The 61,859-nt window shown below is 35.4% G+C and overlaps 3 protein-coding genes across 8 annotated transcripts; 2 read left to right on the forward strand and 1 right to left on the reverse strand.

Annotated features, from left to right (window-relative positions):
* Positions 1-12,525: 12,525 nt before the first annotated feature.
* LOC128215351 (uncharacterized protein DDB_G0271670-like) lies at positions 12,526-14,001 on the forward strand. The gene has a single exon (XM_052922044.1). The coding sequence runs from the start codon at positions 12,526-12,528 to the stop codon at positions 13,999-14,001; it is 1,476 nt and encodes a 491-aa protein (XP_052778004.1).
* A 1,014-nt stretch (positions 14,002-15,015) lies between these two features.
* Positions 15,016-22,561, forward strand: LOC128207266 (bone morphogenetic protein 10-like). The gene is made up of 3 exons (XM_052910098.1): positions 15,016-15,620; positions 18,140-18,843; positions 21,609-22,561. Exons 1-3 carry the CDS (start codon positions 15,305-15,307, stop codon positions 21,834-21,836), a joined length of 1,248 nt encoding a protein of 415 aa, XP_052766058.1. The 5' UTR covers positions 15,016-15,304; the 3' UTR covers positions 21,837-22,561.
* Positions 22,562-22,594: 33 nt separating this feature from the next.
* On the reverse strand, positions 22,595-60,304 carry LOC128207230 (sodium-independent sulfate anion transporter-like). Of its 6 annotated transcripts, none has more exons than XM_052910045.1 (21): positions 59,999-60,304; positions 57,207-57,313; positions 51,272-51,533; positions 46,789-46,891; positions 45,803-46,007; positions 45,413-45,578; positions 45,125-45,179; positions 44,728-44,824; positions 44,396-44,574; positions 43,349-43,421; positions 43,016-43,066; positions 34,798-34,858; positions 34,290-34,486; positions 32,991-33,049; positions 32,718-32,789; positions 31,993-32,079; positions 30,107-30,206; positions 29,854-29,933; positions 29,351-29,416; positions 29,141-29,228; positions 22,596-24,904 (listed from the first exon to the last, which is right to left on the reverse strand). In XM_052910045.1, the coding sequence occupies exons 3-21, from the start codon at positions 51,511-51,513 to the stop codon at positions 24,621-24,623; spliced, it is 2,265 nt and encodes a 754-aa protein (XP_052766005.1). In that variant the 5' UTR covers positions 51,514-51,533; positions 57,207-57,313; positions 59,999-60,304; the 3' UTR covers positions 22,596-24,620. The 6 variants fall into 6 exon arrangements, with proteins under 6 accessions (XP_052766020.1, XP_052766029.1, XP_052766012.1 ...); XM_052910085.1 differs by lacking the exon at positions 22,596-24,904 and adding an exon at positions 24,911-27,335; XM_052910060.1 differs by lacking the exons at positions 57,207-57,313; positions 59,999-60,304 and adding an exon at positions 54,153-54,232 and having other exon boundaries at positions 22,595-24,904.
* Positions 60,305-61,859: the final 1,555 nt, after the last annotated feature.

Consider the following 61,859-nt stretch of genomic DNA (forward strand, 5'->3'; position numbering starts at 1 on the left):
CCGAACAGAAAAAAAATACACACTAATAAACTTAATCAGTATATAGTACCATGACCTGATCACTTGTTGGTGTATATTATTAAATCGTTATTTCAAGTTTTAATAAGTGTTAATAGATAAACTGTAAAAAGGGATTTAACTCGTACAAACATGAATAAGTCTTACAAAAGATAATTTAAGACCTGATATTGATTTGTCACCTTTGTCGGAAAGTTTAACTTCTCGCAGTTCTTTCAGAAGATAGATCCCTGTCATAAATTATGTTTTTCCAATTTTATTTTTACAGTATCCTGTGGCATTTAAAGAATCTTCTTTTCTAATGTTCCACTTCTACAGCATGCTCACCTCCACCACCAAACATTAGTGGGTAGCTGGACCTAAAAGAATTAGTACCAGGAATAGGCACACGCGGTTCCGTGGGGGGGGGGGGGGGGCACCCGGTATACCCCCTTTAACTCGTTTCAATATAGGCGAAAAAGTAATGTCTTACGCCCGAAATGCACCATTTCGGGCTAGCAATAATAAAAATAATCTTTAGGGAATTCCCGCAAACCCAACTGCCAACTTATGCCCACTGCAGTCCATCATATACGTCGTTCATCTTAAGCCGGGACATTTTGACATTGATAATGCGACTTCAGATTCAGCAGTTAAACGTTGACGGGCCTAAATTGACGCTTCTTTGTCTAACAGAATCTCCTCGATCGCAAATAGCATGGCCAAATACTGTTTAAATAATAAATACTGACCAAATTAAAAGGCCGACACCATTAAGAGACCTATACGATCATACATTTGGCGTCCTCATCGTATTTTTGCTCAGTGTAAAGTTTTCACATTCATGGTGAAACATTTCTAAGGCAGCGGTTCAGTGTGATTTATTGATGACAAATTTGGTCATATTGAGGTTAATCATTGGTTCATTATTACTTATGCTAGAAAGAACAGACATAAAGCTTGAGCCTTGATCCGATTAGATTGGCTTTTGGATACCAACAAATGTGAACAAAAGTTCACACGATCTTGATGTTATATCCCTCAGAGGTACGCGTGTTAGCATTTTGAACCATGCTTAGATTGAGGTATGTGAAATACACGCATTAGTTGCACATGATACTTGTCTTGAATATGGTTGGGTAAGCTTTAGCAACTATGTTGTAAGTGTGACTGCAAGAGTGCCAGCACCATGATTAGGCCAGACTAGACATTATCAGATATATTGTGTTATATCTTGTTCTCACCTGTACCTCAGATCGGTGTTCCATGAGCTTAACTATTTCCTGGCGAAGTGACATTCTTACTACAACTCGGTCATCGAAAATAATCCGAAATCATTATGCCCCCGGAGCGTGTCACCCAGCCCCCTTTTAGTACACCGGATTCCCGTCTTCGTTTGGCAGTATTCCGGATGCCGAGATAAGGTACGCTGGATTCAACTTGTATGTCAAGCTGGAATTTGATTCCATGTAAAAAAAAGCTTACATAATAAACAAAATAACGGTCAGTATGGTATCATTTTCAATAATCCATTTATACTTTTATCTTTCAAATATTACGTGTTTTTTTACCTTAAAACAAAATGTGTATATGTTTCGCCAAAATGCGCTTGCTTGCTATTTACTGGCGTCCAGGCGCGCAGTAATTTGAAATTATATAGGACATCAAGTAGTTCGGAAGAACATCGCAAATCATAATATGAATTGCTTGAAGTTTTTTCTATACATTTGTCACGTTGTTTGCGCGTGACTAATCGTCCATAGAGGTAAATAAAAGAACGATTTTGCCAGCACTGATTACATGGCCGGAAACTCTTGTCCGATATGCAAGAACGCAACATCTGACAAGGGTGCTAATTTACGGAATCATACTAGTATAAAAGCGAGTGGTCTTAACCGGAATGTAATTGCTTTGGGCATAAATTTGTTAAAATGTATCTGATGAAAAAGTAAAGTTCCGTCACGTTATTTCGTACTTTATTGTTGACGTCGTGTGAAAACACGACGTCGGTTTTGAATAGGTTTCAATGTTGCAACATGGAGGATCACGTGATCAGAATGCATCAGCCAACATTATTTTTGCAAAAAAAACATTAAAATATTTTTGATAAAACCCCCCAGTATATTCACTGATTAAAGAAAGAAAGAAACATCAAGATACAAAAAAAAAACGTTATTACAAACCTTTGGACAAATTTAATGGGTATTTGATAACTTGTCCCCAACCTCGTAATACTGCGGGGGTTTTATAGCTTGGTTTACAAACATACGGACTCGATGTATCATAAAAAAAAAATCAGGAAAAAAGATTCAGGTGGTGTTTTGCTTATTTTAAATAATCTAACATCTAATAAATGGGTAACCTTCATGGGTAATTTCAATGACAATCCATTACATATAACAGTAGGAATGATGTAGTGTAGGAACCGAATATAACCCAACCATTCAATAAGCATGGCCGATTCATTTTCTAATTACCTCGCTTTTTTAAATTAATATATTCAAAAATGTCAAAAAGGATACGAGAAGACATTTGGATAGACATGCGTTTCGATACTCTTACATAACTTAAAATACTAAGACATGGACTGGGACTTTAAACATATACTAGTTATATAATATGTAATAGTCAGATGACATGGAGCAAATATCTTGGTTGATAGACGTACTTTTACATACCTATTTTCGCTTTGCGAACCCGTGTCAGGATAGCGCAAACCTTGTTATAACCCTAGTTAATAGATTATACATAGGATAAAAAAATCGAGAGAAGCCCCTGTGAGCGTAGCGAACGAGTCCTTCTTATCTGTTAAGAAATTACATCAGGTCATCTAACTGACTTGGAATACAACCGCATTGGCTGATACATTGACAACGCAAAATCTGACGCAGGGAGTGGGTGTCGGATGAGTAACAGAAGCCGGACCTTTAAACACCCGCGAAAGGTGAAATTATTAATGATTACGTCTAGTTTTTCATGTTTGCCTATCTGCTATTTCGTTGGCTTAATATGTAGCTTGTATTCTTATTGTGGTTAAATTCAGATAAACAAATTAATATTGCTATTATTTCTATGCGTAAGCAGTGAAAACATCTTGGAAATATATCATTTTGCTTTAATAATTCAATGAAACTATTTAAAATTTACTGAAGGTATTACGGGCCCTGTTGTACTTCTAACATTCATCTGAATACAGTTCAGTTTGTGTACTCAGACCATTGTATTCTTGCCAATTGTTTTGTGTTCAATCATGAATTTCATTTAAAATAACTTGGATGCTCATTTTTTAGCTCACCAAAGCCGTAGGCTAGGGTGGTGTGTGTGTGGGGGGGGGGGGGGGGCTATTAGGATCGATGAATGTCCGTCGTCTGTCGTCCGTAGTCCGTCCACACTTAGTTTGTTAACACACTAGTGGTCACATTTTTGCCTCAATTTTCAAGAAACTTGGTCAGGATGTTTGCCCCAGTAATTACTCGAACGAGTTCGAATATGGGTCATATGGGATGAAAAACTAGGTCACATGACCCCAAAAAATCTCGTAAACACTCTAGAGGCTACTTTTCAGTCCAAATATTCTGGAAAATTGTCAGAAAGTGTGTTTCGTTGATTTCTAGCTCAAGTTCGAATATGGGTCATCTGGGGTCAAAGACTAGATAGCAGAGCCCAAATACAGAAAAACCTTGTTAACACTCTAGAAGTAACATTTTCAGCCCAAATATCCTGGAAATTTGTCAGAAAGATTGTTCGATAATTTCTAGCTCAAGTTCGCATATGGGTCATCTAGAGTCAAAAACTAGGTCACAGAGCCCAAATATGGAAAAACCTTGTTAAGACTCTAGAGGTAACATTTTCAGCCCAAATATCCTGGAAATTTGTCAGAAAGGTTTTTTCGTTGATTTCTAGCTCAAGTTTGAATATGGGGCATCTGGGGTCAAATACTAGGTAAAATATGGAGGAACCTTGTTATCACTCTAGAGGTAATTTTTTCAGACCAAATATCCTGGAAATATGTCAGAAAGATCTTTCAATGATTTCTAGCTCAAGTTCGAAAGTCCGTGACAGTGCAATGCACTGGTGCACGTTAATGGACCAGGGTAGCTTTGACCCGGGTTACATTAAGTCTCTGCACTTTACTCCACTAAATAACATAATAAGATTCGTCTTACAAGATACACATATTTACAGTAAGAGCTCGTTTTGGCGTTCTACAGAAAATGGTGCAACACGGATCTTATCTGGTTAACCAGTTATTTTGTTACTTACAAATTGGAATTCGCAAATTGTGTTATAGTTAGAGGACATCAAGTAGCATTTTAATGATTAAGAAAGGGCGGAGTATTCTTAGAATACCATCTCATCGGCTGAAACATTGTCAACGCAAACTCTGACGCAGGGAGTGTGTATCGGATGAGTGGCAGTAGGCGGACCTTTAAACCCTACGAAGTAAAAAAATAAATATGATTAAGCATAGTGCTTAATGATTATTATGATGATTACTTTATAATATATATATGGGTTGCATTCTTAAACTAGATAACCCGATACTGATAGATTCTAGAATTGCATTTATAGATAGCTGGTAACATCTTATCTACTTAATCATTCATTATGTTACTTATTAAGTTGAATTCCCAAATCATAACCAAATAATCTGATAGTGTTAATCATCATGAAAAGTGACAGTTGGCAGGTCTGGGCCCGTATTCAAAAAGCGTATTAGTGAAAGTTTTAACTTTGTGAAATCTTTCGAAATTTTAGCAACAAGTATTTCAAATACTCTCTTTTTATCAAATGTATTCATATGCCTTTATTATTTGGATCTTTTTCTTGCTTCGTATCATATCTTTGATGTAAGAAAAATTGTCACTTTTTTTCTAAATTCAACTTTCGAAAAAGGCATTTCTTATTAAGTTGAAAAGTTTCACTTATATGAATGTTTAATTAATACGGCTCCTTAATTGGCACTTTCAAACTGTTTTAAGTTTTATTATATTTTTCTCCCACCCCAGATAAGTAGATCCAATAATTTAACCATGCTAGAAGTTCTTATCTTGCCCACGGGCGAAGATAAAATGCCCGTATGGAACGCCTTTTTAATGGTCACAACATTGTAATTACCTCCCTTGTTGAAGACTGTCGTCAGTAGCATCATTGAAACCTTGTCTTGTGGCTATATTTAGAACGCTTATTTATTATTTCTCGCTTCAAATGTCACCAGAATACAGTTTTCACGCACCTTTCAAGAAATAATGCTTCACTCTCCTTTGAACTATATAAAGAGCGATTTGACTGTTAACATAACATGAATCAATGCGGGCATATCCATGACAACCACGAATTAACACATATAAATACGCAATTATTTTCACTACGCACAAAAGAGTTCCATCAAAAAATACATTTTTACTTAATTTTGTTTAACTGGGGTGGGAGAAAAAGCATAGGTCTACCATAGCCGCTCGTGTAAGATAAGGTTCATCCCGACCCTCGCGTAGGGTATTTTGCGGAACTCGGTAAACCTCGTTTCTGCAAAACACCCTACGCTCGGTCGGAATGAACATATCTTACACTCTCGGCTATGGAAGATACTTATAATCTTACCTCAAATGTTTCGCGAATATTTACTTTATAGCTAAATGATTATAGCGAAAATTAAGTGGTGAACACGAAACAATTCGCGAACGTTATCAAGTAATCTTACAGCAGTACTACTTAATATACCACCATAACATGCGACACACGACTGTTCAGACCATATTTTACTTAGACAGTGGTCATAACTATTATAAGACGGAGTGGAATGTCATATTAATCACAGGTGTACAACTGCTGACCAACATTCCTATGAGGTTTCATGGGTGTAGGTACAATCATGTAGAGCTGGGAGGCGTGACGTGGTGTCAAGTGACGTGGGAGGGTGTGTAAGCTAATTCATACTCGCATTCGGGCAAGCCCATTCGGCAAGTGCCCGAATAAGATTGTTAGTCATTTAAGGCTTTTGGAGCATAGTGAACAGACAGAATGTATCCCTGGTTAGCGCTAACTTGCACCAGTGTATAGCACTGTCACACGGGACCCCCATTTAACGTCCCTCCCGGAAGACGATTATTTGTTTTAGTGGCGTGGCGTTGAATCGAACATTCTACCCCTAGATTTACAGTCAAATGTGTCACTATTGACCACGGATTCTTGACAACTACAACACCTATACATACCCCTGCAGCCAATCGTATAAAAGGTGTGCAGTTATCCATAGGTTACCAATTTACCAGTTTGTACATTAAAATGAATTATTGGTGAATGGTAATACATGTTTGTAATTGGATAAAAATGACCAATCAATTAACATTTCGTGGGCTTATTAAAGAAAAGAATACCCATGTGATGTTAATTTTTTATTTGATTATATATTTATAACATAAACACTTGTATTTTGTAAGTTATTCTGTTCTTCTTACGGTCTTTCATGTCAGACAACAATTACGAGGAAGGCTGTTATAGACGGAGTGACACCTGTTTGCTTCTGATGCAACCGCCTAAAACCATGTGCTCCTGGAATCCAGAACACAAGATAGTAGACAGGCCATGTCGATGATTGTGCGTGAATTTATTTGATTTTGGTGTATAAAGCTTGCATATCTGGAAATTCTATCGCTTTGAAAATCCCCGATATTTTGATATGGCACAATTCGGATATCAATTTTATCAAAAAAATTACCCTACCTAACTGAATTATGATTTTGTAATTTGATTTAACGAATAACTTGTACAGGGTTAGATGGTATTTTTGAGTGGGAAATTCCAGTTATCTGGCGGAAAGACATTCACTATTAATTAAAGAATTTATGGCAAAGCAGTAAGTTTACAAAATCATAACGCTCGTCTATTACTCGATGATACATTTTCGTATACAAGAAGTTATATATATATATATAATATATTCATTGACAAACATATCCGAAGACAGACACACAAACATTGTGTCACATTCAAAAGTATTACCCTTATGAAACTTCAATGAGTTGTTTGAAATGTCACTCAAGCTTTTCCTTGACTTGTCGCATGCAACTCTAAATTTTTTGCACTTACACACATGAAACTTCACAGCAATGTACGTTAGCAACCCTATTTTTCCATCATAAAACACCATTATTTACCGTTTATCTCGCTTTACCTTTAATCATCCTACTCATAGTCACCCTACTCTACCATAAGCCACCTCATTCATAAACCACCCTACTTTACCATTAACCACCCTACTCTACCATTACTCTATATACTGTACCATAAACCACCCTACTTTACCATAAATCACACTATTGTACCGTTAATCATCTTTCTTTTCCATAAACCTCCAACCATTGGCGTAACATCTGAACTTTACCATAAACCACCCTACTTTACCTTTAACCACACTACTTTACCGTAAACGACTCAACTTTATCGTAAACCACCCTACTTTACCGTAAACATTCCTACTTTACCGTAAACCACCCTACATGACCGTAAACGACTCTACCTTACCGTAAACCATCATACTTTACCGTAAACGACTCTACTTTTCCGTAAACCACCCTACTTTACCGTAAACGACTCTACTTTACCGTAAACCACCCTACTTTACTTTGAACGACTCTACTTTACCGTAAACCTACCAACTTTACCATATACCACCCTACTTTACCATTAACCACCGTGCTTTACCATATCCCCGCCCCCCCCCACACACTTTACCGTAAACCACCCTACTTTACCATTCACGAATACCTAATGATACGGGTGGGCAATCTTCGGCCATCGTGAACCTCTTATCCTGGGATGTATATTTTTTTTATATTGACACCTTTTCTTATCTGAATAAACATCCTGTTGGATATTTTTTTTCGTTTAAAAATACTTTCATATCCTGGTTAGGTTCGATTTTTATATGGCCTTAAAAAGTGTAGGGCGGAGTTTTTAACAGGATGTATATTGATAGCTGTAATTTACAGAAAATACATTAATGCAACGCTACCATGAAAATATTAGCAAGTAATGATACTGCGAAACTATAAGCAAAAATAACCCCTTTTTAATAGTAAAACCGCGACCCCATATAAAGTGTCGCCTCTGTTGTTGCTGTTGTTGTTGATGCTGCTAAAATAATAACGTTGTTCTCAAGTTAATTTATGTTAAGTTTCAAAGCGCTTCGATCAACTGATCAAATTAAATGTTAATTTTATCTTCGATTTTCGATTGGGAGGTATATTAACAATAAAGTAATTTATGGACTTTGGCGCTGCGTTTGCTTGAACGACTCTGAAGTTTTGTTAAGACGAAATGAGTTTCAGATGGAGTGATATTTCGACACGAAGGTAGAAAAAAAATACTTTCAGAGCAAATATTGTATAGAATGTACAAAACAGTTTTTTTTATTAATTAATTAATACATACAGACTGATAACTCGGTTTGTTTAATAAAGGTATGCCAAAACATCAATAAGTTTGCTACAGGAAACGGCACACCTTACAATTACCTTTTTAGAAATAGAAAATTTTGAAAACTGACTAATTAGAAAAAAATGTTAAGTGTATACATGCATAAAATTATGCATGGACATTTATCTGTAATTGTGAACTTGTGCCCACATAAACTATACTGAATTTGCTTAATGCATTGCATATCAAATACATTTCGCAATAAGCAATAATCATGAATGATATATCTCCCAAATTCCACACAAGTGTATTGTAAATCAACAATATTCTTGATAAAATCTTACAAACATTACAGATTTATCACATATCAAAGAAACATGCGTTTTATGTCAAATTAAAGCTGAGTAAGTATCATGATCTCATTTGTCAAATTATTTTTGTCAGGAATGTATGAAAATGATGTTATAATTCCATATGTACAACAAGTAGAATAGAAAGTTATATAGTATGAAAAGCATTTGAAATTTAATGAATCCCTAACTCCTCCCAACGCCTATGGATGGTATAGCCGATTACTTTCCATATCTCTGGTATAACAGGGTTCAACAAGGACATGTGCACAGAGTCATGACGAAAACCCTTTAGAAAAAAAAGAGGACAGCAGATGCAAACAATTAAAGTTGTGAAAATTCTAGCAGGACAACATGTGCAAGCAATATAAGTGGTGATAGTTCAAGCAGGACAACATATGCAAGCAATTAAAGTGGTGACAGCACTAGCAGGACAACATATGCAAGCAATATAAGTGGTGACAATTCTAGCAGGACAACATATGAAAGCAATTTAAGTGGTGACAGTTCTAGCAGGACAACATATGCAACCAATTTAAGTGGTGACAGTTCAAGCAGGACAACATATGCAAGCAATTTCAGTGGTGACAGTTCAAGCAGGACAACATATGCAAGCAATTTCAGTGGTGACAGTTTTTGCAGGACAACATATGCAAGCAGTTTAAGTGTCGACAGCGTTCTAGCAAGACAACAAATGCAAGTTTAAGTGGATATAGTTCAAGCAGGACAACATATGCAAGCAATTTAAGTGGTGACAGTTCATGCAGGACAACATATGCAAGCAATTTAAGTGGTGACAGTTCAAGCAGGACAACATATGCAAGCAATTTAAGTGGTGACAGCACTAGCAGGACAACATATGAAAGCAATCAATTTAAGTGGTGACAGTTCTAGCAGGACAACATATGAGAGCAATTTAAGTGGTGACAGCACTAGCAGGACAACATATGCAAGCAATTTAAGTGGTGACAGCACTAGCAGGACAACAGATACAAGCAATTAAGTGGTGACATTTTAAGGAGGACAACAGGTGCAAGCAATTAAAGTGGTGACAGTTCTAGCAGCACTAGCAGGACAACATATGCAAGCAATTTAAGTGGTGACAGCACAAGCAGGACAACATATGCAAGCAATTTAAGTGGTGACATTTCAAGGAGGACAACAGATGCAAGCAATTAAAGTGGTGACAGTTCTAGCAGCACTAGAAGGACAACGTATGTAGGTAATTAAAGTGGTGACAGTTCTTACAGGACAACATATGCAAGCAATTAAAGCAATGACAGTTCTAGCAGGACAACATATGCAAGCAATTTAAGTGGTGGCAGTTCTAGCAGGACAACAGATGCAAGCAATTTAAGTGGTGGCAGCACTAGCAGGACAACAGATGCAAGCAATTTAAGTGGTGACAGTTCAAGCAGGACAACAGATGCAAGCAATTGAAGTGGTGACAGCACTAGCAGGACAACAGATGAAAGCAATTTAGGTGGTGACAATTCTAGCAGAACAACATATGAAAGCAATTTAAGTGGTGACAGTTCAAACAGGACAACAGATGAAAGCAATTTAAGTGGTGACAGTTCAAGCAGGACAACATATACAAGCAATTTAAGTGGTGACATTTCTAGCAGGACAACATATGCAAGCAATTAAAGTGGTGACAGCACTAGCAGGACAACAGATGCAAGCAATTTTGGTGGTGACAATTCTAGCAAGACAACATATGAAAGCAATTTAAGTGGTGACAGTTCAAGCAGGACAACATATGGAAGCAATTTACATGGTGACAGTTCTAGCAGGACAACATATGCAAGCAATTTAGGTGATAACAATTCTAGCAGGACAACATATGCAAGCAATTTAAGTGGTGACAGTTCAAGCAGGACAACATATGCAAGCAATATAAGTGGTGACAGTTCAAGCAGGACAACATATGCAAGCAATTTAAGTGGTGACATCACTTGAAGGTCAACATATGCAAGCAATTTAAGTGTCGACAGCGTTCTAGCAAGACAAGAGATGAAAGCGATTTAAGTGGTGATAGTTCAAGCAGGACAACATATGCAAGCAATTTAAGTGGCGACATCACTTGCAGGACAACAGATGCAAGCAATTTAGGTGGTGACAGTTCAATCAGAACTACATATGCAAGCAATTTAAGTGGTGACAGCACTAGCAGGACAACATATGCAAGCAATTAATTAAAGTGGTGACAGTTCAAGCAGGACAACATATGAGAGCAATTTAAGTGGTGACAGCACTAGCAGGACAACATATGCAATCAATTTAAGTGGTGACATTTCAAGGAGGACAACAGATGCAAGCAATTAAAGTGGTGACAGTTCTAGCAGCACTAGCAGGACAACATATGCAAGCAATTTAAGTGGTGACAGTTCTAGCAGCACTAGCAGGACAACATATGCAAGCAATTTAAGTGGTGCCAGTTCTAGCAGCACTAGCAGGACAACATATGCAAGCAATTTAAGTGGTGACAGTTCTAGCAGCACTAGCAGGACAACATATGCAAGCAATTTAAGAGTTGACAGCACTAGCAGGACAACATATGCAAGCAATTTAAGTGGTGACAGCACTAACAGGACAACATATGCAAGCAATTTAAGTGGTGGCAGTTCTAGCAGGACAACAGATGCAAGCAATTTAAGTGGTGACAGCACTAGCAGGACAACAGATGCAAGCAATTTAAGTGGTGACAGTTCAAGCAGGACAACAGATGCAAGCAATTGAAGTGGTGACAGCACTAGCAGGACAACAGATGCAAGCAATTTAGGTGGTGACAATTCTAGCAGAACAACATATGAAAGCAATTTAAGTGGTGACAGTTCAAACAGGACAACAGATGAAAGCAATTTAAGTGGTGACAGTTCAAGCAGGACAACATATACAAGCAATTTAAGTGGTGACATTTCTAGCAGGACAACATATGCAAGCAATTAAAGTGGTGACAGCACTAGCAGGACAACAGATGCAAGCAATTTTGGTGGTGACAATTCTAGCAAGACAACATATGAAAGCAATTTAAGTGGTGACAGTTCAAGCAGGACAACATATGGAAGCAATTTACATGGTGACAGTTCTAGCAGGACAACATATGCAAGCAATTTAGGTGATAACAATTCTAGCAGGACAACATATGCAAGCAATTTAAGTGGTGACAGTTCAAGCAGGACAACATATGCAAGCAATATAAGTGGTGACAGTTCAAGCAGGACAACATATGCAAGCAATTTAAGTGGTGACATCACTTGCAGGTCAACATATGCAAGCAATTTAAGTGTCGACAGCGTTCTAGCAAGACAAGAGATGAAAGCGATTTAAGTGGTGATAGTTCAAGCAGGACAACATATGCAAGCATTTTAAGTGGCGACATCACTTGCAGGACAACAGATGCAAGCAATTTAGGTGGTGACAGTTCAATCAGAACTACATATGCAAGCAATTTAAGTGGTGACAGCACTAGCAGGACAACATATGCAAGCAATTAATTTAAGTGGTGACAGTTCAAGCAGGACAACATATGAGAGCAATTTAAGTGGTGACAGCACTAGCAGGACAACATATGCAATCAATTAAAGTGGTGACATTTCAAGGAGGACAACAGATGCAAGCAATTAAAGTGGTGACAGTTCTAGCAGCACTAGCAGGACAACATATGCAAGCAATTTAAGTGGTGACAGTTCTAGCAGCACTAGCAGGACAACATATGCAAGCAATTTAAGTGGTGACAGCACTAGCAGTACAACATATGCAAGCAATTAATTTAAGTGGTGACAATTCTAGCAGGACAACATATGAGAGCAATTTAAGTGGTGACAGCACTAGCAGGACAACATATGCAAGCAATTTAAGTGGTGACAGTTCTAGCAGCACTAGCAGGACAACATGTGCAAGCAATTTAAGTGGTGCCAGTTCTAGCAGCACTAGCAGGACAACATATGCAAGCAATTTAAGTGGTGACAGTTCTAGCAGCACTAGCAGGACAACATATGCAAGCAATTTAAGTGGTGCCAGTTCTAGCAGCACTAGCAGGACAACATATGCAAGCAATTTAAGTGGTGACAGTTCTAGCAGCACTAGCAGGACAACATATGCAAGCAATTTAAGTGGTGACAGCACTAGCAGGACAACATATGCAAGCAATTTAAGTGGTGACAGCACTAGCAGGACAACATATGAAAGCAATTTAAGTGGCGACAGTTCTAGCAGCACAACAGATGCAAGCAATTTAAGTGGTGACAGCACTAGCAGGACAACAGATGCAAGCAATTTAAGTGGTGACAGCACTAGCAGGAAAACATATGCAAGCAATTCAAGTGGTGACAGTTCTAGCAGCACTAGCAAGACAACATATGCAAGCAATTTAAGTGGTGACAATTCTAGCAGGACAACATATGCAAGCAATTTAAGTGGTGATAGTTCAAGCAGGACAACATATGCAAGCAATTTCAGTGGTGACAGTTCTAGCAGGACAACATATGAAAGCAATTTAAGTGGTGACAGCACTAGCAGGACAACAGATGGAAGCAATGTAAGTGCTGACAGTTCTAGCAGCACTAGCAGGACAACAGATCAAAGCAATTTAAGTGGTGACAGTTCAACCTGGACAACAGATGCAAACAATTTAAGATGTGACAGCTCAAGCAGGGCAACATATGAAAGCAATTTAAGTGGTGACAGTTCTAGCAGGACAACATATGCAAGCAATTTAAGTGGTGACAGCACTAGCAGGACAACAGATGGAAGCAATGTAAGTGCTGACAGTTCTAGCAGCACTAGCAGGACAACAGATCAAAGCAATTTAAGTGGTGACAGTTCAACCTGGACAACAGATGCAAGCAATTTAAGATGTGACAGCTTAAGCAGGACAACATATGAAAGCAATTTTAGTGGTGACAGTTCTAGCAGTACAACATATGCAAGCAATTTAAGATGTGACAGTTCAAGCAGGACAACATATGCAAGCAAGTTAAGTGGTGACAGTTCAAGCAGGACAACAGATGCAAGCAATTTAAGTGGTGACAGTTCAAGCAGGACAACATATGCAAGCAATTTAAGTGGTGACAGCACTAGCAGGACAACAGATCAAAGCAATTTAAGTGGTGACAGTTCAAGCAGGACAACATATGAAAGCAATTTAAGTGGTTACATCACTAGCAGGACAACATATGCAAGCAATTTAAGTGGTGACATTTCAAGGAGGACAACAGATGCAAGCAATTAAAGCGGTGACAGTTGTAGCAGGACAACATAGCATGCGCGGCAAGCAATTTAAGTGGTGACAGCACTAGCAGGACAAAAGATGCAAGCAATTTAAGTGGTGACAGCACTAGCAGGACAACATATGCAAGCAATTAAAGCGGTGACAGTTGTAGCAGGACAACATAGCATGCGCGGCAAGCAATTTAAGTGGTGACAGCACTAGCAGGACAACAGATGCAAGCAATTTAAGTGGTGACAGCACTAGCAGGACAACATATGCAAGCAATTAAAGCGGTGACAGTTGTAGCAGGACAACATAGCATGCGCGGCAAGCAATTTAAGTGGTGACAGCACTAGCAGGACAACAGATGCAAGCAATTTAAGTGGTGACAGCACTAGCAGGACAACAGATGCAAGCAATTAAAGCGGTGACAGTTGTAGCAGGACAACATAGCATGCGCGGCAAGCAATTTAAGTGGTGACAGTTCTAGCAGGACAGCATTTGCAAGCAATTTAGGTGGTGACAGTTCTAGCAGGATAATGGATGCAAGCAATTTAAGTGGTGACCATTCTATTGGTTACAGTTCTTGCAGGACAACCAACGTATAGTTTTGGTAGCACGAAAAACGATTGCATCACCTGTTAAATCAGGTGGCTGCTATATGTGTTGCCTTTATTGTAAATACTCGTTTAGAAGTGTAACCGTTGTAATGGTCATGTAAGAGCTGTTTGTCTATTGTCATGTTACATTTGCACACTCAAGAAACCACGATTCCCCATTCTAGCGTGAACAACAACAGAAAAGTGTAGACATGATGTATACTAACAAGAGAGTGAAAGCATGTAGCGGCAATTGGCAGCCCGGTAGCCTGGCGCTCATTCGGGCACGATTACCTCGGGCGGTATCAGCCGCTTTATCTAATGGACACATCTGTTGTTTAACGCTTCAAACGCCTCAGACATACGCTGTACGCAATCCATTCAATAAAACAACTGGTTGTGCTCATCTTGATAAACTGTTAAATTAATAGTTAGGATTTGATGCACAATTGCTTCTGAATAGCTTCAACATACATTTAAGATCTGGACTTCGAATATTGAGATGTACTCGTAAAATTAAGTAATAGTTCTGACAAGTAATATTTGTGCAGTCATTAACCACAGTCTTTACTTAGAAATGGTGTACATTTTGTTTGTCACGTAACAATTAGGTAGAGGAAATATAAATTCAGCGACAGCCAAATGTGGATCTCAGAGTTTCTCCTACAATGGTACTGTGCAAACGGTTGGGATGCTCACTACTACGACGTCTGCTATAGTTGGCTATGCAGCAACTTTTTGTAATATTTGTGATAAGTTCGATTGTGTTTGTTTCAGTTATCATTGCGCGCCCAATAATGTTAAATATTGAATCCGCTCACAATACAATTTTGTCGTCTGCTTTGAAAAAAGCGGAGGACAAGGATGTTAAATTATCAGACAATAATGGCAATTTTCATCGTGGCGGGCACAGTAACGCTTATGGGAATTTATCCGTGACTCCGGAGTTTATGATGGAATTATATGAAAAAATGTCAAAATCTAATTTCCTCTCAAGAGAGGCGGATACCATACGGAGCTTCAAAAATATTCCAATTACAGGTATGTATATTGTAATTTCTTTTCTGATGATTTAAACATTTTCATTCATTTTCATCCTTGTTACAGTAATAGTAAAGTTTTATTTCTGGTAAACGCTCATATGTAAAATGGCATTTTTCGAACTGTTTGGGTGCTGATTATCAATATATAAACCAAGGGATAAAATATAGAATTACGTGTAGTTTTGAAGTGTTTAGTTTTGCTCTTAAAAAAAACAAGAAATACATGTATATATGGTTAATTTAACACAAAATAATCATTGGGTGCGGGTCGTAGCACCATTTAGAATTCCGCTAAGAAATTTAATGTTTGAAATGATACTAGTTTTATATATGGGGTAACCAGGCTGTTTGATAATGAAATTCCAAATAAAAAATTGCTGTAGAATAGTTATAAAACGTTACAATCATTTCAATATCAAAATGTGAAGCATTATGTGTGCGCATTCAGGACGGGATATCAATAGTAATTCTATCTTGTAAAACATTACCTTTCATTATCTTAGATTTTATTTGATTGAAACATTTTTATACAAGAAGGAAGTTCAGCTGATTAAGACGACAATCATAATTCAAAGACGTAAAGAAACAAACAAAAAACTATGATATTTAAGTACATTAGATATGCTTAAACTCTTCGCAAACGATACTGAAAAAGTCGGTCTTAATAAAATCAAAGCGCTTAAAGCGTTGAAGGGCTTTCGATCTGATACGTTTTGTGCGTATAGTCTTGTTATTGTAAAACAAATTAACATAAACATCTAAAGATGTATAAAAATGCTCATGAATTATCTTCGCAAATACATAGACTTGTATGCTGAAACTCAATTAAATCAAATACCCATTTAAAAAGTATGGAATATTACGCAATTGCAGTTGCATATGACACCTTACCTGGAACTTTGGTTTCACAAACAATGCACTGAGACGGATAAAGCATTTATGCATTTTTAAGTAAAATCTGCTCTACACAAGATGACGGAGTCGTATTTGATTTACTCAAAAAATGCATTGTACATGTTAATAAAGTTAATGTTTAAGGTATCTTTCTACAATGACAGGACCCTCGTGCAATATCCCTCTGGATCGAAACACCCACATACTGGCCTGCATGTATGTATTGATGTATCTAAATAATGCCCTCAACCAGTCACTGGTGGACAAAATGAACAGACTTATAAATATGAAACATGCTCAAGACTCTGTGCTAAAAATACTGAGAACTTCATACACTTTTCATTCAACGGTATTACATGACTATCTCACAAATCGCAGAAGACCGAAAGCCTGTCAGCGCTTTAAGCTCTTTGATTTTAACTGTGTATAAGTGTATACATGTAATATGCATTTAGTAATGGTTAAAGGTTGTAAGTATGTATTTATACAACTACATGCTTTGATGCGACATGTTCGCATAACCATTTATTTTGTGTAAATACAAACTTACATACATACTAACAATAGTAATCAAATTTGTCAAGTAAGAGTTGATTTAAGACTATTTTTAACATAGAAACTATATTGTTATATGAATTATAAACAAAAAAGCTGATTATCGGATAAAATGAAATATTTTGATATCTTACGCCAAATAAGCATTTAATTGCATCTTCAATCCGGTTCATGTTTTTATCGGGTTTTACCGAGTATTCTGCTTTTTAGAGTGCATTTTCTAAATTGTCGATATAAAAAATAGCGTTTTTTACGTAGATAAGGCTTTTAAATTAAGGAAAAGTTTACAAAGATATACCACCTTTATTTGTCAGTTTTTTTGTTATTAATGTTGCGTTACATTGTCATTTTATGAATTGGTAAATTTATTCTTTGGGTTGCATGTATTGAAGATTGATATTTTTGTCTTTGAAATATGTTATGTATAATGTGTAAAAAGTACTTTACTCAGATTTCTATGTTGCACTATGTTGGCACTGTATGTAATAATATAGGTATATGAACACCTTCTCCGTATATGATGTCGACTTGCACCTTTAAGTATTACGTTGTCTCTAATTATGTCCTTCGTTACCTGTAAAAACTTCCGTAAAATTTAAATAATCCATATCCTATGTCATTTGTAAATGTTTATTCGTGTATTTTGTTTCCTCACGGGCCGTGTGGCTTACTAAACAAAATATATTCTTCTAATATTGTAATTGCGTAATTATGCAAAAAAAGCTGCTTACTCAAAAGATATTAACCGCACAACATAATTATAATGAATACTCGTGACATGGCTACTTTTAGCAAGCTACTCATGCAGAACGCAGCTCTCCGTAGCTGTTACAGCAGACTGGTAATGTAAATTAGGATGCTTGACCACCGCATTTCTAACAGCGCTATGGTTGATATGCCCGTGCAGGCATTAATTTGTCAAATGTTAAAAATGTTATGACGATCTGCCGATGGTATATTCCGATTTACAGTTATAACAGTATGCAGGCCTAGCGGCCTACGACCTAAAATGATGGAATCGTTCTTGCATTATGTATTTTTATGATTAATTTTGTAATCCAATTTTAGCTCGAGAGGGTCCCAGTCAAACACCCGTGCAGCGCCATGTGAACAGCCACGTACATTCCCTCGTGTTTGACATTTCCGCCCTAGACCGGAAGGAGCGCGTGAACAGGGCGGAACTGCGCCTCTTCACGCTCATTCGGCCCGATCGCCGCTCATATATCGGCGTTAGTCGAGAGGTCGCCATTTACGAACTTATGGACTTTGGTGCAAGCACCAACAGTGGTAGAGAGCTGAAATATATCAAATTGACTTCAAGGTACATATACAACTCAGTTGACAACGCGTGGGAAAGTTTTGACGTGACTGACTCTGTGAAGAGATCGGTCCAAATGGGATCAACTTTAGAACGATTGGAAGTGCGAATACAAAGTGTTTTCTATGATTTATTCAATGACAACATGGATATTAATTCAGATCCAAACGACACGAGACAGCCAGTGCTTATTGTTTACTCGACTGATCCATCCAAATCTCACAAACATAGGAATAATCGCCATGACTTTCTTGTTCACGAAATTGCGTCAAATGGTGGTGACACTGCGTCAACGCATTTGGAAGACGAGTATGATGAAGACATATACGACGATGACGACGACAACTCTCGAAATAAACGCAGTAGGCGGCGGGACTGCGCAAGATGGCCGATGTACGTGAACTTCGAGGATCTCAGGATGCACGATATGGTTATCGCACCCCGAGGATACAAGGTCCGAACCGGAATTTCTCTTTTTCTTGAACTAACAAGTTATATTTCTACTTATATTTGTTGCATACAAACCACCATACAGTAGACCACAAAGCTTGTGTCAAGCATTGATCTGATAAATTACGAGGATCGTTTTATAAGTATTGGTAGCAGTGGGCGTGACCGTTACAGGTTGTTGCATTGGCAGAAATGTTAACTTTAGTCCCTCCAAGTATTTCATTTTCGTATACACAAACTTTTTAAGCCATGAAATTCGGTCCGGAAATTTCTTTGCAAACTCTTCCTTTAGTATACTTTATATACACTAGTATAAGGCATTTCCAAATATCACAGCGTGTCTCAAAACGATATCCGAGTTGACACGACTTGATGTGGGGATCCAACCAGAAGTCACAACGCGAGAAGGCTGTGTTGTATGTATGGCGAAGGTTGCAAAATTTGGAGACTGCTGTTGGAAATATTCGAGTACACAGCGATGCGCAGGCCCCTCATCGTGCAACAAATTGTGTGCTACAATCCAGTCACCGTAATAAAATAGAGCGTACATGACCCGCATGTTACGCCTGCTGCGCTAAGCTATCACATGTAGCTCACTTCATTTTGTTATTTTTCTTTGCTGGCAGCCTTAAAAACAGAGCCATGTTTCGTCACTCGTGACAATTTCTCTAAACTGACGAAGGTGCTTTGTTTGAATTCAGAGATTAATGCCGTCGTCATTTCCACACGTGCCCGCTGGTTTGTGGTCAACAAATAAAATGCGGTTTTCAACACGCGCAGACCTTTAGTAGTTTTCCTTTAAAATAATATACAACTTTAACCGTTGAGGAATTCATCTCTGGCATGCCCCTTATCTCATTCACTGTAATACGGGCATCTTGCTCTTCAATGGATTTGACAGTATAAGAACCTTTGTCCGAGTCAGCCCAAATTGGCCAGTCGGGCCGCAGCTTATCTTTAACGCTCTTTCTTCTTTCCCCATCTTGCAACAGTAAGGTGCGGAAGAAATTTACCCCATACTCATTTTTGAACTTTGTTTTAATTTCGTATGCGCTGTTTCGCTCTTGCTCTTTCCACATTCAGTCAGTACATAATCAAAGCGCTTAAAGCGTTGAAAGGCTGACGTCCGGCTTCGTTTTGAGAGAGTGTAGTCATGTAATGACGAATGAAACGAAAAGTGTGTGAAGATTTCGCAGTTTGTCGGAGTAAATTCAGCACCGAGATTTGAGCCAGATGCACATGCATATTTATAAACCACTGATATAAATATGTTCATTTTAACCACAAGTGACATATGTTGAAGGAATATTAAGATATACCACTACAATGTCATTGAAGGATCCCTTAAAAATAAACTTCATTAACATGTCCTATGTATTTCGTTTGATGTATTTGGTGATTTATACAGTCTGTATTGAAAATACTAAACAAACATATTTTTATGAAACCAAAGTTTAAGATAAGGTTTCATGTGCAATTGAGTGTTATTCCATACTTTGGTAATTAAGTGTGTATTCCACATATTTAATGAGTATTTTAAGTGAATATTACTTTATTATTATTATCTTTAATGATTAACTTGTTTTCACATGTATGGTGTTTTGTTTTCGTTTTTGACTTGCGTCAATGTTTTAAATGACTTGATCAATTATTGACCCTGAAGTGATATTTGGATCGAATGACTGTAATTATCTTGATTTAGATGTCATCAAAATTGTTCTATCGTATCGCCGGTTTTAAATAATGTTAATCTGGTTATGATAGTATTAACTCGGCCATCAACAGTTGATTGCTTGAATCATACGCCGAGGTCTCCGTTTGGTTCCGAAAAAAAAAACGATCGGCCAATCACGGAATCATTTAAAATATCATAATAAACGTAATATTTAACAATATTTAAAAACACACACACACAACAACACACCGTTCTCATCAAATGAGTACATATCAAAACATGACACTTAAAATAACTCTTCAAAATCTTTTCATTTGACTTTTTTTATTTATTTGGTCAGCCTTTTTTAACTTGGTCAGCAGATTCCCTCTTTTTCTAAATTGTCAGCTATGTGGTCAACCTTTAAGTAAGTGTGCCACAATCGATGGCCAAGATTCTATTTTAAACCGATCGAAAAAAAATCTAGGTCTCCGCGAGTATTCCAAAATTCATGTATGCGGAATTGAGTATCCAATATTTATTTTGATACATTACGCGTTAATTTTTAAACTACTTGCGTACTCTGCTTTCATAATGCGTTTCGTTATTTGTTGATTTAATAAAAAAAAAATGCGATTTCTATAATTTTAATAGATAATAGTGGCAAACATGCAGTTTATTCGCACTTTTTTACCGCACATTTTAGAACAACCATTGCGGCACTATTTTAAAAGCTTTGCATTCAATTTGCAGCTCCCTAGCTTTTAGAGCAGATTGGTAAATTAGGTTTTTAACCACCGCAGTTCTAAACAGCGCTGGGGTCGATACACCCGTGCGCGCATTAATTTGTCAATTGTTTAAAGTGTTATAACGATCTGCCGATGGTAGAATTCGATTTACGGTTATAAAAATCTGCAGGCCTAGAAGAATACAGCCTAAAAATCAATACCCATTCCAGTGCTATGTTAAATATGAATATGCACGAGGAAACTGTGATTTTAAAGCTATGTTGCCACTACTTATTAAACGTTCCTCGAATAATTTGTATCTAAAATTGTTGTGTAGAATTTCTTTCCCTATAAATATATTTCTAAGCTGTTCTATTTTTTCTGCAGGCGTATCAGTGCGCGGGTAGGTGTTATGTGCCCCTGAACAATGACGCCACGATGCACGCGATCATACAGACCATGATGCACGAGGAGCACCCGCGAGAGTGGACATCCGCCTGCTGCGTTCCCATCAAGCTCGCGCCCATGTCGCTCCTCTACTACGACAAACGGGGCGTGGTCACATTTAAGCCTTCCTTTGACGATATGGTAGTTGAGAAATGCGCCTGTCGCTGATAGCAAGGCGCACCTGTTGGGTGTGTTGCTAGGAATCGCACGTTCCAAGTGACCTTAACGGAAATGACTAACCTGGAGATCAAATATGCCTGGCAGAACAAAAACAACATTATGTGATATCGTTTGTGATGTATACGTAAGCAGTAGTGACAAAGTGCTACGTGATACATTTCCCATCAAGACACGTGACAGTATTAGTGTTGTTATTGTTTGACCTCTGACTATTTTATTCAAAATGTAAGAAACATATTTGATCTATGCTATAAAGACTTAATCACAGTTTTGTTCTTTCTTTTGATACAACTTAGTGTTATGATGGATGTTTTCAATCTTAAAGTAATTCCAAAACGTCATGGGTGAAAGAAAAGAAGGCTCCTTATCAACTTAACTGATATTGTCAATGAATACAATCTTCAGGTAATTGGTTTATCTCTCGTTCACACGTCATGTAGTTTCACTAAAACGTTTAGACATAATTGAATTAAAATTACGGTAAAATCTAGAGAAAAATATGATGAATACATCGAAAAATGCTTGACTTTTATCAGAATCATTAGACAACGTAATTTTATGGTTATTTCAACATTAATATTAAAAATTAACATGAATGTACAGACTTCATATGAAGCTGATCGTGGCGCTGTTTACATGCAATTATCCGCTCACGTAATGTGCTTCTTAACGAAGGCTACACAACTATGTTTAATTGTAACGAGTATAATTTTTAACTATTAAACACCATTTTTTTTCACCTTTTTTATTTGTTCGTTTTTGTTAGAGCCATATTGTACATTACATTTAAAAATAAATAATATTGTTCCACAATAGTTACTGCATACAATGATACATATGTAGTACAATGATTTCATCTTTCTTTAACATACAACATGTAGACATATGTACAAAACATGAAATACATGCACTCATGAAATAAAGCATGAACAGAAATTTGGAAGTTGTCTCCATCAAAAACAAATATTATACAGTGCATTATTACATGTATTGTGTTCACCAATTATTGAATAGACACATGTTTACGTAGAGGCGTGGAACTCGGGAACGTTTTGGTTTTTATTAGGATGCCTTCCGGATCGTTTGAGATATGCGATACTTGTTTCGAAACAGTGAAACATACACAATAAGTGAAATTACATAACACATCTAAACGCTTTATATGTGCAGAAATACATGTTCAAATAGGTCAAATTCTAGTTTCATAGAAGCAGTTCTTGGAAGATTTCAGAAAATGACGTCATAAAAATTGTTTTATTTCAATTTTTCTGTTTAATATTTACATATTTCAAACAATTAATTTTGAATTAGAAGCGATCCATTGCCATTTGGATAATATTGTTCAGCAGAATATATGGCTCCATCTCAACTGGGACCAAATAACAAATTAATCCTACTCCCAGATTACAACCATGTCGTAACTTGACGTTCCATGGCGTCTGACGTACCTTGATATAGGCATAGAAAATAAGACGAAAGAGTTACTTTTCAGATCAAATGATACATCACAAATCACATTGATTGATTTTAACAGGCACTTATATTTCTTTTAATCGAAAGGAAATATCCATAACTGGCCAAGATCTACATGAACTCATGTCGGTGATATAAATCCCTACTGGTAAACAGTAGATCGTTCTATGCAATTATTTTTATCACCACGCTGTTGACACAATGGCAGTCCAAAAAGGAACCTTTATACACATTTGTATTAAATCAATATATAAAACTAATATGGATAAAAATAGTATCCGTCTTGAAGACAGAAAACAATATATTATATAAAAATAAAACAACAACAAAACAGAGATAAATCTTTGGCATTGCAATGCAACTGGCGCAACATTCCACATTCTGTAACAATATCATGAACTACCTGATAACAAACAGGCAATAAAGCGAACCGTTCCAACATTTTGTCTTTTTACATAAACTGCCATTCTGCTGCTAAATAGGTAAGAAAAACTTAAAATGTTGAAAAAAGATCCTAAAAGTGAACAAAATTGTTAACAGCTCCGTTGTTAACTTGCAAAGATGAAATATGTCTCAGACCTTGTCAGAAATACTGCAGATCGCAAGTGAAAGTTCTAGAGCAAAACATACTTCAAAGTGAACAACACTGATGTTAACAAAGATGACATTAACAACTCATAAAACTTGAACAAAGTTCTGGCCCCATGTTTCTAATTTGGAAACCAATGGATTAGTAGTTATAATTTTACTAATTCCATGCTTAGAGATATCCATATTGTTTAATTATTTAAACATGTTTAAGTTAAGTACTGTTCAGTGTTAGAAAGCATGAATAAGATACAGTGCATGTACATCCTGAAATATATTTGAGGCACAACCGGCAATTTAAGGTCTTGTTGACAAAATTTGACTTTTTGACATTTTTGTATTAAATGATAGACAAGTATTTCACCACCCATGCTATATGTAAATACATGTTATCTTTCTTTTTCATTTTCACCACCCTATGGCCATGTGTCCATAAAATATTTGAAATCAGGGTGTTGCTTATGCAATTAAACATTGATTCCACACAATTTTCAAATTATTTACGTATTTTTATGCCAACAATACCTACATTGTATGACTGCAGGATGTGGATCTTTCACATTGATTTATAAAAAAGATTGCAGCCATGTTACGAGATTATTTACATGAAACTTGTGTTGTTCACATTGTCTAGTTTATTCACGAGATATATTATTAAAACACAACAATAAGTTATCTATCACATAACAACCCAATGTTCCCATGCCATATCTACATCCGGAAACCACCATTTTTACTACTGGGACTTCCTGGTTTGTCTTCCTCCTCCGAATCGGAAGACTCGAATGCCAAGTTAGATTGCGGTTTTTGAGCAAGTCTCCTGTCAGGCTCTTGTGCAAGTTTTGATACTGGTCGTGGTTCGACACCCCCCGCAAGCCTTGGTAGACGTCGTCCGGGGACAGGAGAGGCGTTGACAGCTGTGGCCCCCGCAAGTTTGCCATTGATGATGGTGATACTCTCCAGTTGGTCCTCGAACGAGCCATGCTTCTCAGCCTCTGTTGTGGGTACATAACAAGTGTAAGTGAAACACATCCTGTTACTATGAAATTATGAACCTTTGAAGAAATGTTTTAAGTTGTCTACTAACACACGAACATAAAGATATGCTTAAGATCTGAAGGTTCTAAAGACTGTGTTTTAACTCGACAACTCATCATAATACTTAACTGCTGTACTTAACGTATCAAAGTTATTTATATTTCATGAATGGAATGTACTGTTCAGTTCAGGCTTTCCGTTATTTATTTAAAATTAACATAATTATTTCTTCATAACTTGTTACTCAATGAATTTTCAAATGTTTTCTGTTCCTCTAATTTTAGATATCATTTCCAGAATGATGTCATTTAGATAAATCTGATACGATTTTCCAATTAATTATCAATTAATACTATTTTTACATTAATGATAAGCATGAAAGCAAGCGAAAAAAAATTGTTGTAAGTTTGCGATATAGCTCATCTCATGAACACCAAAAATAAATATTTCATTTGTGGCAGAGCCTATCATGAAATATAGATTTTGGTGATCATTCGGTGAAATGTATTGCTATCTTACACTGAAACAAACAATGCTTCTCTATAAAATCTACTTAAGAAATATTACACACCACTGAGTGCCATATGACATTATAAGGACCAGTCAGTCAGCAACCGAAAGTGTATATGGAGGACCGAGTTGTTAGCCGATGTCTATTCACCTTTCTGGGCTGACTGGCCAATCCTTATTATGTCATATGACCCAAAGTGGTGTGTTATGATCCTTATATTATACCAAATATTTTATATAACCAATATCATTTGTTATATTCTAAAGCGTGTTGATGTGTTTCATTCAACAAAGCAAATACTGTTCACTTTAGACAATTTTTGGCCGGTGTAAAAATGGCAAAGCATACTCAACAGCTTTATAATGTCAGCAGTACATGCAAGTAATTACTAGTTCTGCGCGCTACGTAGTATAGTGCAGAACTTTTGTCTTAACATTTTGGCGCGCAAATATTAGTGGTTAAATCGGGCGTAAAAGTCAGGTGACCAATCACTATTGGTTGGCGGTTTAGGCGGGATAATGTTCGTGACGATTAGTGCTACGATCGACAGCGGTCAACTTTTCAGGCCCAAGTATTGTTGTTTTACAACTAGATATGATTTTGTAAGAGAAATGTACAGATGTAATGTTGTCATAAAGCATGACATAATTATATTCGCATATTGTATGTGGTATGTTAAGTATATTATGCACGCAGTGATTCAGATTATGTTAATAGTCAAATCGTTCTTGAAATAGTTCTGAGTAGAATGTAGCATAATTTCTTGAATGGAGCGTGAAAACTTCTTTATGGTGTCATTTGAAGCAAGAAATAATTGATAAGGATTCTAAATGTTGCCACAAGACAAGGTTTCCATGATGCTGACAGACGACGGTCTTCAACAAAGGAGGTAATTGTGTGATGACAATAAAAAGGAGTTCCATATGGGTACTTGTTTTATTTTTGCCCGTGGGCAAGATTATAAGTATCTTCCATGACCGAGAGTGTTAGATAGGTTCATCCCGACCCGAGCTTAAGCTGTTTTGCACAAACGAGGTTTACCGAGATTCCGCAAAACACCCTGCGCAAGGGTTGGGATGAACCTATCTTACACGAGCGGCTATGGTAGATGCTTTTTCTCCCAATCAGTTAAACAAAATTCAGTAAAAACATATTTTTTGCTGGAACTCTTTCTGCGTAGTGAAATAAATGCATATGGATATGTGATCATTCGTGGTTGTCATGGATATACTAGCAGTGATTAAGATTATGTTAATGGGCAAATCGGTCTTTAAATAGTTCTGAGAAGAGAGAAGCATTATTTATGGAAAGGTGTGTGCAAACTTTTTTATGGTGACATTAGAAGCCAGAAATAATTAATAAGCATTCTAAATATTGTCACAAGACAAGGCTTCTATGATGCTTCAGACGACAGTCTTCAACAAGGGAGGTAATTACAATGTGACGGTTAAATGTTTGGATTTACTTACTAGTATCTGAAGTGAGAGAAAAGAATTTCTAGCATGGTCAAATTTTTGGATCTACTTATCTGAGGTGGGAGAAATAATGGGAACAGTATTTTACACTCTATTGTTGGGGCGAAGTTTATCTCTGGTTTTTAATCTGACCCATGATATCTTGCACATAGTTTTAGTTTAACAGAATGCTACATATGAAAGCAAATATTTCGTAAAAAACGATTTGACTTGATCTTGTGTATTGCTGTAACGATGTTGTATTTGCTATACCAGTGAACTGCTCACGCTGTATCAAGCAATAAATCGCATGCCCTGACCCGGCAAAGGTATTTGTTATTGTAATAGAAGTGTTCAAACTTATGTTTTTGGCGAGGTCCAGCCTGGCCACAAATATATGATATGGGCTGCTGACTCATATAACTGGATTAAAAAAAATATATATACAGTGATATACGAACTGATATACTTTATATACAAGAAACGCCGCAATGAAACGAAACCAGGTTTTTAATGATTGACAGAAGAACTTCAGCCTGTGTCTGTTTTTCTATTTTTAGTAACCGTGACCTTGACCCTAGGGACCCCAAATGCAATCCATTGAAAGGTATCCATAAACTCTTCCTTTATACCAAGTTGGGTCAGGATATGTCAACCCTAACTTAAGTTATTCAGTTTCAACCATATTTCTATTTTTAGTAACAGTGACCTTGACCTTGAACCTAGGGACCCCAAACGCAATCCCATGAAAGGTATCCATAAACGCTTCCTTTATATCTGGTTTAGTCAAGATATGTAGACCCTGTCTAAAATTATTCAGTTTCGACTGTTTTTCTATTTTTAGTAACAGTGACCTTGACCTTGAATCTAGCGACCCCAAAACGCAATCCCATGAAAGTATCCATAAACTCATACTATAGACCAAGTTTGGTGAAGATATGTCAACCCTAACTAAAGATATTCAGTTTGAACCATTTTTCTATTTTTAGTAATAATGACCTTGACCCTAGGGACCCCAAATGCATTCCCATGAAAGGTATCCATAAACTCTTCCTACAGACCAAGTTTGGTCAAGATATGTCAAAACTAACTAAAATTATTCAGTTTCAACTGTTTTTCAATTTTTAGTAACAGTGACCTTGACCTTGACCCTAGGGACCCCAAACCCAATCCCATGAAATGTTTCTATAAACTCTTCTTGTACACCAGGTTTAGTCAAGATATGTCAAAATAAATAAAGTTATTTAGTTTCAACCATTTTTCTATTTTAAGTAACAGTGACCTTGACCTTGAACCTAGGGACCCCCATCGCAATCCCATGAAAGGTATCCATAAACTCTTTCTATAGACCAAGTTTGGTGAAGATATGTCAACCCTTACTAAAGTTATTCAGTTTCAACTGTTTTTCTATTTTTAGTAACAGTCACCATGACCTTGAACCTAGGGACCCCAAACAAAATCCCATGAAAGGTCTCCATAAACTCTTCCTATAGACCAAGTTTAGTCAAGATCTGTCATTCCTAACTGAAGTTATTCAGTTTCAACCGTTTTTCCATTTTTAGTAACAGTAACCTTGACCTTGACCCTAGGGACCTCAAACACAATCCCATGAAAGGTATCTATAAACTCTTCCTGTTGACTAAGTTTGGTCAAGATATGTCAACCCTTACTAAAGTTATTCAGTTTCAACTGTTTTTCTATTTTAAGTAACAGTGACCTTGACCTTGACCCTAGGGACCCCAAACGCAATCCCATGAAAGGTCTCTATACACTCTGCTTATAGACCAAATTTAGTCAAGATATGTCATCCCTAACTAAAGTTATTCAGTTTCAACCATTTTCTATTTTTAGTTACAGTGACCTTGACCTTGACTCAAGGGACCCCAAACGCAATCCCATGAAAGGTCTCCATAAACTCTTTCTATAGACCAAGTTTAGTCAAGGTATGTCATCCCTAACTAAAGTAATTCAGTTTCAACCGTTTTTCTATTTTTAGTAACAGTGACCTTGACCTTGACCCTAGGGACCCCAAATGCAATCCCATGAAAGGTACCAATAAACTCTTTCTATAGACCAAGTTTGGTCAAGATATGTCACCCCTTACTAAAGTTATTCAGTTTCATAGGTGAGTTTGACGCCGCCCGGCTGCCCGACTATGTGAAAACCTGGTTAATAAACAAAGGAGAGACACTTTTATGCAAGGTAAAACATTTCTGTATAAAGCCTACCCTTGATTTTCCTGATGGAGTCCTCTATGGAGTCGCCATATATGATGTCCTTCACATCAGCATTGTTAAGCTCTTTGATGATGGATTTCTGAGGAAGAAAGTGATTCAAAAAATTGCATTTTCATTCAAACACAAAAGTTTTACAGTTATCATATGAAATATGATATTTTCATATTCTTGACACTAATTTAAAAACATTCTATATAGTACCTTCACTCCTGCCATTGAAAAGTGGACATCTTTTCTCTTGAAGTCTGCTATTATTTCTATAAGGCCCTGAAACATTAAAAAAGTATTTATATGTTATTTTAAGTAGTTTTTCCCTTAAATGTCTTCAAAGAACCAATAGAGCTGGAATACAGGAATTTGTCCAAGTATCCAAATAGCATCTATGAGTGATCCACACTAGGAGTATAAGGTAAATGGAACCATACTGAAAATCTATCCAGAAATAGAAACTTTCAGAGATGATTTAATTATGAAAATTGTCACATGATGTACTGATAGGTATAAGCGCATGAAATAAGAGAATAACCGACCTGAGAATGTTCTGCAGCAAGTATAAGAAACAAAGCATAAATCACTGCTTCAACAATATTCTGACTTGACCCGCAATGCTGTCATGGAAATATCATTTAAATGAATTTATAAAGCCCTTTTGACTGGTACAATAATTTAAACCAGAAGCTCAATATGACTTTTGTTAGCTGTACCATGATGGTTGTGTAGTCCAGACCGGACGTGAGATGTTGACAGTCAAGGATCACAGACAGTGGAACTCCCTCATCCTCATCTATAACAACAACAGAAATTCAACTCAACTAAAATATTCAAGTCAAAATCAGAATTTGTTACAGTTTATTTCGCACCTTATTTCTCATAGATATATGACAAACAAGAACCACAAGAAAGTACAACTTTTTACTCTTTTTTTTTCGTTATAAGATTAAACATAATTGGACCTACTTTTGTACATGTACTGTGTGACCTTGTTCTGTAGGTACTCAACAGAAGGATAACGTATAGACTGGTTGAACGTGATTACCACATAGTCCAGGTACTGCACCTAAAACGAGAAACCATTCTGCATAAAAAATTATCCTGCAATTTAAATTCTAAATCATTAAATCAAATGATATCATACATGTTACTGTGTGCCTTCTAGATAAATTAAGTTTGAATCTTATCTTTTACATGGTTACAGATTATTAATGTCAGACTGGATCTGGAGGATTCGTACCATAACATTGTATATAATGAATTACTTCACAAATATTTACACCTCAACTTCCATTCCTTAAATGAACGTCATTTCGGCAATTGCGTTCATCAATCGATGAACGCAACATCTTCGGATATGTTCGGATTGCAATTCATTGCATAACAATATACATGAAAAATATTTATCTTGTTATTGTTTGTATTGTGTCAGAAGGTCCCGTAAAATATAAATCAACATTTTAGAAAGTGTTAGTTTTTTTAAATTTTAAATGTGTAGTTGCCATAACTGTTTGAATTTTATGTTTAAAAGTGATTTCAAGTGGTTGATCTTTTCCCGCGATATTGTGACGTCATTTGAAAAAAATGCTTCCGGTTAGAGTCGGGTCGTTCTATTTACAGAATGGGTAGGAATGGGTTTACTGAAAAGTTTTTTTTAAATGAAATTAAGTTTTTTTAACAATTCTTGAATGAAATAATTAACTATTGGTGTAAATATAAGTAATGAATTGCGGGCTTGATGTCATTATCAGGGATATGAACGCAATTGGGCTGGTCAAAGTACTCGTGGAGTCCTTCAGACTCCACACACTTAGACCAGCCCAATTGCGTTCATACCCCGACAATGACATCAAGCCCGCAATTCATTCCTTAAATAAGATAAACACATAAATTGAGCATCCTCATTCAAAATTTCATGGTAAGTGATTTAGTCATTAGGCCATGCATAACCTACAAAGAACCAACTTTGAAAGTGTTTGTTAGTGCCGAATCATACAATATACCTACCTAGAACACAAGGTACCACATGTATAAAATTAACACAGAGAACCACATGTATTAATTAAACACATAGAACCACACATGTATAAAATTAACACAGTATAGAACTACATGTATAAAGTTAACACATTGTACTACATGTATAAAGAAAATCTCAATATAGTACCACATGTATAAAGCTATCAAATGTAATCATATTTAAAGCAAACACAGGCTTTTAAGAAAAACGACCTTAACTTTTTTATTTCAACAGTACATTCATAGTTAGTCCTCTCAATAAAATCAGACATATTCACAGGCAGAAGTAATTTTTAAGATTTATTATAATATGAAGCACCAGAACATGTTGACATTGTTATTGGAACATCCGTTGACACTTGAGTTTACAATCAGCATCAAATAGACCAACATTCCAGGTTAGTAACAACAAGGCTGCAAGCACACTATACCACAATAAATGTGATATATTGGAAGGAAACATTAACAGAACAAAATAATGATAACAGCAGTGTTGTTAGTCAAATCAGACAAGAAAATGAATTCCAAAGCATTGACGTTAAGCCGCACCAGTATGTCACTTCTGGTTCATGTACATATGGGTTCTAATAGGTGATTATTGTCAATCCTGAAAATTAGCTAGGGGTCTTTTTTATGCCCAAAGTCTTGTTAGAGGACTAAGACCCCTTTTCAAGTTGTTTCCAAATTCACTTATATTCATTTTTAAAAAAACTTCCTAATGTTTTTGGTACAAATGTCAGAGCAAAAAAACAAAAGCACAAATGTTTTAAGTTAAAGTCTTCAATGCTGATTTCAGGATTAATGGTGAACCCCTATATACAACAGTACAATACCCGGTCAAAGCCTTGCACACGTCTTGCAAGTGCCGAAGAATTTACAGACACCATACTCAGTGGAAAACTTCTGTATGCTTTTGTAAACTGGATTTATAAACAACAGCATGTTACTTCAGTTCAGAGTGGCCGCAGTCAACAAATCAATCAAAACATCAATCATTTTCACTGCTGTTGATTCAACATCATCTCCATAAAACAATCAGGAAGTGCTAGTACAGGGAAATATCCTAGATGTATATTCAAGTCAACTTATGAACAAATATATAGATTAAATGTTCTTCTAATGAATAGTGAGAGCTCAAATATATTGACACATTGCAAAACCCCAACACTTACTTAGCCAGGAGGCCATTTTATCAAGAAACATGTTTCTTTCCCCAGAAAAATGCAGAAAATACATCATAGGAATGAAACCAATCCTAGGAATCTTGATTCTGGGATGATTGCTAACAAGATATGTAACACATAGTATCACATGTATAAAGTGAACACATAGCACCACATGTATAAAGTTATCATAATAGTTACTCAGTGACTTAAGGTGATTCTGGGATGATTGCTGACATTAAATGTAAGAAGTGCCTTACGATGATTCTGGAAAGGTTGCTGACATTTAATTTAAGGGCCTTACTGTATTCTGGGATTGCTGACATTAAATGTAAGCGCCTTACGGTGGTTCTGGAATGATTGCTAGCATGATATGTTACATTTAAATGACTTACGGTGATCCTTGGTCTAGCGACAGGGTACAGCAGAATAAGCAGATGGACTCCAATACCAATCAGAATTCCATACTGAAATAACACATCATCGCATATTCAAAACATATTCAATCATATAGACATTGTTGGTTACAGTGCATTTTAAAAATATATAAAAGAATTTAAATACAATGAACAGAAACTCAAAATAAACTAATAGCTATATATTATAATACAATGCTTTATTCACTACTACTAGCTGCCATGCTGATGATTGGTACATGATTACATTACCTCAATACCGAGGCCAAAGGAGGTCAGAAATGTCACTGCCCAGGGAATGAGAGCCAGTTCTAAAAAGATCAATGGATTATTATGGTCAGGTTTTGCAATTACTACGGTACATGTACTTTGTCATTACTTAAATTATAAAATATATCATTTTCATGTGTGTTATTTTGATATATTTACATTCCCCTAATCTTTTGTGTAGAAAACCTTGACCTTCATTTCTAAAGCCCATTAGGTTTGTGACCTTGTTTATTTCAATTTTGTGCTCGGACTGGATTAGTGTGATGTCATTTCGCCCAAACTGATAATCAATTCTTTTTTTAAAACGGCAATTGTTGATAACGTCACTTCAACAATAAATACTCAGCCACAAAGATTTTATTGATTTTTAATGGTAATTAACAAATTGGAAAAGTAAGGACTGATCACATTTTTGCGCATAGTTGTAACTAGAAATGTGTCCATAGGACACGGATGCCCCCACTTCGGTTTTTTGTCACAGAAAATAAGCCATAATGATTTTTGAAGTATTTTTGGCAAAAAAGGGCCGTAACTCCTAAATGACTAAAGCGATTTCCATGACTATCAAACTTGATCAAGATATTATGGTCACAAACATGTGTTTAAAGTTTGGTGAGGATTGGACAAACAGTTTTCAAGAATTAGATCGGAAACAATCTTCGGGACGTATTTTTCAAGTCTTTTTTTGCAAATAAAGGGCCGTAACTCCTAAATGACAAAAGCGATTTCCATGGCTATCGAACTTGATCAAGATATTATGGTCACAATCATGTATGTAAAGTTTGGTGAGGATTGGACACATACTTTTCAAGAATTAGATTGGAAACATATATTTTTGAAGTATTTTTGGCAAAAAAGGGCCGTAACTCCTAAATGACTTAAGCGATTTCCATGACTATCGAACTTGATCAAGATATTATGGTCACAAACATGTGTTTAAAGTTTGGTGAGGATTGGACAAACGGTTTTCAAGAATTAGATCGGAAACAATCTTCGGGACGTACGTACGTACGTACGTACGGACAAGGGCAACCCTATATGCCGCCACTTTGTGGGGGCATAAAAACGCAGGAGGGCACATTTTCCAAGAAGTGCTAGCATGCTTCATGCAATGTCCTTGAGTGCCCTTCAGCCATCATACAGCATGAACGCATGAAAAAATGGCATCAATCTTTGAAGCTCATTTTTAACCAAAAGAAAATGATTGAAAATAAAAACTTATTTATCACTTATGTAAGTCACATATAATTACAACTTTTGAACTTTGGAAGGGAAGCTTACTTTCTATTTTCCAGAATTTCATGACAATCTCATAATCGACCATCTGTATGACTGCAGAAATGATAACAGCTGAGAGGGCGGACTTTGGGACATATTCAAACAGGGGAGTTAAAAAGGCCAGTGCCAGGATAATTATGCCCCCTGTCCACACTCCTGCCATTGGTGTTCGCACTCCGCTCTGGGAATTAACTGCAGTCCTGTAAAATATCCAGTATGATTTTAGCAAACTAAAATTAACACTAAATTGTTGGAATGACTGGTTCTAAACTCGCACAATGGACCGAATGAAAATAGTAAGACTGTTCGTCCGAGATAAAAACCCATGTGGCATAATATTTCAAAGAAATGCACCAAATATTGTATGTAATTGTAAACGGTTGTATGGTTAGTGATTCTTAAGTGAATATCCTAACAAAAAACACACACATTTTTTTATATTCAAAAGAAGTGAGCATTAAATATATATACAAAAGAAGTTATCGTTATATGTTATTTCCCGCAAGCTGACCTGGAGAAGCTGCCGGTGACAGGATATGCAGACACAAATGAGCTCATGATGTTGGCAGCACCTGGATAGAGACAATATATATATATATTTACTGATTGTTTCTTTATACGTCATTTTTATCTTACCGAAGCCAACTTCTTTAATCAATTTCACTTTGAACTATACTTGAATAGGAGTTCATGGCTGAATATACAAATAATCAGAGAACAAAATGTACACTGTGTTTCCTAATCCACTGGACCCAATTATTGTACAATGTTGTAAGTCCCTAACAACATGATAGAGCAAGACCACTTTTTTGTTTTGATTTAAATCCTGAAAAGAGTTTTGAGATGTTTAAAGAATATTATTTTATATATAATCAAGATAATCGATGTCTTGCTTAAAAAAATCTAATTTAAGCAAGTCATATCGCTAAATAAATATCGTACAGTAACAACACCTGTAGTGCTATTTCGAGAAAGTAGGACCATGCAATTTAAAATTTGTTAAAATTTGTACATGTGATTTTATTGTTAACATATCTGCCCTGTACAATTATATTTACCAACAGCAAGGAGTCCCTGTACTGTAGTATTATTTGACAATAACAAGGAGTGCCTGTACTGTAGTTATATTAACCAATAGCAAGAAGTCCCTGTACTGTAGTTATATTTACCAATAGCAAGGAGTTCCTGTACAGAAATTAAACTAACCAATAGCAAGAAGTCCCTGTACTGTAGTTATATTAACCAATAGCAAGAAGTCCTTGTACTGTAGTTATATTAACCAATAGCAAGAAGTCCTTGTACTGTAGTTATATTTACCAATAGCAAGAAGTCCCTGTACTGTAGTTATATTTACCAATAGCAAGGAGTCCCTGTACTGTAGTTACATTAACCAATAGCAAGGTGTCCCTGTACTGTAGTTATATTTACCAATAGCAAGGAGTGCCTGTACTGTAGTTACATTTACCAATAGCAAGGTGTCCCTGTACTGTAGTTATATTAACCAATAGCAAGAAGTCCCTGTACTGTAGTTATATTAACCAATAGCAAGAAGTCCCTGTACTGTAGTTATATTTACCAATAGCAAGAAGTCCCTGTACTGTAGTTATATTACCCAATAGCAAGGTGTCCCTGTACTGTAGTTATATTAACCAATAGCAAGAAGTCCCTGTACTGTAGTTATATTAACCAATAGCAAGAAGTCCCTGTACTGTAGTTATATTTACCAATAGCAAGAAGTCCCTGTACTGTAGTTATATTAACCAATAGCAAGGTGTCCCTGTACTGTAGTTATATTAACCAATAGCAAGGTGTCCCTGTACTGTAGTTATATTAACCAATAGCAAGAAGTCCCTGTACTGTAGTTATATTAACCAATAGCAAGAAGTCCTTGTACTGTAGTTATATTAACCAATAGCAAGGTGTCCCTGTACTGTAGTTATATTAACCAATAGCAAGAAGTCCTTGTACTGTAGTTATATTTACCAATAGCAAGGAGTCCCTGTACTGTAGTTATATTTACCAATAGCAAGGAGTCCCTGTACTGTAGTTACATTAACCAATAGCAAGGAGTGCCTGTACTGTAGTTATATTAACCAATAGCAAGAAGTCCCTGTACTGTAGTTACATTTACCAATAGCAAGGAGTTCCTGTACAGAAATTAAACTAACCAATAGCAAGGAGTCCTTGTACTGTAGTTATATTACCCAATAGCAAGGAGTTCCTGTACTGTAGTTATATTTACCAATAGCAAGGAGTTCCTGTACAGAAATTAAACTAACCAATAGCAAGAAGTCCCTGTACTGTAGTTATATTTACCAATAGCAAGAAGTCCCTGTACTGTAGTTATATTTACCAATAGCAAGGAGTTCCTGTACAGAAATTAAACTAACCAATAGCAAGAAGTCCCTGTACTGTAGTTATATTTACCAATAGCAAGGAGTTCCTGTACAGAAATTAAACTAACCAATAGCAAGGAGTCCCTGTACTGTAGTTACATTAACCAATAGCAAGAAGTCCTTGTACTGTAGTTATATTTACCAATAGCAAGAAGTCCCTGTACTGTAGTTATATTTACCAATAGCAAGGAGTTCCTGTACAGAAATTAAACTAACCAATAGCAAGGAGTCCCTGTACTGTAGTTATATTAACCAATAGCAAGAAGTCCCTGTACTGTAGTTATATTTACCAATAGCAAGGAGTTCCTGTACAGAAATTAAACTAACCAATAGCAAGAAGTCCTTGTACTGTAGTTATATTTACCAATAGCAAGAAGTCCCTGTACTGTAGTTATATTAACCAATAGCAAGAAATCCCTGTACTGTAGTTATATTAACCAATAGCAAGAAGTCCCTGTACTGTAGTTATATTAACCAATAGCAAGGAGTGCCTGTACTGTAGTTATATTACCCAATAGCAAGGAGTGCCTGTACTGTAGTTATATTAACCAATAGCAAGGAGTGCCTGTACTGTAGTTATATTTACCAATAGCAAGAAGTCCCTGTACTGTAGTTATATTACCCAATAGCAAGGAGTGCCTGTACTGTAGTTATATTACCCAATAGCAAGGAGTGCCTGTACTGTAGTTATATTAACCAATAGCAAGAAGTCCCTGTACTGTAGTTATATTACCCAATAGCAAGGAGTGCCTGTACTGTAGTTATATTACCCAATAGCAAGGAGTGCCTGTACTGTAGTTATATTAACCAATAGCAAGGAGTGCCTGTACTGTAGATATATTTACCAATAGCAAGGAGTTCCTGTACTGTAGTTACATTTACCAATAGCAAGGAGTGCCTGTACTGTAGTTATATTACCCAATAGCAAGAAGTCCCTGTACTGTAGTTATATTACCCAATAGCAAGGAGTGCCTGTACTGTAGTTATATTAACCAATAGCAAGGAGTGCCTGTACTGTAGATATATTTACCAATAGCAAGAAGTCCTTGTACTGTAGTTATATTAACCAATAGCAAGGAGTGCCTGTACTGTAGATATATTTACCAATAGCAAGGAGTGCCTGTACTGTAGTTACATTTACCAATAGCAAGGAGTGCCTGTACTGTAGTTATATTACCCAATAGCAAGAAGTCCCTGTACTGTAGTTATATTTACCAATAGCAAGGAGTGCCTGTACTGTAGTTATATTTACCAATAGCAAGGAGTGCCTGTACTGTAGTTATATTTACCAATAGCAAGGAGTGCCTGTACTGTAGTTATATTAACCAATAGCAAGAAGTCCCTGTACTGTAGTTATATTTACCAATAGCAAGGAGTGCCTGTACTGTAGTTACATTTACCAATAGCAAGGTGTCCCTGTACTGTAGTTACATTTACCAATAGCAAGGAATTTCTGTACAGAAATTGAACTAACCAATAGCAAGAAGTCCATGTACTGTAGTTATATTTACCAATAGCAGGAAGTCCCTGTACTGTAGTTATATTTACCAATAGCAAGGAGTGCCTGTACTGTAGTTACATTTACCAATAGCAAGGAATTTCTGTACAGAAATTGAACTAACCAATAGCAAGAAGTCCAGGTACTGTAGTTATTTCTACCAATAGCTAGGAGTTCCTGTACAGAAGTTTAATTAACCAATAGCAAGAAGTCCCAGTATTGTAGTTATATTAACCAATAGCAAGAAGTCCCTGTACTGTAGTTATATTTACCAATAGCAAGGAGTGCCTGTACTGTAGTTATATTAACCAATAGCAAGAAGTCCCTGTACTGTAGTTACATTTACCAATAGCAAGGAGTGCCTGTACTGTAGTTATATTAACCAATAGCAAGAAGTCCCTGTACTGTAGTTATATTAACCAATAGCAAGAAGTCCCTGTACTGTAGTTATATTAACCAATAGCAAGAAGTCCCTGTACTGTAGTTATATTAACCAATAGCAAGGAGTCCCTGTACTGTAGTTACATTTACCAATAGCAAGGAGTGCCTGTACTGTAGTTATATTAACCAATAGCAAGGTGTCCCTGTACTGTAGTTATATTAACCAATAGCAAGAAGTCCCTGTACTGTAGTTACATTTACCAATAGCAAGAAGTCCCTGTACTGTAGTTATATTAACCAATAGCAAGAAGTCCCTGTACTGTAGTTATATTAACCAATAGCAAGAAGTCCTTGTACTGTAGTTATATTAACCAATAGCAAGGAGTCCCTGTACTGTAGTTACATTTACCAATAGCAAGAAGTCCCTGTACTGTAGTTATATTAACCAATAGCAAGGTGTCCCTGTACTGTAGTTATATTAACCAATAGCAAGAAGTCCCTGTACTGTAGTTATATTACCCAATAGCAAGAAGTCCCTGTACTGTAGTTACATTAACCAATAGCAAGGAGTGCCTGTACTGTAGTTATATTAACCAATAGCAAGAAGTCCCTGTACTGTAGTTACATTTACCAATAACAAGGAGTGCCTGTACTGTAGTTATATTAACCAATAGCAAGAAGTCCCTGTACTGTAGTTATATTTACCAATAGCAAGGAGTGCCTGTACTGTAGTTATATTTACCAATAGCAAGGAGTGCCTGTACTGTAGTTATATTAACCAATAGCAAGGTGTCCCTGTACTGTAGTTATATTAACCAATAGCAAGAAGTCCCTGTACTGTAGTTATATTAACCAATAGCAAGAAGTGCCTGTACTGTAGTTATATTAACCAATAGCAAGAAGTCCCTGTACTGTAGTTATATTAACCAATAGCAAGGTGTCCCTGTACTGTAGTTATATTAACCAATAGCAAGAAGTCCCTGTACTGTAGTTATATTAACCAATAGCAAGAAGTCCCTGTACTGTAGTTATATTAACCAATAGCAGGAAGTCCCTGTACTGTAGTTATATTTACCAATAGCAAGGAGTTCCTGTACTGTAGTTACATTTACCAATAGCAAGAAGTCCCTGTACTGTAGTTATATTTACCAATAGCAAGAAGTGCCTGTACTGTAGTTATATTAACCAATAGCAAGGTGTCCCTGTACTGTAGTTATATTACCCAATAGCAAGAAGTCCCTGTACTGTAGTTATATTAACCAATAGCAAGAAGTCCCAGTACTGTAGTTATATTTACCAATAGCAAGAAGTCCCTGTACTGTAGTTATATTTACCAATAGCAAGGAGTGCCTGTACTGTAGTTATATTACCCAATAGCAAGAAGTCCCTGTACTGTAGTTATATTTACCAATAGCAAGAAATCCCTGTACTGTAGTTATATTACCCAATAGCAAGAAGTCCCTGTACTGTAGTTATATTAACCAATAGCAAGGAGTCCCTGTACTGTAGTTATATTTACCAATAGCAAGAAGTCCCTGTACTGTAGTTATATTTACCAATAGCAAGGTGTCCCTGTACTGTAGTTATATTAACCAATAGCAAGAAGTGCCTGTACTGTAGTTATATTAACCAATAGCAAGAAGTCCCTGTACTGTAGTTATATTAACCAATAGCAAGGTGTCCCTGTACTGTAGTTATATTAACCAATAGCAAGAAGTCCCTGTACTGTAGTTATATTAACCAATAGCAAGAAGTCCCTGTACTGTAGTTATATTAACCAATAGCAAGAAGTCCCTGTACTGTAGTTATATTAACCAATAGCAAGAAGTCCCAGTACTGTAGTTATATTAACCAATAGCAAGGTGTCCCTGTACTGTAGTTATATTAACCAATAGCAAGAAGTCCCAGTACTGTAGTTATATTACCCAATAGCAGGAAGTCCCTGTACTGTAGTTATATTAACCAATAGCAGGAAGTCCCTGTACTGTAGTTATATTTACCAATAGCAAGAAGTCCCTGTACTGTAGTTATATTACCCAATAGCAAGAAGTCCCTGTACTGTAGTTATATTTACCAATAGCAAGAAGTGCCTGTACTGTAGTTATATTAACCAATAGCAAGGTGTCCCTGTACTGTAGTTATATTACCCAATAGCAAGGTGTCCCTGTACTGTAGTTATATTAACCAATAGCAAGAAGTCCCTGTACTGTAGTTATATTTACCAATAGCAAGGAGTGCCTGTACTGTAGTTACATTTACCAATAGCAAGGAGTGCCTGTACTGTAGTTACATTTACCAATAGCAAGGAGTGCCTGTACTGTAGTTACATTTACCAATAGCAAGGAGTGCCTGTACTGTAGTTACATTTACCAATAGCAAGGAGTGCCTGTACTGTAGTTATATTAACCAATAGCAAGAAGTCCCTGTACTGTAGTTATATTTACCAATAGCAAGGAGTGCCTGTACTGTAGTTATATTTACCAATAGCAAGGAGTTCCTGTACTGTAGTTACATTTACCAATAGCAAGGAGTGCCTGTACTGTAGTTATATTAACCAATAGCAAGAAGTCCCTGTACTGTAGTTATATTTACCCAATAGCAAGAAGTCCCTGTACTGTAGTTATATTAACCAATAGCAAGAAGTCCCTGTACTGTAGTTATATTTACCCAATAGCAAGAAGTGCCTGTACTGTAGTTATATCAACCAATAGCAAGAAGTCCCTGTACTGTAGTTACATTTACCAATAGCAAGAAGTCCCTGTACTGTAGTTACATTTACCAATAGCAAGAAGTCCCTGTACTGTAGTTATATTTACCAATAGCAAGAAGTCCCTGTACTGTAGTTATATCAACCAATAGCAAGGAGTGCCTGTACTGTAGTTATATTACCCAATAGCAAGGAGTGCCTGTACTGTAGTTATATTAACCAATAGCAAGAAGTCCCTGTACTGTAGTTACATTTACCAATAGCAAGGAATTTCTGTACAGAAATTGAACTAACCAATAGCAAGAAGTCCAGGTACTGTAGTTATTTCTACCAATAGCTAGGAGTTCCTGTACAGAAGTTTAATTAACCAATAGCAAGAAGTCCCAGTATTGTAGTTATATTAACCAATAGCAAGAAGTCCCTGTACTGTAGTTATATTTACCAATAGCAAGAAGTCCCTGTACTGTAGTTATATTACCCAATAGCAAGGAGTGCCTGTACTGTAGTTATATTACCCAATAGCAAGGAGTGCCTGTACTGTAGTTATATTACCCAATAGCAAGGAGTCCCTGTACTGTAGTTATATTAACCAATAGCAAGAAGTCCCTGTACTGTAGTTATATTAACCAATAGCAAGAAGTCCCTGTACTGTAGTTATATTACCCAATAGCAAGAAGTCCCTGTACTGTAGTTACATTTACCAATAGCAAGGAGTGCCTGTACTGTAGTTACATTTACCAATAGCAAGAAGTCCCTGTACTGTAGTTACATTTACCAATAGCAAGAAGTCCCTGTACTGTAGTTACATTTACCAATAGCAAGAAGTCCCTGTACTGTAGTTATATTACCCAATAGCAAGAAGTCCCTGTACTGTAGTTACATTTACCAATAGCAAGGAGTGCCTGTACTGTAGTTACATTTACCAATAGCAAGAAGTCCCTGTACTGTAGTTACATTTACCAATAGCAAGAAGTCCCTGTACTGTAGTTATATTTACCCAATAGCAAGGAGTGCCTGTACTGTAGTTATATTTACCCAATAGCAAGAAGTCCCTGTACTGTAGTTACATTTACCCAATAGCAAGAAGTCCCTGTACTGTAGTTATATTTACCCAATAGCAAGGAGTGCCTGTACTGTAGTTACATTTACCAATAGCAAGAAGTCCCTGTACTGTAGTTACATTTACCAATAGCAAGAAGTCCCTGTACTGTAGTTATATTACCCAATAGCAAGGAGTGCCTGTACTGTAGTTATATTTACCCAATAGCAAGAAGTGCCTGTACTGTAGTTATATTTACCCAATAGCAAGAAGTCCTTGTACTGTAGTTATATTTACCCAATAGCAAGGAGTGCCTGTACTGTAGTTATATTTACCCAATAGCAAGAAGTCCCTGTACTGTAGTTATATTTACCCAATAGCAAGAAGTCCCTGTACTGTAGTTACATTTACCAATAGCAAGGAGTGCCTGTACTGTAGTTACATTTACCAATAGCAAGAAGTCCCTGTACTGTAGTTACATTTACCAATAGCAAGAAGTCCCTGTACTGTAGTTATATTTACCCAATAGCAAGAAGTCCCTGTACTGTAGTTATATTTACCAATAGCAAGAAGTCCCTGTACTGTAGTTACATTTACCAATAGCAAGAAGTCCCTGTACTGTAGTTACATTTACCAATAGCAAGAAGTCCCTGTACTGTAGTTATATTACCCAATAGCAAGGAGTCCCTGTACTGTAGTTATATTTACCAATAGCAAGGAGTTCCTGGTTTGGCAGAATTTTGTAGTTATTCTGACGGGCTGAAAAACACATGCATATTTAACATGTTTATACTGGATATTGCAGTATATATATATATGCATTTGTATCCTTTATTGATATAGCTTTAATTTTCAATTTAAAACTACAAAAATTGCATTTTAGAACACTGTCTTTGGATGCTTGATTGATTTTGAAAATCAACAACATACATGAAGGTCAGCGATAAAGAATGAAATAAGGTAAATTTATTAAATTTGAATTAAAACTTCTGAGATTAAACAAGTTTGCTTGCATGATTGTGTGAAAATTTGATCCCATACCAAAAGCCTTGCCGATAGCGATGGATTCCACTAGTCCAAGAATAGGCACCACAATGAGGCCAGCTCCGATGTCCTGAAAGCATTTACAGATATAGGATTTGGTCATTTCGATTAATGTAGTAGTGATATAGTAGTGGATGATTAATTATAACCTAGTGATAAGTCAGGGGATGATTTCCTCAACAATCCTGAAAATGGTTCAATACCTAGAAGAGATTTTTAGCAATAATGTACCTTTGTTAAAATCTACAAAACCACTTCTGGGATGTTTATTCTCTGGATCGCAAAAGAAGCGGGACCACCAAAGCAATGAAAATATTAATGATGTATTTAGTTTTTAACTTTTTACCTTTATGCCTAAAGAAAATTATTAGGGTCAGCAAGGAAAAAATAGGGTTGGTCGGGTTACTGGAAACCAGTTGGGTTTTTTTTGGGGGGGAGGGGGGGACCTTAATTTTGGAGGTTGGATAGTTGGGAGCACATGCCTAAAGTTTCAATGCAATACATGATGTATCTGCTTTGAAATTAAATGTGGTAAAATTAAAATCCTTACCCAGAATATCTAAGTTGAATAATAAAGGCCCATAATTTGCATTTTAAGCAAAGGAAAGTTATCTTACTTGGTTATTTAAGACGGTTGGATGGTTGAGTACCGTTGTTTCAAGCCTCAATGTAATACATCAAGTAGTTGCTGAGATATATACCTATGTGTGCTTACATGCAAAAGCTTAACCAAATTTCTAAATTGAATAATAAAGGTCCATACTTTGCATTATATTCAAAATGGTGTTATCTATAATCATAAATTAAGTCGGTTGGATCGTTGGGAACAAATATCTTAAGTTTCAATGCAATAAGTAATGTTTTTGCTGAGATAATGACTTAAAGGTGCTTACATTAAAAACCTTAACCAAGGTATGATGCTGTCGCCGACGCTAGGGTGAATAGTATAGCTCTCCTTATTCTTTGAATAGTTGAGCTAAAAATGAAGAAAGGTTATTTAGAAACTATAACAAAACTTGAAGAGGCTTAATGCTGTCTGCTTACACCAAAGATTTGTCCAGTTGTGATGGTTGTGTTGCCATTTTGGAGACTAAAATTTGGAGGCTTAAAGGGAGGTAATCCAGCCTTCACATGGCCGGTGACGGACAGGGCGTCTCCATGACCATATTTCTCCAATATTGCAGCAATACCACTGCACGTTATCACAATTATTGCATTGGCGGCTGAAAAACATAATAATATTATAAATATTATCACTAAACTTATATTTTATATCTATTTACAGCTTATTTTCTAACATAACAATGAGTTAAGTGCATAGTTAAAGATACAACTTTTACTTTAAAAATTAAAATTTGTACTAATAAATAACTCACCTATACTAGAAAGCCAAATGAACTTGCGGAAGACTAAAACAATCATTGGAATTCGTTCATTTGGTCCTGGCTGGCGCCATTTTATCTTACGGAGTTGCTGTAATCATAAAGAATCTAATCTTTCATTTAATATAATTATTTTGCTTTGAAGAATATGCTTCAATAAATTTATGATATCATGGAAGTATAAAATGTTATATTATGCGACAGTGTATTAAAATGTTATAATATGCTACAAAAATTAAATCTGTTATAACTTCTTTAAATACAGCTTAGCAATTAAATTTTAACATTTAAGAATAGCATGCATTTATAAGAAATCAATGATTGTTTGTTGTAATATGTAATACAAGGCGAATGTTGTAATGTGACACTGATGGTTGCCATGTCAACCCACCTTCATAAGCAGCAGTACAACAATGGCAGACAATCCCATCGTCAGGTCCCAGACCCTGGTAATAGAACAGTCAATATAAATCCCATCAACACATGCCTTTCAACATGATCAGCAACAACACTTTACAGATCTATTATGGATACCACTGTTACACATTTTTTACACATTTTTTGCAACCCATTATTCAATGGTGATGTCATTTAATTCTAGGAAAGCTTATTGAAATTTTCAAATGATTCAGTGTCATACATATTCAGCTCAAGAAACTTTGGTGACATTTGATCTCACCTGGTTTCGGGAATTTTCTTGCAGGTCTCATATACCATGTGAAGGAACTCGCGCGGAATGTCATGGAGACCCAGAATGCCTTTTACCTGACCAAAGGCAATTGTGATGGCTGCCGCTGAGGTAAAGGCGTTGATAACCGGATACGATATGAAGTTCACCATAATTCCTGTGAAAAATACTCATCTTTATTGATAATCTAATTTCATTTTTTGTACTAAAAGCTTCCTACTAATAAAACTACTACGCTGTATAGATTTGCCCACTACAAAACATACTCCGTTAAAGCACATTACATGACATCATACAACAAATAAGACCATCTCCATTCTTCAACTAGACAATGTGGCATTAATTTGACTAATCTTTTTCAAGATATTGAAGCACATTTACCTAAATGTAGTACACCCATTAAAAATTGCACGACCCCACAAACAAGTGTGAGTATGAGAGCGTATGTTGGGTCGTTAGGTATCGGGGAGGAGGCAAAGGCAGCAGTCATTAGGGACATGATCGCCGTAGGACCCAGCGTGATGTCCTTCGATGTACCCAGGAGTGTGTACACAAAACATCCCATGAATGCCGAGTACAGACCATACTGAAATATATAATTGTTAATATAACATAACATAACATAACATTCATTTATTCAGCATTCAACGTTTACATCATTCATAGCCAACATAAATTTTATACAACATTGTTGCATAAAAGCAAAGACATGGTCAATAAAGATATTTTGCATAATTACATTCACATAAGTTATATGTAATAATGACATGAAGTTATCACTATCTTGTTAGGTTAGTGATTGAAATTTAGATGCATAGTATAAAAATTTACTAAAATTACTTTCCTTAATTTTTACTAGAATCTGATGACATCATAGTTATAAACAGCAAAAATTAGGTTTAAGGTATTCCTCCTTAAATTATTATAATTGGGACAAGCTAGAAGGAAATGATGTTCATACTGCAATAAGGACAAATTATATCTGTTCTGGGTATATTATGATGTCTTTCCGATTGAATCATTAAATCATGATAGGATATAATTTTATGTATGCAGTGATTTTTTTTATAATGGCAATTTTAGGACTCATTTAACTGTGGTTTTAACTAAACTCTGTTATTAGTTTAATATCAATTAACAAAATTCTGACTAAATCCTGTAAACTTTTACGACTAATCTATAAATAAGGATACCTCTGTCGACAATCATTGCAGGACTCAGACATTGTTTAAAGGCATTAGTGTATTGCACATCTATAATAGAAAACACAAGTGGATGTCCTCACTTGTGTTTCCATAGCAATTATGTATTGAGCACTAATACTGAATTCTATTGTATTTGTGAGTCAATGTTTTTGTGTTACTGACTTGAGGAGGTAGGTTGGCAATGACAGCGTATGCAAGGCCCTGAGGTAACACGGTAAGCGCTACGGTCAGTCCACTGATCAGGTCACACTGGAAATCCTGCAGGCTGCAACAGATAATACATATATATAGATTTTACAGGTAGAACATCTATATCTTACATCTAATATCTAACCAAACCTTAGAAATATTCCCCGAGTCATTGATTTATTAAGGTAAAGCAAATCTATTCTCCTTAACATTAACTTGTTTATGTGAATATCACAGTATATATATAAGTATATACAACAAAGTGCACCATTTCAGACTCAAAACAGGGGGGGGGGGGGCTCTTAATGTTTCCTAAACCTTCCCAAGATTTCGCCCACTCTGATACCAAATTCTGGATCTCTCCACGATACACCAATTTCATAGCAGTTATTTTATTTTATTGAAAGACTGGGAATTCATCTATAAATCAGTACTTTTTTACAAATAATTGTATTTTGGCTCTAGAGTGTACAATTTCTTTGTTAAGTTTTCCACAATAATTTATTTTTATTTCAATATAATAAATGACTGAGTTCACCTCATCTGATACACTTCAAGCACTACATCAGTCTAATCTATTATGTTTGTGTTAATATCAATTAGCTTATAATATTTATTGATGGTGTAAAATAGAGCTTAAACATGCAAAAATGACATCAAACAAACCGCTTATAATTTAAAATCAATGATGCCTGTGTCAAGATGCCATTTACTAAAAGGTTTGAGTTACATTTATGCTAAATAGATGTAAAACATTGTCAACAGCATAAAAAGATTCAAAAGTATTACATTATATCAGCATGTATTTTTTTCAGAACACTTATTTGCATTAACTAGATTTTAGCAGAATGAATGTGTTTATACACATTATGCAGATCATTTTTCATCAAAAATATGAAGCATTTATTGTAAATGAATAGAAAGTAGATCAATTTCATCTACAAAAAATTGGAACGGAAGAGGACTTAAGCTGAACCAGTGTTTGCTAAACTCGTTGGAAAGCAGTTTTGGCTGGTTTTGGAAGATGTTTTCAATAGGTATTGACCGAAATAATTAGTACATGAACTGAAAATATGGTCATGATCGTATTACTGTCTGTTATATCGGACAGTTTAGACACTACCCGTTTTGCTAGGAGCATGATCACCCTTAACAACTAAAACTAGAGCTATCACTGGATGTTATTAATACCCCCACCACACCACCTTCTTATAATAAGAAGAATCATAAGGAGTGATGTATGCAACTTAAATGCCCTATATTGGTTAGAAGTCATCACTTAAGTTAATGGTATTTAGAAATAATGACTCTAACATATGTGAAATAAGGCATGAAATTTTACTTTTAGTTCTTAAAAGAATAGCAAAGTTTTGATACCAAATCATTATACTAATTAAAATACCAAACACAAAATATTGTTTGTTTTGTCCAGTTGAAGTCAATACCTCAAAAACATATAACGTTATGGAGAGATGGAAACAAAAAAGTATAAAAATAATTTGACTATTGCAGCATCTCTTCCTTAAGTGTGAACTTAAGAGACAATCTATTGGTGAATAACTGACAACAGACTACAGTGTAAAGCAAATTCCTGAAAATCTATTTGACTTTGACAAATGACTGGTGTATACTTCAGAGATAATCATCAAACAATGGCCAATTCTATGGGATAGTCACATATATGATTACCTCTTCATACTAAATGTTTGTTAATTCAATGTAAACAAATGTAATGCTAAATAAACATTTAACAAGAAAACTAAATAATTCTATCACTTGGTGAATGAAAATATTCATAACACAATCACTTATGAAGATAAAAATAAGACGCAGAAACACAGACATGCAATTAAATAGAAAAAAGCTTGAGCAAAATAAAATCTCTTTTCGATAATTTACAGCACTAAACATATTTTTTTCCAAGCAAATTCAATTTTTTTTTTATATATATGAAAAAAAACAATCATTTATATGTGATAGTTGTTTGCCAGTTGCGTTTTGAACTATTTTACAAACCTGACACTTAGTAACATAGACTTCTAATCTAGGCGATTATGTTGAACCAACAGTTGTCTGCCTTTACCAGGTCAGGAAGCAATGACAGAGAGTTGATGACCGATTCAAATAATAATAAGAAAGAAAAACAATATTTATTTCATATTCAAACTCCAAAACATGTATAATATATGTTAGATTGTTCTCTACCTGGTGCTTAGGAAATGTTCCATTTTGAGCATGGTTTTACTAACAAGGCTTGTGATGGAGGCTTGTTGACACTGTGGCCCACCATTCCACAGATGGTGGACATTCCTCAATGTTCCTACCACCATGGGCAGCCGGCCTTGTAGGACATAACTGTATCATTGGGCATGCCAGCAATGCCCAGTCCTAGCCAGAGGGAAGGTCTAACTATGCATACGACCTGTGATGCATGCATTTCTCTGTTTCATGGATATCTTTCTAAGGAAAATGATCCATCAGGCCAAGCTTTTGTATGGAGAACTTGAATACAATTTTCAAATGTTTTATAATAATTGTAATTCTAACAGGGCATATCCAATAGCTTTGAACTAGGAAGTATTTCTATACCTCTAAAAAACCACAAAACAAGCATCTCTTACATACAATAAATCATGCATTTGCTAGCTAAAACTAAACAATTTGAACTACTAGTAAATACTGAACCCTTGCTCACACCATAACCACTACTACTAAATTGCTTTCAATGCCTCAAATTCAAAGAATTTCATTTGCTTTGATGTCAAGCATAAATTTATAATAATTTTGATTTGCCTTAGATGAAAGCAGTTACAAACACTGCTCGGGTCTCCTATACAAACATATATACTATCCTCCTCACTGTATGTATCATAATGCGTGCTATAAATATTAATGATAATAGAAACCCAACCAACATTCATATTCTCATTGCTATCTGTCCAAACAAAAAGAACTAAGAAATAATGATTTATGAATGTGACAAGGCAATTTAATTTAATTTTAAATAAAACATGGCATAAACTTAACAAGATATCATAAGTTTCGGCAGATAATTCAGGTATTCTAACAGCTGATAATTGTCGATCCTGAAAAATAGCTGGGGGGGAGGAGGGGTCAGTTAGAGAATGAGGTATTCATACCAACACAGGGTGAAAGGTCTAAGACTCCTTTACCAATTGTTTCCAAAGTCATTTATATTCATTTCAAGGTACTTCCTACTGGTTTTGATGGAAATGTGCAAGCTAAAAAATCTTGACAAGTGTTCAATAGCCCTAACTGGGAAGCTCTCAACCCTTTTTTCAGGAATAATCCTGCCTGAAATTTAATGAAAATGCTAAGTACATTCTAATAAAATATTGTTCTATGTATGAGAGTTTTTTTCTTTGTTTGTGTCCTAACATTTACTTGAATATAGAAGCAGTGACATAAAGCTGAGCTTAACCATGCTGTAGCTGTCTTTCAGATATATTACATCAATATTCACTTATACATTTGCTAGTTATTAATCATTATTTGTGATCAAAAACGGTTACTTCACCTACTACTCTCATCATTGAAATAATGCTGATCCCCCTCTGTATAATTTCAATAACTCTGGTTATAGGTGCAGTAAGTCATAACTATCACATCAAGCACCCATTTCTTTTAAGTGATAATGTGTGTGTATCTATCAGGTTTTTTGTAAATTAAAGTGATTGTTTCAATTCCTAACTTAATCTGTCATCAAAACTCTTACATTGTACAATTCAAATCTCAAAAATAACTACCCTTTGAATCTTTAAAAGATTATTATGTTTTCATAAAATTAATACAAACTAGTTGGTTAAAATTAAATAATAATCTGCAAAATACATGCAGCAATGAAATGGCCAGAACAATTAGGCTTTTTTCAATATAGTTATTGAATGGATTTAACTGATGTCAAAGTCATTATATCTATTTTTTCTGTTTATATTTTAATTATTCAATTAATTTTAATGTTATAAGGCTTAAAATATTGTTTCAGAAAAAAAAATAACATTTTAGCAAGACTGTTCAGTTGGTTGTATTGTAACAAAATTAAAAACTAATTCTTCAAAAAAATCATGAAAATAAAACTTAAACAGACACAATCAAACACAAGGTTAAACATTTTTACTTTGTTGCCTATTAAAAAAATGAACATTTAAACAACAACAACCCCCCCCCCCCACTAAAAATCAATGTTCTTATTTTCTTTCTAACAGCATCTACCTTTTATATCTATTTTTTCACTAATAGTATTTTTTTAAATGCCTGTTCAATTACATAATTATAATTTTATCAATATAAATATGACATATAATTTAATTTATATAAATATGTCATATAATACAAACAATAAATTAAATAAAAGAAAAAAATTAAAACATTTTAAAAATCTTAATTCCTTGAAGTTTATGAGGAAAAGTTTATAAAATAAAAAATATTAACAAACCTATATTTCGGTAGCCATTTTATAATAGGGAATTTATTCTTTGCGTCATGCACATTACAGCAGCGTTTCACATATTGCTTCATTGTGTTCGGCTGGAAGACCTGTCGCAGAGTGAGCACATCTTCCTCCTCAAACTCCTGTTCTATCTCTTCTATCTCCGACCCTGGTGACCTCCTACGTAACGACCCATGACCAGACAATGTCCCAGCATGCCCCAGTAGTGGCTCCCGTTCTCCTGACATCACGTATCACCGAAGGCATTCTGTAATCCAACAGACAAAATACAATAATAGTAATTAAACAATGTAGTTATTTGATGTAAACAGATTTATGAGTGTTTATCAACTGTACTACTGAAGGTGTTTACATTCTTGATACAGATGAGGCCTCACTGACTGTAAGACAAGCCATGTGTAGCTATATTTGTAAAGCAAACAGCAGCTATCTCAAGTATCAGAGTGCAGTAAGCGGCTGGTGACAGTTTGAAGGGGCCAGGAGGGAAGGGTGTCATATAGAACCTAAACTGTTGTTCCACATCAAACAGAACATATCTTGATTGAACGAAACATTTGTAGTTTTAAGAAGAAACCTTGAGAAGTTTGGCGGATTTATATATGTCATATATCTACAGTTTGTATTAATTAAATGTTTAGTGAAGTTTCAAAGAAGAAAAGTTGACAACTTTTTACAAAATACTTAATTTAAGGCCTTTTGACTGATATTTGTATGATTTATTGCGGACTTGAAGTGAAAATATTTCAACAGCTAGGTCTTACTTCTATAAATGGAAAAAGCAAGGTCATCTTTGTCTATCTTAATGTACTCATTTTGTCATCAATAATTGCAACATTTTCCTGTAAACCTTATTACTTAAATTTTGTTTTCTATCGCACAGTCATTGAAATTAGGCTTTTGGTTGGACAATCCCAAATTCTTACACAAGTGCTTGGGCCATGGCGTTATTTTTTTAAAATAAGCCCTTCTATATATAATTCCAAATTTAGCATATCTTTATTACTGAATATTTTAAGTTATATTGCATGTTTTAAAGTTGATAAATTTTACTGTTTTTTTTTTGGAGCAAATAGTCTCCCATAACTCCATGAGGAGTGGTTTTATACATTATTACTGCATGTTTTATCTGTATTTATTTCATGGATGTATAAAAGTGAGACTTAAATAAATGTTCTGTCTGTCTGTCTGTCTGTTAAGAAAACATTTTTCCAATGCAGGGCTTGTGGGCTTCCTCAAAGTTTGATTACTAATTGCAGGTAGCAATTTTCACTTTGCATAACATTCAATAAATCTTGTTAGTCAAATACTCCTGCTTTATATAGAGCAATCATTAAAAAGAAATGTTCTTCAGGGTGACAATGAAACTAATTATCACCAAAATATAAATCACCCTTAAAACTTCATGTTTCAGATAGAAGAAACTAGCTATAACGCTTAAACATATATAATCACACCCATAAACTTGTAATTTCAAAAGTCTTTTACATATACATGTATACCCTATTCTGCAGAAAATGCTATAAATGTTTTATATAGTTAAATAGCTGAAAAAACACTGTTCTTAATTAAGTGTAAATCAAGTAAATCAAAGAGGCGTTCTGAAAGAGATGGATAACTTACGAGCAATGACATAAATATTAAAGACATCTTATCAAGTGGCTTTCCTCAATTCTTCTATCCTTACATTTAGGAAGCCAGGGTACGTGATTATATCCTTTGAAACATTTTTTTAGTAATACATTTACACTTCCCTTTCTTGATTTTAAGCTCTTAACTATTTACAAAATTAAACATTAAGAAGAAATACATGTACTTTTGAGGGAAGTTTTAGACAATTTACCATATTGATATATTAAAAATTGCTTTCAACTGATTATGTCAAATGAAACACAAAATGAAACACAACACTTCCTTAATGTCTTGTAGTTTTTCTTATTAAATGACTGCAATAAGAGAAACGCAAAAGGATGCAAACGCTCATCCATTTTCTCATTTAATCCAGGGGCATAACTCTATCATTATTAAAGCCTGTGTTACTGGTCTTGCTTTACAAGTGCATATTGTCTATGGCAATATGTGTACTAAATGTCAGTCAATATATTAAACAGTTTGCGAATTATTGCCAAGATAAAAAAAAAAGATCATAAATCAAATCTGTTCGAGTGTGTGTATACCATGTGATAAAAATACATTATATGCTACGTCGGATTAGGCAACATTTTGCTTAAAATGAAGGCTAAAAACAAAGATAACCTTTCTTTTACAACACCATTTTAAATGAAACAAAAGGCAGTCTATGGCGCTTAAAGAGCGCCGCCTTTGTTTTATTACAGGAGTTTGATAAGGTGATTAGTTTCCTCAAACACTTCGACAAACCTGTTTCCAAAATAATGTTTTGACAGTGCTCTGTCAGACAGCCGTATTGTCAAAAGGTTGTCAAAGTGTTTTGAAGAAAATAAACTCTCCATCAAACTCTGGTAAAAGACCAAAAGGCAGCGCTCTGTAAGCAGCGTAGACTGCGCTATGTTTCATTTAAAATGTTTAAGAAATAGTGAAGTTATCTTTGTTTAAAGTCTTCATTCAAAGCAAAATGTTGCCTTCCGACGTAACATTTATGACGCAATTTATCATGTGGTATACACACACTGTGTTCCAAACAATGAAAAAAAGTGATTATACATGAGAAATTAGTGAGAACCCATCCCCAAACGGTTTCCACCCCATGGTAGCATGCAGTTATGTCATTTTTATCATAGACTAACAACAGGTCCCACGACTGCACAGTAACATGTTCAACAGTCAAAGGATTGGCAGATCTTATAAGGTCACATACATGAGTTTCTGTCATGAAAGCAACAATACTCACAAACACAGACTATGTCAACATTACAACGATTAACAGGTTTTCTTAATTAATCCATCAGTACACTGTCATTAATTTGTACTTCAAATGTAGTTAACATAGTTATGAAGTACTTCTTGACTTTGTATTTAATATCATAGTTTGTGAACTAGTAACACAATTATCTGATAACTAACACTCTTGATCACTGATAATTTCATCACGAAACAAAGTTTTGCAGGTATCTGCACACCAAAGTATGTGAAAATATTTCAGATGACCACTGAAAAATCAGTAGTAGTGTAAGTATTCGGAGTATTTCAGAAGAATGTCCCCAGCAATGGTGGTTTTCTACATCCAAAACAAAAGAATTTTGTTTACAAACAAACATTGATGAGATTGGTGTGTGGAGGTTGTCTGGCTGCTGCCCAGGGGGTAGTTGACATTGTCCCACTGAAGCCCGCATACTTCAGTGATGTTCAGACTGGATTATTTCATTCAGTGCACCTTTTGATCTCAACCATCAACTTTTTAAATGTACAAAATCAAGATGAACGTAGACACGATTCAGAGGCCAATGGCCAAAGTCATATATAAAAGCTAAATTCACACTCAAGAGCTGTCTTTATAAATCATCCTCGGAAACCATGATACATAATTTCCGTTATACTTCATAATGATATTATTATAAGGTGGAAAATGTACCTTGGTTGCGGACGATGTTATAAAATAGACTCATTTTTTCTGGGAATGCTCAAAATAATATTTAAAAAAAACTACAGCTTTATCTAAACCCTGAATGAAAACCCCTAGGCTGAAGTTGTTCTTCTTCAGAACGCTAACTGTAACATTGATTTCTATGTTATCGTTGCTGTTGATTTTTGCTATATACTGCATAAGCTGGGCGCACTGCTTCCAAATGAATTGTTTGGTTAAGTATTATCACAAATGCCTTAATACTAGCCGCTAAAAATATATTAATAAAACCAAATATTTAATAATGAATTAATGGAAGTTTGGCGAAATGATTAAATCAGAATTCTTTTGTTATATGATCCCATTGGCAGAGGCATAAGCGTAAACACTAAGTAATAATATTGAAGCTGGCGCTTTGACCGTTTACGTCCCCATTTCCTATACACTAATTTTACCCCTTAGACAGACTGAAACATTTCAAAATAACCTGACAAATATGTCTATGAGCACATCAAGTCCAAAGCAATACAAAAGCCTGAGCCATTTACACGCACCTTCAAAGTCAAAGTCACACGTAGGGATCAAAGGTCAGTTAGCCTTTGATGAATTGGACTTACTTGTACTTATTACTAACTTGAAATCCTTTATCAGGCTTAGTGTAAATTGACCACTTTGTGTGACCCTGACCTTCCAAGAGAGCCCATGAATGCTATGGGCATGATAGAAGGGTTGACAGATTTTTAAAATCTGAAAGTACATTGGTACCAATGGGAGCAGGCCCAGTATCCAATAGCCCACACCAAATTATTTTCATTGTTTAAGATTTGCTGTTGTGAGCTTATAATTTCTTTACAGTATTGATTGATATTTGCTTCAGAAAGGGGTCAGATAATAAAATGCAGACATTAGCACAGCCAATATAGACATAAAAGGTAAAACGCAGCCAGGAATACGTAACTAAGGAAAAACTCAGCCAATATAGACATATAGGGAAAAGATGGTAATGGTCTTATAGTTTGGGATCAAGTGTCATTAATGAAGCAAACAATCTTTGGATTCATTTACTAAGTGTCATTATTATTATAAATAAATAACATAATGACGAAAAACAGTAAGAAAATGTACACTTTTTATAAGATATCTTTTTAAAACAAATAAAACAAATGACGGAAGTATTTATGAAAATGCAGAATTGAATTACACAAACAAACTTTGGATTCATTTATTAAGTGGCATTAATAACAAAATTATTTCAAATCTTTATGAAAAAGCAGAATTGAAACGATCTAGATCTGTATATCAATAAAAAGCCACTGTCAGGTAATAATTTATAGAAACTAAAGTCAACCTTGAGAAATGTTAGTAAAAAAGTTATGTTCTATTTGTCGCAAACATGAACATATCATATGACAACATGTAAACAATTATAATGTATGAAGAAAAAACTAAGTGAAATTGATACCGAAACATAATATTATTCAAAACAATTATTATTTTCATTGATGCGTTTTTTTCAAGACATTAAACAGCTTTCAAGTTACCGACATAACAAACAAACAATAGTTACATACAATTTTAATGTTTATTATTATTCAAATTATAAGGTATTTGATTGCAACGCAGACACACGTGCGCATTATCACAAGTTTAAAGAAAATGAACTACATGTATATTTTTTTTCTTAAGAAACAAGTCCATACACTACAGTATGTTTCTTTTCCGCAATGAAACTTATTTATTTGGCAATACTCATTTCTGAGTATGGTTCTTACTAACAATATATTTTATAATGTTTGAAGTAAATAAAATCAATATATTAACTAACTTACTATTCTAAGCAGTACCTACGTATTTTTACCAAAGCTGCATTTTCCCTATATATCTATATTGGCTGCGCTGCTGCATTTCATTCCCTAGAAAACACAGTCTGCATAAAGCAGACTGCATAAATCGCTGCGCTGACCCTTTAGAAAGTTATATTCAGCAAAATCATAGTTATTGCTTCAGAAAGACAAAGTCAAGAATAGTAATCTTTTTTAATGGAAAAATATGAAATAATTGCTAAACATAAATAAATTGTAAACTATGTGGTACTTCAGGTAGTAAGTTTCAAAGCATTGTACACATCGATGCCAAGTTTATGTCAGTTTTCGACAATTTTCTCTTTTTTTCCGCTATTTTATCATACGGAGTACAGCACCTTTTTAGGGCCTGAACTTTTTACTGATCTGATCTGATCTGATCTAGAAAAAATGCACCACCATTTAGTTTAAAACATCATGTATGATTGATGTATTTCTGTCAACAAATTATACATCAATAGCTCCAAATGGATAAATTATGGGGTTATTATTAAAGGGTGATAACTCATGCGATACTAACCAAATAAAGACCAATCTTGTGCATACACCACCTCACTGTTTAGTACACACTTAACACTAGGATCTGGCTGTGGACCGCTCCATATCAATCCGCATAAGCAACCCAACCTGGCAAAAGTGAAAACAGTGTATCAGTTTGCTCTGTCAAAACCATGGCTGTTGCTATTCAGTGGTCGCTCAGCTAAGACCTACAGATTTATACTTGAAGAAGACCTTGAGGTAAGTTTTCCACTAAAAAAAAAATTGGTATTGTTATAGAAATTGAGGCTAGTGTAAAAAGTTGTATTTTAAATCCAAATAACATATATACAAGGAACCGTGAACCCAACATAGGTCTAAATTGGTCTAAATTGATTTTTGTTACAAAAAACAAGCTTTCTTTAAATTTCATGACAGTTTCATGTAGTACATGTATTCAGAAGAAGAATAAAGTTTATTTAATAAATATAACAAACAATACATTTTTAAAATTGGCCTGTATAACCGTGACCAAATCAAATAAATATGTAATGGGTTGTGTATGCACTTTTGCAAACAAGTTAACTGTAACAATAGATGTATACTGTATATAATCTATATTTGGTATAAATGATATGGTTCAATTCTTTTGCATATTTGAGGGTTGGTTTAAACGAAGCAAATATCATAACCTACATGTATGATGCTACCAAACTATGATACAAATTCAGTAATGACATAGCTCAGACTTTAGGTACTGAAAATGCAAAAATGCAAAAAAGAAGTTAAAAAGAAAAACTTTTATTCATTGTTTATTACATAAGATATTTTTGTTTTGTTTTTGGTAAGATTATTGTGATTTTGTAATTTACATACCAATTAATTATACATCATATGTTGTAAATAAATGTAATGCAATCCTTCTTTAGGCATGTTCATGAAAGTGTTTAGCATTGTGTATGTTTAAGCAATTCCCTCACATATTTGTTGCCCTTTATTGGCAAAAGGTTGCCTAGTTATTTTAGAAATTGATTAACCTAAATTGAGACAGTCTGATTTTATAACAATCAGATCCTTTAATCATTTTTCTTAATATTGATAAATTAATATCTGCAAGTATGATTTATTATTGTTTCCAGATTATATGATTAAGCTATAATAACAAAATACAACAGCTATCACAGAGACATCGTGCTCGACTTTTCTGCCGCTTTTAAGTCGAATAATTAACAGCCATAATTTGCATTATATGCAAAATAGAGTTATCATACTTGATTGTATACAGTTTCAGTGCAATATTGGTACATTGTTACTGAGTTTAACTAATAAGAGCTTACATGCAAAATCTAAACCAGAATTATTAGGTAGAATAATAAAGGGGCAAAATTTATATTATAATATATACAACGTTTTCTAATTTGATGAATTGAATAGATTGGATGGTAAGTAGCCTTCATGTAAAGTTTCGATGCAAAATGTCAAGCTATTGCTGAGATGTTGACCTATGCACCCTTACATGCAAAAACCTTACCATATTATATAAGTCATATAAAAAAGCCCAGAATTTCCATTGCAAGAAAGTGTTACCTAACTTGATGAATATTAAAAGGCAGGTTGGATAGTTGGGCACATATCAGAGTTTTAAGTCGAATGATAAAGGGCAACATTTAACATTATATTCAATATAGAGTTATCTTACATTGGTATTTAAGTAGGTTGGATGATTGAGTACTGTTGTATAAGGTAGCAATGCAATACTTCAAGTAGTTGCTGAGATATTAAATTAAATGTGGTTAAAAGCAAAATCTTTACCAGAAAGTATACTTTTTTTGAAATATTTTGAACTGGATAAACTTTTCACATCCTCAGCGCTAACATGTTATTCTATACATCTAACTGAATGTCCCCTTTTAACTTCAGTGGCATAGAGCTGTCATATGTTTTTATATTTTCATCTCGTTGAAACGACTTGCTAAGTGACTTTGTGACTCATTAAAATGACTCAGTGACTGTTTAAATGATTTACACAGATTATCATAGCAACTAATAATATCTTGTTTAAACGTCTTATGATAATTAGCCGTTATAAGGCAATTCTGATTGGCCAAAAGTCAATTTCAATGAGATTAAAAAGTCAGTTAAACAAGATACAAAGTCATTTAAATAAGATAGGAAAGTCATTTTAAAGCGCTACTTAGGCTTTTTAACAAGATAAGAAACTTACTGAGTCATTTAATACGAGACAAGTAAGTTGTTTAAAAATTAATAAGTGGTTTTAAAGAGAGATATATATATATACACATAACTATACAAGATACAAATGCACCAGTCAATTGTAACCACGCCCCCCACCCCCCAAGAATGTCAGTATACCGGGGATACCAGGGGAAATGGATAAGGTTTTTACCTTCCAGGTGGCCCCACAGTGCCCAGTGAATGAGGTGGTTTTGTTTTTGCACCGAAAGTAGCGGGGAATGGCCCTTGGCTTTTTGCCGGGAAATATCCGTTCTTTAATGGGATTTTTCCACCTTTTTGCAAAGCTTTTCCCAGACTTTAATGAGATCTTGTGAGATATGCTCCTATGCTTTAAATATGTGCATTATAATAGGCCTTACCTAGGATGTCGACAGGGTGTTGGGGATAGTTTACCAGGAGTTTGTTTGGGCTGGACTGAAAGTCAAAGTCCCTGCTATTCCCCGGACCTCAGGGGGTGGGGGAGGGGGAGCGTGGTTCAATTAAATGACTTGTGCATATAAGTAGATTTAGTGAGTTATTTATTCATTTTAACCCAATAAGTAATTCGTTTTAACAAGCTTAAAATATCGCATATATTACCTCCATGACACGGTATGAATATGTGAAACTGACAACATTTTAGACCCATCATACAAGTACAATACAGTCACGGTGCAGTGATCGAGCTTGTAGTTTTGGCCGTGTATGAATTTGTTTATTCGTTTAATTAAGACATCTGAAGACCTTTTCTGTCAAAATCTAAAACTATGTAGGGTTTGAGTGTAAATATAATAAATACAGTCATTATCAAAATCTATAATTCCTCAGACGCAGGGGTTTAAGAACTTCATGTAAAAGTACATATAAATAGGCCAGTGCTATCCGACATCCAGTATATGTAGTTTGGGCGGAGCTATGAATATTAAAATTTTATTGTGAAAAAGCGATGCCGTACTGTATTGTGGTTAGGTTATTCTCAACTATAAAACTACGTAGCAAATGTCTACTCAACTTTTGCCATAGTTACTGTTCTTGGCCTGATGTTAGAAAGTGTTATTAATCATGTTCTTTATTGATTGAAATTGTAAATAAACTGATCTCGATCGGAAAAACACTTTTATAACGGGTGTTCCATATTTAGGTACTGTACCAATTTAGATACGGCCCCTTGTGCGTACATATAGGCCTTATTAGAATATAACCATATAGACGTATAGCTAAACGTAGAAAGTCCATTTACGTTGTATTTCGCAACCCGTAACATCTTTATTTAAAAAAATGCATTCTATGTAAAATAACAAAATGTCACCGTGATTTTTTGTCAATACTGTAGAAAAACAATATTCGTCATCGTATCCCCTATAGTGTCGTATAGAAGGACAACCATTACAAGTTACAACAACCGGTAGAAGAAGGTCAATATAGGCTCAGCTCAAACCTATAGTGTCTCCTAAGGTAACAATCAGCAGGTCGAGGTTTTTTATATTCAGCTCAGGCCTAATATGTCCAAGTGTTTTCTCTTAAGTCGATAACCATTAGACTGAGGTCACTATAACTATGTTCAGCGCAGGCCTTAAATGTCCCTCAAAAAGTATCTTAAAGCGACAATCAGTGTGCGGAGGTCACTATATGTTCAGCTCAGGCTTTGTCCCCCATGTTTGTGTCTCCTTAGGTGACAACCAGTAGGCGGAGGTCATTTAATATACAATTCAAGACTATAATATCCCTAAAATGTAGGTCCGTAAAATGAAGACAACCAGTAGACTGAGTACATTATGTGTGTGTTCAGTTCAAGACTATAACGTCCGTATGATGTATTTTATAAGGCAACAACCAGTAGGCGGAGGTCACTATTTATATATCTAAGGCGATAACCAGTAAACGGAGGTCATTATAAGTTCCGTTCAAGACTAGAACGTCCGTATAAGGGTCCGCCAAGGCGATAACCAGAAGTCGGATGTCATTATGTGTTCAGTTCAAGACTATATAACGTCCGTATTAGGGTCTTTCAAGGCAACAACCAGTAAACGGAGGTAACATTATGTTCAGCTGAATTCTAGTATGTCCCTGTGTCTTTTATGGCGACAACCAGTAGACGGAGGTTATTATGTGTTCAGCTCAAGACAAGAAAGTTCGTATAAGGATCTTCCAATTTGACGACCAGTAGACGGAGGACAATAAATATACAGTTCAAGACTAGAATGCCCCTTTAATGCATTGTAGAAGGCGACAGCCAGTAGACAGTAACTATATGTTCAGCCGATGTCTAGTATGTGCCTATTTTGGCGACAACCGTTTTACGGAGGTCATTAAATATACAGTTGAAGTCCAGAATGTCCACACTATGTATTGTTTAAGGCGATAACTAGTAAACGGAGGCCGTTAGATATACAGTTTTAGACTATAATATCCATTTAATATATTGTATAAGGCGACAACCAGAAGGCGAAGATCACTTTTT

This window comes from Mya arenaria, chromosome 2, assembly GCF_026914265.1.
Source record: "Mya arenaria isolate MELC-2E11 chromosome 2, ASM2691426v1".
NCBI lineage: Eukaryota > Metazoa > Mollusca > Bivalvia > Myida > Myidae > Mya > Mya arenaria.

Excerpts from the sequence above, each read along its gene's own strand:
- LOC128215351 (XM_052922044.1), top strand. The coding sequence starts at position 12,526 with ATGCAAGCAATTAATTTAAGTGGTGACAATTCTAGCAGGACAACATAT.
- LOC128207266 (XM_052910098.1), top strand. The coding sequence starts at position 15,305 with ATGCAGCAACTTTTTGTAATATTTGTGATAAGTTCGATTGTGTTTGTT. Across the intron at positions 15,621-18,139 it reads CAAAAATATTCCAATTACAG|CTCGAGAGGGTCCCAGTCAA; the intron begins GTATGTATATTG and ends ATCCAATTTTAG. Across the intron at positions 18,844-21,608 it reads TCGCACCCCGAGGATACAAG|GCGTATCAGTGCGCGGGTAG; the intron begins GTCCGAACCGGA and ends TTTTTTCTGCAG.
- LOC128207230 (XM_052910060.1), bottom strand. The coding sequence starts at position 51,513 with ATGTCAGGAGAACGGGAGCCACTACTGGGGCATGCTGGGACATTGTCT. Across the intron at positions 32,790-32,990 it reads CCTTTGGCCTCGGTATTGAG|TATGGAATTCTGATTGGTAT; the intron begins GTAATGTAATCA and ends GTGTTATTTCAG. Across the intron at positions 30,207-31,992 it reads GTGTGCAAGGCTTTGACCGG|GTGCAGTACCTGGACTATGT; the intron begins GTATTGTACTGT and ends TTCTCGTTTTAG.